A 72089-nucleotide genomic window follows, 5' to 3' on the forward strand; every position below is an offset into this window, starting at 1 on the left:
AAATTTCCTTGAAGACTGATGGACTGGTATCTGAAAGTATGCGTCCTTTAGATCGACTGTCAGCATAAAGTCTCCGATTCTGACTGCTTGTAGAACCGTTTTCGGAGTTTCCATCTTGAAACTGGTTTTCCTTATAAACAGATTCAGCGTTGACAGGTCTATTACTGTCCTCCACTCCCCGTTGGCTTTGGGTACCAGGAAAATCCTGCTGTAGAAGCCTTTTGTCGGACTGCATACTTGTTGCACAGCTCCTTTTTCCATCATCTTCTTCACTTCGTCCTGCAGAATAGTGGCCTTCTGAGATTTGTGGGCATAAGTGACGTGGGGTAATGGTTGATCTGTCAGGGGCGGGGGTTACCTCGAACGGAATTCAAATACCCGATCCTGAGAATCATTCCACCACCCACTGCTCTGCCCCTCCCCTAGTTCCTGCCACACCTTCCAGTGATTTGCCAGGCAACCCCCCACTGGTGTGGCCGGTGATGTGAGGGAGGCGCCCATCCTATCTTCTTGAGCCTCTCCCTCTTCCCCTATTGCCCTATGTAGCGCATCTTCTGCTACTGCCTCTGCGTCCGGGACTACTGAACAATACACTTCCAACTTTTGTTGTACCTGGTTGCGAATAGGTCTATGATCGGTCCTTCCCACAACATGAGCATCCTGTCCACTACCTGTTGGTGTAGGGACCACTCCGTTCCCAGAATCTGATCCCTGCGGCTCAACTTGTCGGCCACTATGTTTCTTTTTCCCGGAATATACCTGGCCTTGATGTCTACCAGGTTCTCTATAGCCCACTGGTGAAGTTGAACTGTCATCACATGTAACTGCCGAGAAACTAGGCCTCCTTGCTTGTTTATATAAGCTACTACTGTGGTGTTGTCTGACATCAATACCACTGAGTGTCCCTTTACTCTCTCCCTGAATTCTTGTAGAGCCAGGAAAGCTGCTTTTCATTTTCAACTCCAGCACGTTTATATGGAGTTCTCTGTCCTTGCAACTCCATTTTGCTGACACCATCAACTCCTCCATATGGCTCCCCAGCCTTCTAGTGACAGCATCCGAGAACAGCAAGAGGTCTGGGGAGGATTGTTGAAGGGGACACCCACTGTCAGATTGTCGTCGTCCACCCACCACAGCAAGTCTTTCCTCACTTCTGCCGACAAGGAATTTGCTCGTACGGGTGATCTACTGTTGGTGACCAAAACTCCTTCATCCTCCATTGTAGGGACCGAAGGTGTAGCCTTCCTTGTGGTACTAGCTTCTCCAGGGAGGTTAGGATTCCCAGCACACCTGCCACTGTCTTGCTGGCTGTGTCTGCTTTCAGAAAGGCATTCACCACTTGTTTGCATTTCTCTACTCTTTGGTCTGTCGGGAATACTTTGGCTTGTGTTGTGTCTATCACCATTCCCAGATATTCCAAACGTTGACTTGGATCCAGCTGCGACTTCTGCTGATTCACCACAATACCTAGGCTGTGACAAAGCTGCAGGAGGGCCGGCCCTGTCCCGTGAGTTAAGTTTTTCTCCACCTGGGTACTTTTGCCTATCACCAGTCCAATCGTCCATAATATCTTATTAGCCTGATCCCCTGAGCATGCGCCCCCCCCCCAACGCCGACACGAGGGTGAACACTCTTGTAAAAACTTGAGGAGACGTTGTTAATCCGAAGCACAGGACCTTGAACTCGAAAAGCTTTCCCTGCAAGACTGAAGCGGAGAAATTTCCTTGAAGACTGATGGACTGGTATCTGAAAGTATGCGTCCTTTAGATCGACTGTCAGCATAAAGTCTCCGATTCTGACTGCTTGTAGAACCGTTTTCGGAGTTTCCATCTTGAACTGGTTTTCCTTATAAACAGATTCAGCGTTGACAGGTCTATTACTGTCCTCCACTCCCCGTTGGCTTTGGGTACCAGGAAAATCCTGCTGTAGAAGCCTTTTGTCGGACTGCATACTTGTTGCACAGCTCCTTTTTCCATCATCTTCTTCACTTCGTCCTGCAGAATAGTGGCCTTCTGAGATTTGTGGCATAAGTGACGTGGGGTAATGGTTGATCTGTCAGGGGCGGGGTTACCTCGAACGGAATCAAATACCCGATCCTGAGAACATCCACCACCCACTGCTCTGCCCTAGTTCCTGCCACACCTTCCAGTGATTTGCAGGGCAACCCCCACTGGTGTGGCCGAGTGATGGGAGGCGCCCATCCTATCTTCTTGAGCCTCTCCCTCTTCCCCTATTGCCCCTTCTCGTTGTTTCTATTGTGAAAGGGCCGATGAGTTATCCTCTTTGGGGAAGAGGGTCTTGTGACTCTATTAGGGATGCTATGTCTCACTGTCTTCTTTCGAGACATCTGCTGTGTCTTCCCTCCAAAGGAATAGTTTGACTGTTAGAGGTTTTCCTAACTGCCTGTTGCACCAACCTATCGTTAGTGTCCATCCTTCTTCTATCTATCGCTTCTTCCAGTATGACCTCTGGCAACAGTAGTTGCGATTCCAAGATATCCCCATTCCTCATTGCTAACAGGGAATCCAAATCCACATTGCGGCTTAGTCTAGCCAATGCTGCATCTCTCCTCATTAGCAGGATATTTGCCCAAACATTGGCACTTACGTTTGTCAGGTACGCAATCGCCTGGACCCTGACTGTAGTAATCTAATGAACAATGGTTCATCCACTACTTTCCTTGTTGCATTCCGAGGATGCAATTTTTCGCCACTGCTGTTGACCAAAGGTCTAACCAGGACGCAGCCTGAAAGACAGAAGAAGCTGTTGCTTCTAACGTGGCAGCCTCTTGGTACGTCATCGAAGGGCACTCCATTTTAACCTGATCCAAGGTTAATCCAGGCCTTAACCTTACAACATTAGGGTTCATTTGTCTAGACAGCAAAGGGACCTTCGGTGTCGATAATATTTCCTTTGCTTTATCATTGGAGGGGGAATAAATTTAAATGATCTATTAGATCTTAAGGAATTATCCCTCCCTGCAATCTTTGCGTTTACGTGTTGCAAGACCGATTCCGCATGACTCGAACAAGGCAATTCATACGACACCGGTTTGATCCCTCTTTAGTCAAACGCCATGTCAATTCCAGGAGGAAGCATACTGGCCGGTGTTTTTCTGTCTTCTCCGAAAGGCTATTGAATTGACGAATCAAATCAATAAACCTCTGCATACGAGGCCAGAAACTCTTGGTTTTCTCCTCCTCCGGCTCTAGTGTACCACTCTCCGTCACGAGAGATGTTGTCTCGCCTCTATCTTCTGACAGACGGCCGGAATTCCACGGCCGCCTGCCCCTACGCCGCGGTCTCTTTGATCTTTGCTGGCCGCTGTTGGCTCGATCCCAGATAGTCAGCAGGGAACGAGAACGTCTCACTCTTTCTCTGCTCACGGATCTAGAGCGAGAATCTCGTCTAGATCTCCAAGATGAAGGCTCCCTTAAGACAGAGGTAAGTTCGTCTCTATTAGCATTGGCATAGTTTTCGAGCGTCGGCGAGCCCGGCCTCGGCCTTCTATCCAGACGGACACTGCCTTCCACGAACGTATCCGCCGAGGTTGCCAACTCTCTATTTTTCGTACTTTTAATAGGAGCCTTATCGTCCTTCGTACGATATTTTGAACGGCCTTACGGGCGAAACTGGACCTGCATTCCATCCTCTGCTGCACCTTTCGCCGCCAACGTCGATTTTACCAGAGGTATCGCAGTTTTTGCGATCCGAACTGGCAACCCTCCGCCTCGGCCGCTAGCTCGCCGGCCGTCACCTCTCTCGCTTGTTCGGACTCTTGCGAACGGCTTCGCCTGCCAACCTTGTGCTTAATAGCCACTGATTTTCCGACCTTCTTGCTGACTTGGAAAGACAGTCTTGGTCCGAAGAAGAGGAGAATTGATTCTTCTCCTCTTGGCCCGAGGATCCGCTAGGAACTCCCGAATCCTCCTCCAACGCTTGACTGGCGCTCGCCGAGACGTTATCGGACTTAGCGATGACGCCGAACTAGGAAGAAGACGAAGAAGGCGAATCACACTTTTTCTTTTTGTCTCTCTTATTCATTCTCTCCTCTATATCCTGTAACTTCTGCATTACAGTTTGCATTGACGGATCAGAAGGCGTATTAGCGTCTGGGTGCAGCGAAAAAGGCCGAGAATCGGTCTGTGACGTCATCACGCCTGCCATCTCAGAGTGTGACGTATGTTGTGACGTCATCCCTCTCGTAGGAGAGACTGAGAGGTTTCTGCTGGTAACCGCACGTTTGCTGCCAAATTACCTCCCACGTTCTGCATCGCTGTAAATACTGAGTGGGATGGTGAAGCAGCGGCATTAATTCCCATAAATTGCAAGCCCGGGGGATGAGAACATTCAGCGCTGCCGGACCCTGCTGGAACCGTGACGTCATATAATGCGCAAGCAGGACCATCCAAGGTTGGTACGCCTGGTAGGCCTAGCGCTGACCACGTACCATCTAACCTATGCGCTTGAGTAGCAGGAGCCTGGAACAAAGATGGCGGATCTCCCCCTCTACTTGCTGGGAACAAAGGAGGAGTGCAAAATTATTCATAAAATTACCCAAGGCCCCTCCTGACGTTTCCGATACAGAACCGCTAGGAGAAACCGAAGGGGTATGAGACAATTCAAAAGCAGGTGGAGAAACATATGGAGCAGCCTGGTTTATTACCGATACAAAAGAAGCCGGTAAGGTTTGGTCATCCAAAGATGGCGTCACCCCTTTTCTTTTGATTGGCTTTTCCCATAGAACTTCTTCCACTGTTCCACCGACCAACCGCGACAAACAGAACACGGATTAGTAACCGTACATACGTTTTCCCTGCACCTACTACACGTTGGATGAGGATCCGTCGACACCGAAGTTAGGAACCTAGAACAAGGGAAGCCACTGACTCCTGGGCATTTCCTTTGTCTCCTCTTCGAAGCGGTAGACGATCCCGATGTTGAGGCAAAATTCTCCATCATACCACGTATACACTCTTACCACACACTGATCACACTTGGAGAAAGAAGAAAGGAATGAAAAATAAAAAATGAAATGGATAAGAACGGGCAAACTGAAAAACCGGCTTTAAAAGAGATAGACAGTAACACGTCTTATCTTAAAGGCGGTAGAAAATAACTGATGGGTCACAGGTAGCCGTGGGCATTCTGGGTATACATGCCCCGTGACCTGGTATAGATTGCCATTAGTCCCTGGATCTCACAAGTGTAATTTTAATTCTACCGGTTTCCAGCTTGGCGCTAGTAAATCCTAATGTTAAGACCGAAGGTTTGTTTCGTGTAGAAACAAGTTAACTTTATTGAGTACTATCATCTCTTATTTGCTACATCTTCATTACTAATGACTGCATGTCAAGAGTCCCCTTACAGGGTTAGAGTTACACGAGTTTCTCTGCTTTCTTTCTGTCTTGTTCACCTTGGAGAATATAGGATTGAGGCCAAAGGCCACTCACTAGGACCTATGAGGTCATTCAGCGTTGAAAAACAAATTGACAATAAAAGGTTTGAAAGGTGTAACGAGGAAAACCTCGCAATTGCACAAATGAATCATTTGTTAGGAGAGGTTGAAAGGAAGATGGAAGAAAGTGAACATGACGGAGGTACAGTAAAAGGACTTAAAAGGGCTGCAGATAGGGGCCAAAGGGTAGCTGCAAAGAACCTTTAGAATACCTATATGCACCACATGAGATGCACTGACAGCATTAACAAACCCCCCCCAAAAGGGGGCTTGTGCACTTTGTACCCGACTTCCATCTCATCTAGGTTTTCCTCTATGACCTTTTCCCATAATTTTCTTGGTTATTCCAACTGGCCTTTGCTCTTCCTTTGAACAAACTACGACTCACATATTCCTACATTACCAAGATCTTGTTCCTTTTTCCAGCCTCTAGACATCAAATACTGTAATATCAAAATTTGCTCAACTGTTATATTTTCTCAGTGCACTCCAATAATAAATGTTAGCATTTTGTAGTCAAATCTAAAACTATTTTCTTCACTTTCTTTCCTCATATATCTTCTTTGTAAACAGGACAGGCCTTATGTATCATGGATTTTTTTCTCCATTTACTAATGAGATATGCACTTAAGTACCTTTTATTTAACAATTTATCCCCAATTCACCTACGCTGTTGCTACTTCATTTTTTACTACCTTTTCAGTACATATTAGAAGTTCATAAAGTCCCCAAGGTGACAGAAATATTTTACATCTTAGGCCTGTCCTTCAACCAAATCATTCTCCCTCTCTTTGCCGTTTACCTTTAATTTCAATTTCAGACATCAAATATCCATTACTTTCTTGATATTTTGCAAAAATGTACTTCACATCTGTAAACCATCTTTAGCATTCAGGGTAGTTTTACACTTATCTCTACATCCCTTCCTCACCATCCATAAGGCCAAATTTCTTGGCAATTTGTCAAATGTCTTTTAAAGATCCTTAATATAGGACGTAGGTATTTTCCGTTTTGAGAGTAATTTTCATATAGTTGTCACATTGTAAAGACTACCTCTGTTGATCATTTCTCCAGCTTGAAGCCAAACAATCTCTGTTAATTTTCATGACTTTTCTGTTTTCCAATATTATAATATATACAAACTTCAGTTCTGAATGAGTCTCTCTTTCAGTTTTTTGTTAGCTTGCAGAATCCTATAAGTTAACAACATGTAAAGGTATAGAAATATTTACATTAAAAAACTTTATTAAAAATAATAAATTCCAATTTTTAAATAGTAACTAATCAGATATTTGTACTCTGGTAGTAAAAATGATATTTAACATTTGTTATGTAAAAGAGACAAACATACTTATCCCAGCAAAGAAAAACATGCAAAATCTTGAAAATTCACATCAAACAATAAAAGTACAGTATTTTTCAAATGCAACAAATATAAACCATATGAATCATTTGCTATTATCTCTGTCTTTCATAAAAAACCCTGCATCTCTTTTTCTTCTTTGTCTGCATTTTCTGAGAGAAATGAAAGTTCTTATAATAAATTTGACTAGACAAATAATATGGAATGGTTCTTCTTCAAAGTGAATTTGATATATTTTTGGTACACTGAAGTCTTTCCGAAACATGAAATATTCACTAAAAACGTGTACAACTAACTGCTCAGTAGTAAGTAAACCTGCACCTAACTGCAAGACTTTAGATAGTTTCTGATTACTTCAAAAGACTGGAAAGAAATTCAGAGGGTCTGAAAACATCAATATTACACACACGTCCATCTGCATTTACATGTATATTGTCACTAACAATTATACCAATACAATCTGGACATGATAATCGTTTGGCTACCACTTCCAGAATGCAATTTGCTCTGTACTCTTCTTCAGCTCTTAAATCAATTAGGCTACAGGAATGCATGACACAGTTACCAATAAGAACATGATCTAAGCGAAAATAATTTCTGAATAAATATATATCTCCTTGTCCAACAGTAAAATCCTCACCATCAAAGTCATAATGATAAAAAGAATCTCCCTTGTGTCTTAGTAAAAAGGTTTTTATAGCTTTTCTAAAAATGGACGGGGTAGGTATATCACTCCAACAATCATGTCTCTGAAGATGGTTTATTACCATTTCAGAATGATCCAAACTGATGCGATAAGTATTAAAATACCTGCAAAAAAAAAGAAAGAATACAGTACATATGCCATTAGAAGCAGAAGGATAGATATGTAATTTAATTTAGTAAATTAAGAGAAAGTTGGAGTACAATACAAAAAGAAAGAAGAAGGAAGTAAAGAAGGAAATAGGAAGAAATAAAGAAGGAAAGGGAAAACTTTTTAGGCTAATCAAAGCACGACACAAAAGCTCTTAGGTCATAACCTATATAAAGCAAATAAAGGGAACAGATGGAAAAGTACTTAGGAAAGGGGGGACATTGTAAGATGGAAGAAATATTTTTAAAAACTGCTAAATGAAGAAAGTGGGATTCATAAGGAAGATGGATAACCAGATTTTGGAATGGTTAATGAGGTTAAGTGAGGAGAGGTAAAGGAAAATCTTAAAAGGATGAGGAGCAGTCAAGTTGTGGGCCAAATGTCATAAACAACTGTTGAAGCACTGGGCAAGGAGAGAACATACTGTAGGAGTTAATGAAGCAAAAATTAAGCTATGGAAAATGAAATTATACCTAAAATAAAGAAGAGAGCACTCCTAATACCAATTTTCAAAGAGAGAAGAAATGTGCAAAGGTGCAAGAATTATAGAGAAAATAAATCAATGGCCCTTATCCTGGTAATATTTTAAAGAATTACAGACCATGGCCTTACACTGGAGGTTAAGATCAGAGGACAACTAGGCTTAATGTAAAGCTTTGGTACAATTGATGGAATATTCATAATAGAGTACAAGGAGCAGTAGAATCTTCATATGGGTCTTTATTGACCTACAAAAGTTAACTGAAGTGGGAAGAAGTTTGAGGGGAGTGGGAGGCACCAGAAAAATATGATAGGTTGAAGCCCATTCCTATAGTAATGACTGAAGATGTAAGGAAGGAGCCATCATAGTGTACAGTCTATACTGATGACATTGTTGATGGTGGGAACTAGAGGGAAGCTAGAAAGAGAGAGAGAACTTACTTGCAGTACTCATCAAAATAATAACCCTGGTAACACCACCTGGTTCATCATTCTGGCAAAAAAAGAATGGTATTTTTGGGTGAATGAACTGAGACAGAATAATACACCAGTTGTGTGATGTTGAGCATCCTTAGTGAGCATGACATTCCCATTTTTTCATCATTCAATTTGAGCGTGGCCACCATTGTGGATAGCATTTCAGGCATTTTCACCATGTTACACTGTGTAAAGTGGCATTTGTTCACTTATTATGGGCAAAACAATATGCTTACTATCTGAAGTTATTGCCCAGATAATAGTTTTGAAGGACGGGCCTTCAATGTGCCTGGACTTCTTATGCATCTTACACATGAGAGTTTAGGGATGTAAAGGAAGACAAGTCTGATGATGAGGAGGAAGATGATAAGAAGAAGAATGCTAGGCATACGTCTTCCTTTTCCTCTAACTGGTCCTCCTCGCCTTACATACTGAAGGTCTGGTAAAGGCTGGCACCAAAGATGACGCACACCTACTGAGAATCTGCCGCAGGAAGCACTACTGCAACAAGCGGATTAATTTTCTTTGCAGTAGGTGATGAATTCAGGGCAGCTACAGACACATCAGAGTGCTACAGCCTCAGCAGATACCATAGGTAAGAATGCTCAGGTGTCCTTTCCCTCTACCAGGTTGTCAAGGAATGGTGTGAAAGATGACCTACCAAGTATATTCAGTGTAGGCCTCATCTTCCATAGGTTCTCCACCAATAATGTCTTGTGAGTAGTACCTGGAATATCATGATCAAACGAGATGAAGAGTGAGGCAGCTGCCAAAAGAGCACCTCCCTCAGCAACTGCTTTGTCCCCAGACAAAAGGGAAGGTGCAGGTCTATCATACTATCCCTCCTTGAAGGGGTAGCTCTAGTAGACAGTGGAGTAGAAATTGAAGAAAGCTGTAGAAAGGAACCTGAAGGATTCAGGGGTGTCACATGCATATTCCCCCAGATGAAGCCATCAAGCACTTTTTTCCCTTTTCCTTCTTTTGCCAAACCTGTTCCACTGAGGCAAAACCAAAACTGCATAGTACTCCCTACATGGTGAAGCTCTAGTGCAGGACTTCTTAAAAAAGAACTAGCAAGGCAACAAAAAGAAAGAATAAACACACAATCAAACAAAATGAGCAGGCTGCTCATCAGATTTGTCAACAAAGTTGGGACATTCAAAGAGTAGCACATCTGTTAGATACAGCAGCTAAAAGTCAATACAGGCAGTCCCTGCTTATCAGTGGCATTGGTTAACAGCATTTCGGCATTATGATGCTGGGCTAACAACACTGTTAATCAGATTTTCATTGCCAGTAAGCTGTTTATTGGCACTGGCAGGGAGTTGATCAGTGCCGGTAAATGATTTTCGGTGCCAGTAACATGTTTATCAGCACTGGTAAGCAGTTTATTGGTGCCGATCGGTGCTTATGGTGTCATAAACGCCATTTATTACCATAATTACTGTGTTCCGGTTATCAATGATTTTCAGTTATCAGCACTTGGCTGGGAACGTAACCCAAATCATTAACCGGGGACTGCCTGTAGTGACAGATGGGGGATGAGGTGTGCCCTCCAATTAACTCCCACCTCCATCAGTTAACTACCTTGTTACCAAGTTCAATGAGTGATTCCAGCTCACAATGAAAGATACTGCCATACAAAAGGAAAGGTTTGTATCAACACTTTGTTAATTTAATAAACACAAATATTCACATACTGTATGCTTCTAACTCCCCAAGTAAAATAAGGCAGTACATGAGTACCTCTTATAAAAAACAGACAGAAGATAGGCTAAGAACTACATCAAACAAGGCTCTTTTCCATGAAATCTTTCTCACATCAGATTACAACTTCAAGTTGCTGCTAACAATATGATGTATAATATAAAAATATTACATACATTTTTATAATAAAATGTTGTATGTATACTTACCGATTAATTACATAGCTATAAGTTCCACTAATATGGCAGCTTGAATTCAAATTTTTGCTGGTTACTTCAAACCATTGTGTAAGTGACCAGTTCTGCCTCTAGTGGGAGAATAGGAACAACTGTAAGGAGAAAGTTCAGTTTGTTCACACCTTAAGTCTATCAGTGGGGAGGAGGGTGGGCTCCGATTCTGTAATTACTTGGTAAGTACGTAGTATACATAAAGCATTATTTTATTATAAAAATGTAATTTCTATACTATAAGTAACTTACCATGTAATTACACAGCTGATTCCTACACTGACAGGAGGTGGAGACATAGACATATACTATTCCAAAATATTATTTTATGTCATAAATTGAAAAGATAAGTTGCTGGCATTGAATACAATGCTTGTCATTTCCTTATCAGTTAAGAGAGCTACTGGGATACTGCCTCTGGTTAGTGCTCATCTTAACCGATAAGTGGGAGTGTTACAGCAAAGGTTCATGTCCAAATGTTGGTAAAGCATTATAGGTGCCCGTCCTTGCCCTGGGTGCAGCACAAAATTAAAATGACCATACAATATTGTCACCTACACTGGGATAAAACCACAACCCATTCACTGAGTGGTGGGTGCTTCAGGTGCATTGCACCCCCTAGCTCTGCAAACACTTGACACCTTATTACAGGGTGAAGAGATAATAGAAAAAAATCTTACGCTTCCTTCTACTATTTCATGCCAGTGACTAGAAATAGTCTGAACACCCATTTAACTTCCATAAAATTATTGAGAAATGAAGAAGGATTACATTCCCTGTAGTTCAAAGGCAGACTGGATGTACGAGGCATAAAATACATGTGGTTACTCTGACCTCCCTTAGCTTTACTTACAAGGCAAACTGCTCTCCTGATTCTGAGTGTGCCTCAAGGTAAAGTCCAAAAGTACAATGGCACGTTCTAGTCAGTGGATGAACAGATCTTGCCCCATTGCTATAAATTCATGATGGTCCTCTGATATACTCCAAATGGGGGCAGATCTTATCCTCTCACAGAGCTGGTGTCAGGCTGCAGCTGGCACCAGAAGCGCTGTACACTAGTCAAGCTCAGGACTGGTGGGCACTCATGGGAGCTCAGAGGAAGAGATGGCACCAGGCTGTAACTGGCACCAAACGAGTAGGGCACTAGGCGAGCTGTGCACAGCTTGTGGCTCTATAGATGGTGTCAGACAGCAGCTGATGTCATATTGTAGCTGTCACCCAACAAAATGCGTGTCAGATGATACAAAAGTTTGAGGTGCTGTAAAGCCCTATCGATGGAAGCCAGGAGAGCTAGGAGCTCTAGTTTCACTCCTAAAGAAAGTGAAACAGGATGATTATAAACTTCCAGCAAGATGATGCAGAATGAAGGTAAGGGACATATTGTGCCTTAAAGCTAAAGAAGAGGCTGATCTGATGCCCTTAGCTTTCACATATAAAGAGGGCAAATGTTCTCCTTGAGCATATAAAAAATACCCAGCTCAGAATGTGATCTTAATCTGACCCTCTTCAGGAAAACTTGAAAGCTGTAACTGGACAGAGGGTTTACTATTTTTCGGCTACAGCTCCCAGTGCAGACGAGGAAAATGTCTCATCCTGTTAAAAGACCTTATCTAAACATAAATTTGGATCTCACTAGTATGTCCTAGTCGAAGTGAGAGGCTACTCTAAGGGAAATTGAGAAGAACTCAGGGGAACAAGTAAGAGACTTGACAGTCATGAAATACATCTAAGTTATAGGAGACCACATCCCTTCTCACTTGAACGCGCCAAAGACAAGATAAGGTCATCAAAGTTGGGTCCCTGTGCCTAAACACTTAAGACTAACCATAGTCTGATAACCCGTTCACGAATGGAGTACGAAAGATGTAGATCTCCTCAGGTACAGAGGGGGCATCTGATAAAGGGTCATAGAATTCTCTAAGCGGAGCAGAGACTGCAACCCCAGCTTCAAAAATGGCCCACTTACTCTGGTAGACAAGGCTAGGAGAATGACATTTGCAACCACGATAGTTTATGCAATAAATCTAGCAGAAAAACTTTTTATTCACAAGCTCTTTACAGTAGTATTTTCATATAATACTAAGTTTACTGAGATTGAACAATAACAATAAAATTTATCTCTCTATCTCTTACTTACGTATGTCTATTTATTTTGTAGTATGATAAATAAATGATTTACCTAATAATTAATTTTAAAATATTAATAATTTTAATGTAAGAAATAGCGATTCCCTAACTTCGAGAAAGGAGGGCAGGGAGTAAATGGCAGTTTGATATGCGTATTGGCGAAGGGGAAGGAGTCGTAAGGAGTTATCCTCTCTCTCTCTCTCTCCACAAGATGTGTGTGTATGTCAGTGGTAACTCTCTCCCTCTGTTTTGGCTGGAAGTGTTAGAAGTGTATGTGTATATCTTTAAGGGTAATACTACATTTTATGATAAAATATAATTTACAGAACTAATTTTCAAATAATATTAAGTTTAAAGAGATTAAACAATAACAATGAAATTTCTCTCTCTCTCTTTCTTATTTACGTATGCTTATTTGCTTTGTAGTATGATAAATAAATGATTACCTAATAACTAGTTTTCAAATATTAATAAGATTAATAAAAGAAATGGCAATTTCCAGTCTTCAAGAGAGGAGGGCAGGGAGGTAAATGAGTTTGATATACACAATTGGCGAGCGGAAGGAGTCGTAAGGATTTCTCTCTCTCTCTCTCCCCCCCCTCTCTCTCTCTCTCGTCTCTCTCTCTCTCTCGTCTCTCTCTCTCTCTCTCTCTCTCTCTCTCTCTTCATTATTATTATTCTGTCTCAGAAATAATTCATAATTTCACCCTTGATGGTCAGATATATGATGTTGCCGATTCAATAGTCTCTCTCTCTCTCTCTCTCTCTCTCTCTCTGTTATTGCCTGTACAAATATATTTTCAATGGTAAAATGTTTAAGATGACTGAAATTATTATAATAATATATAATCTCAATGACTAATACAGCAATAGGATAATAATTTAAGGTATATTTGAAGTAGGATGTTATTTAAGGTATTTAACATTCAAGATACACAGTTATAAGTGTTTTTAGTTGGGGTTCTATGTATTCAAAGGTTTTAACTTTGTGTGTGTGTGTGTGTGTGTGTGTGTGTGGGGGGGGGGGGTTTGTCTGGTATGCATCCCTGCGAATACGAGGTGTCCACTGTATGTGTTCCAGTGGGAATGCACACCAATGAACTCCAGTTAAATAACCAGAAAATAATGACCAAGCTACCACCATCACTAGTGTTTACTCCATGACAACAGGAACAAACAAAGCTTTCTGTTATAATCATTTCTATTCTCCTGGTAGTGGGTGGAACTGGTCAGCTACACAATAGTTTGAAGTGTTACCCATGAAATTTTGAATTCAAACTGATTATATATCAGTTTAGTCAGTATTATTTTATTTCTATTTTCTGCATTGGTGAGATGTGGGCATTATTTAATGTATTAGAAACATATGTTTAATTTTGTAAGATGTCTTCAGATTGTAATGAAGTTGGGTTGTGTTGTAACGTCATAGAAGTGACATCGTAGACCACAAGATTGCTGCGGTGTGGGAGGCAAATGTAAACAAACAGAAAGAGATGAATTGCGAAGCTTATGGTTGTTCTGGTGGTGTCTATGAGAGCTCTCTTTAATGTTGAAATTTGTGGGTTGTAAGTCTGGTTGCGTGATTGTTGCAGATAGGAATAATGGGAGATAAGATGGAGAAGGGATTGTCCAAAATTTAACAGGATACAGGGCGAGTATAAAGGATGGTGAGGACAAGTCAAAGATTGGCTTGTGGTGTGTGGAGAAGAAGTGGAATAGATAGAGATGAACTTAAGGATAAAGAATTTTTAAAGAAAAGAATAATCTTATCCAAATAGATGAAGTTTATCTAAAAGGTACACTAATGGAGAATTACAGTAAAATAAAAGCTATTTTAAAAAAGGAAGAGAATCTAGTGAAAAGATGAGAGATTTTCTAGTTAGGTATGAAAAGGCAGAATCAAAGTGTAACAGAGCGATGGGGAAAAGCATGCTTAAAGGAGAAGCTAAGGGTTTTCATGTACAGTAACCTCTTAATTAACACGAGGGTTACGTTCCTGGAGAGCTCGCGTTAATTAAAAACGCGTTATTTAAACATATTTTTCCCATATGAAATAACAGGAATAAGGGGGTTATGTTCCTGGACTTGGGGAACTCTGTGCTTTTTTGCTAAGTACAACCAAATTGGATAACAGCAATATCCATCTGGCTTGCATTTCAACCATCGTACGATAGTAAACAATTACCGTAGTTATGTTATTAACAGCGATATGTAGAAAAGGACTGATATATTTTTATGTAATAACTTTATTTGCTATAGATCAAAGATCAGCAAGGAAATATGCTGTTAAATTTAAACCAAGTTGTAGCAGAAGCTGAGTAAACTTTTCAAGCTGCTAATGACTGTTATCGTGCATTGGCAAGTTATGCCATTAAATACAACTGCAGATAAAATAGAGAGAAAATCATTTTAATCAAAACTACTGGGCTTGAAACAACAAATTTTACTGTTGTTTTCACGCAAATAAAAGATAAATAACGTAAAGCTTGTACTATTATGATGAAATCATCTGAAAATAACGAACAGAATCATGCCTTTTTTTATTTGCAATAAACATGCTCCCAATGCAATCTCTTAACGAAAAAATAATCTAGTTCACAACAAGACTTATTCAAGCCATATTTCGACTAAAAAATTCATTGTTCAACAAAAAATGACCTTGACTCATATAAGTAAAGTATCTAGATATTCGTTTATGCTAACTAGAAGCATGAAAATTTGCACAGAACTAAGTTAAATATGGTGAAATAAACTTGCATTTGCCATCAGCTGATTTCCAAACCAAAACATTGACCGCTATGTTATTATTTCATAACACAATAATATGAGGATACATACAATATTATTGGATACAGTGAAGTCATGTATAACTTTTTAAAAGATTCGTGGAAAAGATGCATATCATTCGTTATGTGTGTAATTATACATAGCCATCAGCAGCCTGACAATTATGCCGATGTTGGAATGAAGTTGATTCTCATTTTGTCAAAAATTTTTTTATTTTTTGCTTTATTAATAAATAAACAAAATCTTTCGCTTTAATAATAAATAAACAAAGTTTTTCACTTTATTAATAAATACATAATGTGCTTTGTCTTCGTTTATGTCGACGGCTGCCGTCTGCAGCGCCGATGATTTGAAAACAATGCTCAGGTGCCAATTCGCGTTAAATAGAAATTTTTGCGTTTTTTAAACATTTTTAAATATTTTCTGGCTCGCGTTAAATCGAAAACTCGTTAATTAAACACAAGTTAATTGAGAGGTGACTGTATTAAAAAAGGCAAATCTCACAGAAAATAAAAAAAACAAATGGTATTAGCAGCTTGTGGTCAAGCAAAGTTAGAATATACAACAGTGTCACAGATAATGATAGAATATTTGATGGATTAGGGAATAAAAAAGAGGCAAGGGGAATGGTCGGGTCAGAAGGCAATGCAAATTCTGGGAGAGAGAAAGAAAACCAAAGAGATTGGGGAAAATGAAATCGAGGTAGGGGTGGAAGAAATCCTACAAATAAAGAATGGAAGTAACATTATGTGCAATATGCAAATCAGAATGGCTAGTGATTGTCCTCAAAATTTTCAAAATAGGAAGAAAACAGAACTAGACAACAAGGAAAAATAAGCAGAAAACAGAAACTGGACAAGAAGATAAGGTTTATATAGAAGTTAGTAAAATAGAGAAGGAATCTTAGGAGGAGGCTAATGCAATTTTAGACACAGGATGTAAATCAATAGTTTGTGGAGAATTCTGACTAGCACTCATTGTCAAGGGTTTGAATCAGGAAGAGTTGAGGAGAAGGAAGGATACTAAGAGAGTCTAATAAAGTATTTAATTTGGTGAGCCATCATATAAGTTAAGATAGGAAGTGGAGATAAAATATGGAAGCTAACAGAATAAGCACAGTGGAGTGATGGTTTGAGAGAGAAAGAAAAGGAGGAAATAAAAAAGTTACTAACAGACGATACTGCAAGTTGTGAGGTATGCAAAAGATACAAAAAAAATTCCAGCTAGAACAGAAGTAGGATTGTCTTAGAGTAAAACTTTTAATGAAGTAGTAGCAAGGATATGGGAGAGATAGAAGAGAGAAAGTTCTTGGTAATGATAGATATGGCAGCAAGGTATTGTCAGGCTTTTTGGATAAAAGTTAAGAAGCCAAAAACTATTATAAAGGCACTTTTTGATGGGTGGTTTGCTATATTTGGAGTGCCTTGCAAAATATTGTCAGACAATGGGAGCAGATTTCAAAATGAAAAAGTAAGGAGGATGGCAAAAAGATGGAATACTAAAGTATTAGCCATAGCATTGGAATCTCCTTGAAGTTTGAGAAAGATGATAGAGGATGAGAAAGTGGATTGGCCCATTGCATTAACATGGGTAGTGTGTGCTAGGAACTGCTTAATAAATAGCAGAGGTTTTTCTCCTAGCCAATTAGCATTTGGAAAAAACTCCCTCTTTGCCTAATCTAATGGGAGAAGAGAGTTCAAGTCCTGCAAGCAGAGAGAAGGTAAGGAAGAGTACAGTAAGGGAAAAACTGAATTCAATGCATAGGACCTAAAAAGTGTTTGTCAACAATGAGTCTTGTAATAAAATAAGAATTCCTTGTAATAAAATAAGAATTTCTTTAAATAAAAATGCCAGAGAACATAAATTTGAAGAAGCAGCAGTGAGAGATGAGGTATTCTATAACAAAGAAAATGAAAATGAATAGAGAGGACCTGCTCAGGTAATGGGAGTATTAGGTAAAACTGTGGTGGTTATACATGGGGATTTTCTAAGAGAAGTATGGCTAGAATACATGTTACTAGGATTCAAAGATTATCACCAGAAACAGAAAAGATACCTAAAGTAGATAAAAACATATATTGTGAGAGATAAAAATCTTGTGACCCAAAGAAAGAGAACATAGACAGGCAGGAAGGAAGGGAGAAAATAATGGGCTGGAGAAGGAATGCAGACACAGAAAAGGCTATAGAAAGAGATGTTATAGAGGAAACTGGAAGATGAAGGGGCAAAATAGAATAGAAAAAGACCCCAAATCCAAAAAAGGAAATAGAGCTATAAACAATTATACAGGACACGTAGAGAATGGACTATATTAAGTCTTGGAGGAAAAAGATCAAGCAAATCTTGGGCTGATTCGTACAATGCACAAGACTCACAGTCAGGTGACAAGGGATGAGATTTTAGTCATGTAAAAAAATTGTAGATGAAGAAGAGGTTTTGCTAGGATTTGAAAATAGAAGCATAATGGAAGCTAAAGAAAAAGAACTACAAAGTTAAAGAGAAAGCAAGGTATGTGAGCTAAATGATGTTGGACAAAAAGTTATATCTGCAAGATGGATAGTAACTGAAAAGGTAAAAGGGGGAAGGATATGTAAAGCAAGATTGGTAGCTAGAGGTTTTGCAGAAGAAATGGGACTGAATTGGCAAAAAAGGGACAAGTACCGGAAAAAGGACAAAATTTTCCATTTTTTAAATAATATAAAGTTTCACTTATACTTACCCGGTGGTTACATATAGCTGTCGTCTCCTGACGTCACGGCAGAATTTGAAATTCGCGGTAGCGCTAATGGTTTGACAGGTGATCCCTCTACTCCCGCCCTCTACCGGGTACCGGGAACCATTCCAACAATAAATCAGAAGTTTCATGCCTACCTGTCCATATGAGGGGAGGAGGGCGGGCTTCGTTATGTAACCACCGGGTAAGTATAAGTGAAACTTTATATTATTATAAAAATGTCAATTTTCACTTATATAACTTACCCGGTGGTTACATATAGCTGATTGACACATTTAGGTGGAGGGACAATGGCAGCTAAAATAACTGTTGGAATTATCCGAAGATATAGGTTCCTTACCTTTAAAGACCGCTGACTCAGTGGTTACTGCCTCTGTAGTCTGCTGGCCTTTATTGTACCGACAGGATATATGGATCCGTGCGTCGGACACAATAATAAGTACTTGCCGTTGAGGACGTGACCGTAACGGACAAGACTATAATGCCCCTGCTCAGGGCGCAGTACAAATCACCACAAAATACAATGAAAAACGAGGGATCACCACAACCGTTTAAGAAATACACCAGACATTAAAAGACTGAAAGATACTCAAAAAACTCCCTGTATCTTCAGACAACCTTAAAAATACAAAAAAACATAATCAAGGAGAAAAGTTAGTGAGGATGGGATACATCCTTCTCTCCCTCACCCAATACCGTGTCAGTCACAATGAATGGCCCCAATGTACTGCAATTTTCATATGTGGTTTGCAAATCTGTCAGATAATGAGATGCGAAGACAGAATTGCTTCTCCAATATGTAGATTTAATAATGTCTTTCAAAGACAGGTTACGTCTAAAGGCCATAGACGTAGACACTGCTCTAATTTCATGAGCTTTGACTTTAAACACTTTGATATCTGAGTCCTGACATTGTCCGTGTGCCTCAGAAATCAAACTCCTTAAAAAGAAGGAGAGCGCATTTTTAGAAAGAGGACGAGAAGGATCTTTCACTGAACACCACAGGTTATCACTCTTACCTCTTATACCTTTGGTCCTTTGCACATAATGTCTAAGTGCTCTCACTGGACAGAGAAGACATTCAGGCTCATTAGGCCCCACTAACTCCGAAATGTTCTTTATAGAGAAAGAACGAGGCCAAGGACGTGAGGGATTTTCATTCTTAGCCAAAAACCCCAGCATTGATGAGCAAATGGCATTGCCCTTAGCGAATCCAACTCTCTTATCAATAGCATGCAGCTCACTGATTCTTCTAGCTGATGCTAAAGCACAAAGAAAAAGGGTCTTCCTGGTCAGATCTCTAAAAGAACTAGAGGAGATCGGTTCGAATCTATCTGACATCAGCCATTTAAGAACTACATCCAGGTTCCAAGCTACTGTTCTTGACTCCTTTGTCTTGGTCGTATCAAAGGAACGAATCAGGTCTGAGAGGTCTTGATTATTAGAAATGTCTAATCCTCGATGTCTGAACACAGAAGACAACATAGCTCTATAACCCCATAAACGTCTCTGAGTAGAAAGCTTCTTCTTCTCACGAAGAAAAAGAAGGAAGTTAGCTAACTGCGCTATAGAGGTCTTAGAAGACGAAATTCCTTCTTCTTTGCACCAAGCTCTGAATTGGACCCACTTAGCTTGGTACACTTGATCAGAGGATTCTCTTCTGGGTCTAGCAATAGCCCTTGAAGCTCTCTTTGAAAATCCTCTCTTTCTGAGGAGATGCTCGACAGTCTGAAGGCGACTAGTCGAAGAGCGGACAAGTTGTGATGGAACCTCAGAAAGTGGGGCTGTCTGAGTAGATCCTTCCTTAACGGTAACTCTCTCGGAAAGTCCGTCAACAGCAGTAGTAGATCCGGAAACCATTCCCTGGCCGGCCAAAAGGGGGCTATCAGAGTCATCCTGACGTTCTGATGACCTCTGAACTTTGCCAGAACTAATCTTAGCATTTTGAAAGGTGGAAAGGCATACAGATCCAGATTTGACCAGTCCAGAAGCATGGCATCCACTGTAAACGCCTCCTCGTCTGGAACTGGGGAGCAATACAGTGGTAGACGAGCTGTCTTGTTTGTGGCGAAGAGATCCAACTGAGGACATCCCCAAATCCCCCAAAGCTTCTTGCATATTTGAGGATGTAACGTCCACTCTGTGGAGAGGACTTGTCCTCTCCTGCTGAGAATGTCTGCCTTTACATTCTTCGAGCCTTGAATAAATCTTGTGCTCAAGACAACCTTGTTCTCTTTCGCCCAAATGAGTAGGTCTCTCGCCGCTCGCACAGAGAGAACGAGTGTGTCCCCCCCTGTTTTTTTATGTAAGAGAGAGCCGTGGTGTTGTCTGCTTGAACCAGCACTACTTTCCCTCTTACCTCTGTCTTGAAGTGCATTAGAGCCAAATGAATCGCCTTCAACTCTTTTAGATTTATGTGCCAGCTTTTCTGATGAATCTGCCAAAGACCCGACACTTCCGTTTCTCCCCAGAGTAGCTCCCACCCTTTGTCCGATGCGTCTGACAAAAGAGTAAGGTTGGGGCTCAACTGGCTTAGAGACAAGCCTTCCCCTAGCCTTCCTTCTGATTTCCACCAAAGTAGGTCCTGTTTGATTCCTTCCGAGATGGGGAACACGAAGGAGTCTGGGAACTTCTTCCTTTGCCACTTCTGCTTCAAGTAAAATTGAAGTGGTCTCATGTTGAGCCTGCCCAGACTTACAAATTGCTCTATTGAAGCCAAGGTTCCTAAAAGGCTCATCCACTGATTCGCCGAGCAAGTTTGTCTGACGAGAAATTCGTCTATTTTGTTCAGGCAAGAGTCGATCCTTTGGCGAGACGGAAAAGCCTGAAAAAAGAACTGAATTCAGTCTCACTCCTAAATAAACTATCTCCTGAGAAGGAGTGAGACATGACTTTTCTTTGTTTACTAACAAACCTAGGCTTTCCGTCATCCTTAAAGTCTTTTGTAGGTCCTCCACACACTTCTGTCTGGACCTTGCCCTGAGAAGCCAATCGTCTAGATACATGGATATTCGTATCCCGTCTAGATGAAGCCACTTTGCTACTGACGACAGAACTCTGGTGAACACTTGTGGAGCTGTCGACAGGCCGAAGCAGAGGCCCTGAAACTGATAAATGCGGCCCTGGAACACGAATCTCAGGAATCTTCTCGATTCCGAATGAATCGGAATATGAAAATAAGCGTCCCGAAGGTCTATGGAAACCATCCAATCTCCAGGATGAAGAGCTGCTAATACCGATTGGGTCGTTTCCATAGAAAACTTCGTCTTCAGGACAAAGACGTTCAGGGCACTGACGTCCAACACCGGTCTCCAACCCCCCGTGGCCTTCTTTACCAGGAAAAGGCGATTGTAAAATCCTGGTTCCTGCGGAGAGTCCACTAACTCTATGGCCCTCTTTGCCAGTAAGGCGAGAACTTCTTGATGGAGGGCAGCAAATTTTTCGGAGTTCTCCGAGTAGGCTGACAAATTCACAGGAAATTCTGTGAGAGGGGGGTGCTTGATGAACGGAATGGTGTATCCTTCCTTCAGGACCTGGACCGTCCAAGGATCCGCTCCGAGATGAAACCAGGTCTGCCAGAAAAGGTGTAATCTGGCTCCTACTGCTGTGTGGAGGACTACGGGCCTACTTTTGATGGAAGAGGGAGTGGTTTTAGAAGAGGCTCTACCTCTCCACGAAACCTGGAGGAAGATCGAACGGGAGCTCTCCTCGAAATGGTTTAGGAGCTTCCGTGGAGGGAGCACTCCGAGAAGCAGAAAGAACCGGAGCTATCTTCCTGGGCTTCTTCACTGACTGTGTTAAAAGATCCTGGGTCGCTTTCTGTGTTAAAGATTGAGCGATCTCGCTCACAATCTCTTGCGGAAATAGGTGTTTCTTGTCCAAAGGAGAGAAGAGCAAGGCAGACTTCTGGTTCGATGAAACCCCTTTCGACAAGAAGGAGCACCAAAGCTGTCTCGTCTCTTCTTCAACACTCCATGAGGCGCAAAATGGCAGCGAGCTCCGAAGCTCCATCACAGATGCCTTTATCGATACAATCCAGTACCGAGGCAAAATCCTTCAACTGCTCCTCCGAAAGTCCAAATGACTTGACTTTCCTGGCCAGCGAAGCAATGGACCAATCCAGGAAGCTAACAACTTCGAAAACACGGAAAACACTCTTGCAAAGATGCTCCAGTTCATTTGTTGAAAAGAAAATCTTAGCAGTATTAAGGGCTGCTCTGCGGGAAGAGTCCACGAGACTAGAAAAGTCTCCCTGAGCGGAGGCAGTCACACCCAGGGAAAAAACTTCTCCAGTGTCATACCAGACACGGCTCCTTGACGAAAGTCTCGAAGGGGGAAGACAAAAACATTTTTTCCCCTGTTCCCTCTTCTCCAAAAGCCAAGCGTTAACTTTCTTGATAGCTTTCTTAGCCGAAATCGAGAGGACGAGACGCGTGAACGAGGACGAGGAGTCAGGCTTACTGTCCTTTTTCCACTGCGAACTAGGAGAAACTGGAACGGAAGGCGCAAAAGAATCTCAAAGTTGTCAACGAAGGATCGTAAAAGGAGTTTATACCCCGACAAATGCTTGTCTTTTTCTGTAAGTCCTTCTCTTTCTTCCTCCAAATCCGAAGCTTCCTTCGACGAAACTGGCGAACATTCCATCGGAAGAGGAATCCTGTTCGGCGAAGTCGCACCCTGACGCGTCCGAGGAGGGTGTGAGAAAGCAGGAGAAGACGTCTGAGCCTGTACTGAGACGTATCCGGGCGGCTGAGCTGGCGGCTGCGTTGGCGGCTGAGCTGGCGGCCGCGCTGGCGGCTGAGCTGGCGCTCGAGCGAGAGCCTGACGTGGCGCCATAGACGGAGTCAGGAAAGGAGTCCGACCAGGCGCCTGAAGTGGCGTCTGAAGAGGAGTCACATGGAGAGTCTGAGCCTGAAGAGGCGACTGCAAAGGAGCCCTGCGAAGAGGACTGCACAGTAGTCTGCGGAAGATGTAAGGCGGTCGGGAGCGCATTTGGAGACGAAAGAGACTTGCCAAAAAGCTCCAAGGTACTGCCTAACTTGGCATTCATCTGTTCAAACACCGAAGGTTGAGGATCCACCGACGTAGAAGGCGCGGGAGGTTGTAGAAGGATGATCCACAACCACGTCTGGAGCCGCAGGAGTTATCGCTTGAGGAGGCTCTGGAGAAGGCTCCGAAGGAGTGTGCGTGTTCGGCGGTTCTCCCACTTCTATGAGAGAAGGCGATAAATTGAAACCGCCGGAGAAAAAGCTTCAGGCTCCTCCCAAAAACTACAAGAAGGTTCGGCAGCCGCCACCTTCTTGGGAACCGCAGCAGGCGAAACATCGCGCGACCTTTTCAGCGGTCTAGAAGTCTTATTACGCCAACCTCTATAAAAGGAAACATCTGAACTAGAGTCACTTGACGAAAAACACTTCCTCGCAACACCTTTCCAATGGTGAGCGACAGCATCCTGGGATACGGCTACAGGATTGCTTGAGGGGCGCTGCTCGGAGCAGGTCCCGCTCGCCTCCCTTCGGTTTTCGGCATGCCTCCTCCCAGGATCTGGGGAGTTTGACAGGGGCCTAGACCTAGGAGAACGAACGGGCCGAACAACCACCTCCTCCACTACACTTGCACTAAGTAATTTATCACACTTAACTACCACTTCTTGCACTGTCTCACCCATTTTCTGCATAGTGGTGAGGAAAGAGACAAATTTCGAGTCCATATCGGCTCGTAATACTGACACGGGATCGGGATCGGGAGATACAGAATTTCGAGGGCAGGAGCAACCACTACGGGGTTTAATAGGAACAGGATTAATAGAATTCAGAGGAATATCCTGGCTACTCACTAACTTATAAGAAGATCTCTGTGAAGCCTTTCTGATTCTATCTTTTTCTAACTTTCTCATATACTTTCCCAGTGCCTTCCACTCCTGAGATGTTAGAGACTTACATTCTTCACACGTATTCTCAAAAGAACATTCACGTCCCCTACAACTAACACAAGTAGAATGAGGATCAAGTGAAGCTTTAAGAAGTCTAGTCGTACACCCACTACTACACACCCTATACTGAACAGAGCCGGTGTCAGACATCGTGAAGAATTCAAAATAATTCCTAAAAAGGACAACAATATCAAACCAAAATAACTATAGCGCTAGCAAAAAGATCAGTAAACTCAAGGTACATCACCAAAAGGAGAAAACCAAGATGATCAATTCCAATTCCAACCAGCAGAGGAACCGTGTTACCGGTTCCGACGGCAGGAAACTTCTGATTTATTGTTGGAATGGTTCCGGTACCCGGTAGAGGGCGGGAGTAGAGGGATCACCTGTCAAACCATTAGCGCTACCGCGAATTTCAAATTCTGCCGTGACGTCAGGAGACGACAGCTATATGTAACCACCGGGTAAGTTATATAAGTGAAATTTTAAATTTTGTTTGACAATAATAAAATTGAAAGATTGGAACAGCTATACATAAGATGTAACAACTGCATATTTACAAGGTGATGAAATACAAAGAAAAGTATATTTAAATGTATTGACAGGAGGGAGTGATTTTCAATCAAGTTGGCAAAGTTGTGTTTTTCACAGTATCTCAGTTAATGGTGTACTGCACTACCAGACGTAAGATGATGCCAATCTGAAGCATTCTATTAAATAAAAAAATGTAATTTTGCAAGTGCAGGTGGATACTGAAAATTCCGTAGCTCAAGAACTGAGCTTCTGCTTTCCTCTTTATTTCCCTAAAATTCTATCTTTTGTTTCTATGTACATGATATGTACAATAAGTTTTTCCTTATAAAGACAAGTTGGTTCTGAACTGTTGTCAAAAACAACAAACACTACTTAGTTACACTCTAACTTTTGTAAGGAGATTGTTATTATCTCATCTTTTTATGTTCATCACCTTTACAAATAATTTTTTGGGTGCTTTCTTTGCTTACAAGTGTTATTTTATCATAATTATGCCTTTTAAGAAGTTTAGTCACCGATGGGAAGCAAGTTCTTGTAATATTAGCAAATATAATGAAAGCCAAGAAAAGCACCCAAAAATCACTGGGAAAGTTGATAAATACAAAAAAGATGCAATAATGAAACTCTCCCTATAAAAGCAAGTGTAACTAATCTCTGTTTGTAGTTGTTGACTAAAGTTCAGAACCAGCTAGTCTTTATTTTGTATTAGAGGCGATAGTATCTCTGAAAAATAGAGGGGACCAGGTGTCCACTAGGCTCTGAGTGTGACAGTAAGACAAACTTTGACTGCCTTTTTCTGAAAACATTAGTTTTGAACATTCAAATTTCTATAACTAGGCTATTTATGATTGGATTTGAATATTTTAAAAAGCATTATATTCAGTAATTATTTGGGAATAATTTTGCATGTTAATTTTACATTTTTATTTGTATTATTTTTACATATAACATTAATATAATTTTTGTTGTTGTTTTTTTGTGCTATTTACTATTTTATTCTTTCAGAGTAAACAAAATCCAAATTGATCATTTTATTCATGTGGTTTTCTTCTTTATGATATAAACTTTGATTTGGTTTTTGATTATTTAAAACTGGTTGATAAATAATGTTGGTGAAGTTTTCAAAATTTGCAAAAAAAGTTATAAAAACAAAAAAACAAAAATATATTCATAAAATTTTTTTTGCTCCTATTAAAGAAAAATTTTGTGTACACATTCCTTGAAACACTATAAATCAGCAGTGTAATTTTTATTACAATAGCTTATGATAACCCAAACCCCCTGGCCTAGGATGGATGGTTGGAGTGGATTATGAAAATTGAAGAAAAATGTTTATGGGCTCGAGGATGTTGCAAAAGCATGGTATTATAAGGTGGTAAAAAGTAGTAGAGAAAATGAAGGATTTTTCAAATGAAACCATTTGGAAATTGAAAAGGGAAATTCCAAGTAGGAGAGCAAGAAAGTAAAAGTTTTAAAGTATACAGGAGTAATAGTAGAGAATAAGGAAAATAGAATTTGTCTTAATCAGTGGCAGCATATAAATTCTATGAGAGAACCAGAAGCGAGAAGGATTTAAACAAGGTAATACATAAAAATATGATATTGTTAAGATACAATAAAGTTTTGTACATACTTACCTGGCAGATATATACTTAGCTATAGACTCCGTCGTCCCCGACAGAAATTCGAATTTCGCGGCACACGCTGCAGGTAGGTCAGGTGATCTACCGCCCCTGCCGCTGGTGGCAGGAATAGGAACGATTACTGTTCTAGAACCAGATTTTCTCTTCCACCTGTCTCCTGAGGGAGGTTGGTTGGGTGGGCCATCAATCGTATATATCTGCCAGGTAAGTATGTACAAAACTTTATTGTATCTTAACAATATCATTTTTGTACATGGAACTTACCCAGCAGACATATACTTAGCTGATTGACACCCTTGGTGGTGGGAAAGAGACAATATTTACTGAATAGACAGGTAAACAACATACGTTGTAGGTAATAAATAAATAAAACCTTGGTTCCTACTTGATCAGGCGGAAGCCTCCATGGCTAATGCCTAGGAATCTGCTTCGCCTCAAGAGCCTCAGCGAGATGTGACCTATGGCTAAGAGTTCTGTGGGTCTGTCGATGGGTCTTATCCATTTACTCGACAGAGCCTCTTACATGACAATATGCCTATGCCTAGTGGCATAATTAAGGAGCACAACACCGATCCCGATCACCTGATCCTAACACGAGGGTTAGTGCTTAAGTTGAAAAGAGTTATCTATAAACTCCTTTCAAACAACCCAAAGAAAAAACACGACGTTAAATAAAATTAAAATAACTCACTAGTTAAGGATCAGTATCTGCTCCCTATCCCAGCAATGTATCCGCAGACACGTATCAACCAAGAGAGAAGGATCCCTCGAAGGTTATCTTGACATCCTTCGGATAATGGGAAGTCAACACAGAGTTGCATCTCCCGTATGTGACAGAATATGTCCTTATGACATATTGTTAGGGAAAGAACAAGAATTCGGAAAAGCTCGCACTTCATGCGCTTTTAATTCTCAGCTGTTTGAAGGAATCATCAATGCACTTATCAAGTGCTTAGGAGATCACAATGTCTCAAAGAAGGCCAGGGGTTCTTTGATATAGATCTCTTCTGGGTGAAGCCTGGAGCCTGGCTAGCGCTTGGCAGGCGCCTAGCGCCTGTCTAGCGCCTCGCGCCTGGCTGGAGCCTTGCGCCTGAATGGCGCCTAGAGCCTGGCTGGAGCCTCGCGCCTAGATGGCGCCTTGCGCCCTGGCTGGCGCCTAGCGCCTGGCTGGTGCCTGATTGGCTCCTCCTTCCGGCTAGCGCCTCGCGCCTGGCTGGAGCCTTGCGTCTGGCTGGTGCCTTGCGCCTGGAAGGCACCTGGAGCCTGGCAGAAGACTTCATGATTACTGTCTATGAGTCTGCATGCCTCAAGAGTTCAGCGAGGTAGGGACCTATGACTGACAAACCCTTCTGGATCATGTCAATGGGGGCTAGCCCGCTTACACGACAGAGCCTTCTCGGATCGTGCCAATGGGGGCTGACCCACTTACATGGCAGAGCCTTACCTGTATCATATCAATGGGGACTAGCCCTCTTACATGACAGAGCTTTAGGTTTCTCTTTACTGGAAGGAGCCTTGCGTCTGGATGGATCCTCAATCCTGACTGGAGCCTAGCCTTGAAGGAGCCTGGCACCTGGATGGCGCCTGGCTAGCTTCTAGAGCCTGGCTGGCTCCTAGAGCCTGGCTGGCTCCTAGAGCCTGCCTGGCTCCTAGAGCCTGGCTGGCTCCTAGAGCCTGGCTGGGCTCCTAGAGCCTGGCTGGCTCCTAGAGCCTGGCTGGCTCATAGAGCCTGGCTGGCTCCTAGAGCCTGGTTGGCTTCCTAGAGCCTGGCTGGCTCCTAGAGCCTGGCTGGCTCCTAGAGCCTGGCTGGTTCTAGAGCCTGGCTGGTTCCTAGAGCCTGGCTGGCTCCTAAGCTGGCTGGCTCCTAGAGCCTGGCTGGCTCCTAGAGCCTGGCTGGCTCCTAGAGCCTGCCTGGCTCCTAGAGCCTGGCTGGCTCCTAGAGCCTGCCTGGCTCCTAGAGTCTGGCTGGCTCCTAGAGCCTGGCTGGCTCCTAGAGCCTGGCTGGCTCCTAGAGCCTGGTTGGCTCCTAGAGCCTGGCTGGCTCCTAGAGCCTGGCTGGCTCCTAGAGCTTGGCTGGTTCCTAGAGCCTGGCTGGCTCCTAGAGCCTGGCTGGCTCCTAGAGCTGGCTGGCTCCTAGAGCCTGGCTGGCTCCTAGAGCCTGGCTGGCACCTCGCGCCTGGCTTGGCTCCTCCACACTTGCTGGAGCTTCGAGCTTGGAAGAGTCTCTAGGCTGTCTGACGATGTCCACATCGGACACTCTTATATCTGTCCGATTTGTTCGCCTCTGGCGCATTTGCGCCAGGTTGGAGGCCCGCTCCTTCTCAGTATCCGACCATGACAGAGTTCCGTGGAAACTGTCCGCCTCTGGCGTTTTTCGCCTGTATTGGCATTTGGCGCTTGGGCTGGCGCTACATTGTCCGAGAGTCCTGAACAACCACATAGTTTATCAGGAGACTGGAGAAGGGTGGAAGAAATTCTTCCCCTTTGAGCTTTTGGCCCCTGGCCAGGGGAGGTGATTTTAGTCAGCTACACCAGTAACGACAGGATATCTAACAACACGAGAGAGAAGAGTCTTCCTCCGAGGAGGATCCTTCGTGAACACTTCTTTTGCTAACGAGATCTCTTCTTACATGTTTGATGAGGTTCCTCGTTGCAGAATCTTCCCTATCCTTGCCCGAAGAAGGGAAGGAGTCTGGAAGTCGAAGGAGACTCTGAGCTGAAATTGGGCGGAACCCTGATTTCTAGCTCTTTATTTGTATCCTTCTGAATACCTTCTGGGAAGCATTTTGAGCCCTCATCGCACCCCGAAGACTCTGTAGGCAAACGTTTAAACCATATCTTCTTCTGTAGATGAAAATGTAAGTACCCTGCCTGGGCAACTAAACTTCTCTCTGAAAGCGTTGCGTCACCGGAATAGAGGGATTTATTTCTTTTGCCCGACATACTATGCTGGCAAGAACCCATTGCCGAGTCTCCATTGAAATCTGATGCGAGATTCCAATGCACCAAAAAATTCACTTGTCTTCTTGGTCGTTTAGGGCTAAGAGAAACAAAGAATTCCTTCATAAACTTCCTCAAAGAAGTCGATGGGAGCGAGTTCCATTTTGTCGGAACACGGAATCTGTGGCCAAAACCACAAAAAAAAAAAAATCCCATTCGAAGTACATGATATCCTACTCTTGTCGTATTGCGGTATCGTATAAGATCCCGAAGATCTTAATCCTCTGTTATCTCTAATTCCCTTTGTAGAGACAGAGTATGGCCTTTAACTGCGTTCTTTGATAGCAGATATATACATAGGTGATTCTTCCCTCTGAAAGTGAAGAAAAAACCTTGCTATGTGGTTCACAGAGGTATCGGAAGAGGGACAGTTTCCTCATTCCCTAACACGATCTGCAGCAATTCTATGTCTTAGCCATGACTATTGTCCATTTACTTGAAAAAACCTCTCATTCATGTCCACTTCTGGTCAGTCTGCACGCGGACAGACTCAGAGTGGGAGAGGTTTTATAGGTCTATTTATAATAGATTCTGATAGAATATCCAGATACTCTTGGAAAAGCCTTACGAAACATGCTGTGAGAAGAACGTGACTTCTGTGAATCCAACCTCTCTAAGGCCAACCAAAATGAGGCATACATCCTCTCTTCCTTTGACGCCCAATTATCTTAATATCTGTTAAGAATTTATAACTAGGGGAAAAAAGCTAAAGTTTATTCCCCTTCTTTAAATTTAAGGATGTCTTATATTGCTACCTCTCTTGGTTCGAGGAAAAAGAAGCAGTCTAAAGGAAGCCTGTTCGTATTCTACCTTACAAAGAGATCTATGAAGAAGACTTTCCGCAGGTTCTCACAAACTCTTTTCAATAAATGTAGACATACGTTAACAGTTATTATCTTCGATCGAGAAGGTTCTCACGGACATGCAAAAATCTTGCATCGAACCTCTTAAGGATCGTTATGTTCCGTGTCTGTTCCCAAATAGGTTCTCTTTGTTAACGCGAACGGGGCGAAAAAAAGAGATTCTCGATGCTCTTTGCGATATGAGAGAGTCGTGGAATTGGCCTAAGTGATTAAAATAAATCATTTCATCATTCCTTGTAAGCGACCCCTTTTCCGATTAAACAAAATGGTAACGATATCAGGAAACGAATCTTGCCGTTACCGAGCCTGCTGTCCGAGAGGCTACTGGACTCTTAAGTTAATAACTCGCTCAAAATGAGAAAATATCTTGGATGGTGCTTCTGGCACAATTTGCGCCAGGCTGGCGCTTCCTTCTAGTTCTTTTTAGGTTATGTGCCATAACATCTATGCCTTTATGGTGCCCGACATCCTTCACATGTTAATTCCGTTCTTATGAAAAAAACTGGATATACGTAGTATAGTCCATTCAGGGAAACAACTTCTGCCACTAAGAGAATGTCCCATCCGACTCACCCAACTTCTCTTGAGCAATATCCGAATTTAAAAAAGGGTGTGTGCGTTTCTCGAAAGGATGAGAGAATTATATATATCGCGCGCTGCCGTATTAGAATCCTTTATATACTGTCACATTGTGGGTAAACAGCATAATCTAGGAAAACCTTTGTAAGGATACTAGGTCTGTAGTTAACCTCGGTATGTGCAGTAGACTTGACCATACCGTAGTCTTAAAGTGAATTCTCTACTACATTCATCTTCTCACTAAGCATGTACTCTAATAAGCCATGCTTTCGTAAGCATGAGAGCATTATACAATATAGAGTTTCGCTGCGTTAGAATCCTTTAAAAAATGTTACCTACGTAAACAGCATTGAAATGTAATATCTTTCTTATTGAAAGCTTCTTAGCAAAAGGCAGACAATATTTTATTTATGGTTTGCTTAACTATCCCCTCAATCCGAGGCTAAAACCACGATTGTAGGGGAGAGACACAGTTATTCATTCCATCCCGCAGGAGAGAGACATGTTACCGCCCACGTCATGACGACACCTACATGACTACTGCGTTCAATGCGTTGGTGTCTAAGCGATAGCAGTCTCGTTAGCCGACTGGCCTTACTCTTCCAGAGTTGCCAGCTACTCCATTTAATAAAGGAATCTTATAACATTATTATCGAACTTCAGGAAGTTCTTATAATGCATATCTAAGCAAAACAAGACTTCGATAAATCCAGAAGCTAAGTAGGTGTTGTCTTAACAATCCCTTTAAGCGTAGTCCTTCCTAGGAAATTCCTGGAAGGATACTGGTAATTGAGTTGCTCAGCAAAAGAAGTAACTACGGTATGTGCTTATGATTTGCCGTATCGTATTCTCATACAGCGAATACTCTACTACCTTCTTTCCCTGCCGAGGCAGATAGAGAAAGGATATTCTGGCGCCTGGATCCTTGCACCTAGCGCCTGGAATGTTCCGCACGCTAGAAAGGAGACTCGCTCCTGGAACGTTCCGCTTGCGTGGAAGGTCCCCGTGCGCCCTGACAGTTCCGAGCGCCTACTAGACCCCTTTTAGAAAGAGCCTCTTGCCCGGAACGTTCAATGGAAGGATCGTTCTGATTGCCACTCTACTGTAAGGCTCCTTGCTCTAGCCGTCTGTTTTTCTGGCGCAATTTGCGCCAGGCTGGCGCTTCGTCTCTTTGAAGGCGCCTTGCGCCAAGAAAAATTTTCTAGAACGCGGCTCGCGCTAGTCTGTTAGCTGGAACGCGCCTCGCTGCTGGCTATAGGAACGTACCTCACGCTAGCTTGCTGGAACGCGGCTTCCTGGCTGGCAGCGGCTGGCTCTTGCTCAGTGTTCTCTTAGTTTTCAGAGAACGCGCTAGATCACTCCAAACATACATTCTTCGTCTTTTCGGATGTAAGATGAAGAGACGCACTTTTTTAAGGATGCCTTATCAATGGCTATTCCTTGGCAGTCTGGGACGTTCTACAGAACCTGCCGAGGGGACGCCTGACCGGTGTGAGGGGTTCTCCCTAACCTTCCTGCGGCTGTCGACTTTCCTCCTCCACTGGGTCTGGGAGTTTGGAAGAGGTCTAGGCCTGGAAGCGCTACGGAGCCGATCAGACGCACCCTCCACTGCACTGGGAACACTATATTCACTTCTTACCTTTTTAGAGCTCGCCTTTTGAGCTCCATCCATTTATCTTCAAAATTTGCACATATGAATTTGTAGATTCTGTGGAGTAAGAAGGTGATGAGGATGCAACAAAAAAAACTACTAGAATTGTCAATACTCTAACTGCTCGTTAGTTACGAGAGCTCTTAAAGCTTCTAAAGGAAGCGTATCTAGTTATATGCTTTCTGACTTCCTAAAGTAGGAAAGTTAGATCTTATATTTCCTTCATCAAGTTCTAACACCCTTATACACGTATTAGTGAAGAAAAAAAAAAAATCAATATTTTCCCTTGTTATTGCAAAAAAAAAATATAAAGTGTCTACCGAAAAAATTTCGGTAGTTTCACGTAATATATTCTTCGAAATTTCGAAGCCAAATTCATTAAAAAGTTAATAAAAGCGTATGCCAAACCAAGACCCAGTACTTCCCTGCAAAAGACAGCCCAGAAGGTCGATGGCGATGAAAAAACGAAAATCAAGTCAGGAGGTAGCAACAACGTATGTTGCACTACCGCGACAGAGAAAATCTGGTTCGGAGAGGAGGCTTCAACCTTCCGGACTCACCAGTGTAGCTTACACACTCCCCCTGAAACCCCCCCAAGAGGCCGGCGCGAGCGCTAAAAACCACGCCCCCTTGTTGGGCGGTGCTATCAGAGACGAGCGGGGTTGACTCGGCAAAGTAGTCACATTTTTTGAAGTTGACTTCGGCACAGAAGGTTCTCTTTTCCCTCCCGCTCTGCCCACTGCTAAAATATGAAGAGGCAAATTCTTTCCTACGTGGATGTCATCGGCTGAGTGACGATTCCAGCGAAGAGGAGAATGTAGACCGTAACAAAAAACGTCCACAATCGACTGCAGGAAGTGAAATGCCTTCAAATTCTGATACGTGAATATGTTACTCCAACAGAATCAAACTCTCATGAAAATTATTCAGAAAGGGTAAGGTTTTAAATTCTGTTCCTGTTTACAACGAAACCGGCATATGGAAAGCAGCGGAGTTAGACTTATGACGTCACAAATGCAAATGGCGGCCCACATACGTAAGTTTGTTATTGTTTTGAATGGTTGGAGCAGCCAGTTCCGAACGTAGCGTAACTGCGTAAGTAGCGTAAGCAAAGCATGTGCATGATCTTTACTACATGAAAGATAACTGGTAGAAACAAAACCAACTAAATGCTCCCCAATTTATATAGAACAAGCTTAAATAAAATAGGATACAATACAAATTGCTTGCTTGACACATCAAAACCACGTAGCTTAATAGGTAGTAGGCTAGGCCACAGGTAAGTTAGGCTGTTCGAGTTCACGTTTCTCATTTTAAACCTATCGATGCTAGCCTAGGCCCTGGGGGGCGATCTGCAAAGGGTTACATAGGAAGCAAGGTCTAGGATTATGTTAATAATAACCAGATACATTCCTTACATAGTCACTAATAAGGCCCTGAATTAACCTAAGAGGGCTATTTGAGTCGTGAACCCCTTTGCTTGACTTCAGCCTTCTAGGTCCGCTGCTGTCCATATTTACGATACCTGTTGAATAAAACACTTTAATTAAAGGTTGGTAAATAAATCACTGATATAAAAACATTCAACTTTCCGGCAGAAGTGGTTCACCTGCTAAGAAGAATGAGGCTCCCCCTCCTACTAAACGCTCGAGACGATCACCTGAATTACCTGAAAGTGCAAATTTAGACCTCTTTTCCTTTTATAATAATGAAGATGAAAGTGATTATGAAGATTTCAACCTTCTTACCTTCCATAAACCCATTCCTTCATATATTTCCACCAATTTCAAAGCTGAACCATCTTTTCATAGAAGAAGGGAAATTCAATTGAATAACTCACTAGTAGCATTAACTTTCAGTGAAGGCCATAGTGATAACATTGATAAATTCTTTGTAAGTAGTCAAAATAAGGAGTTTTCAGACTTTTTTAAATTAATAAATACTCCAAAGTTGAATTTCTGGCCTGAAGGTAAGATATTTGATGACACCCACAAGAGGAAATTTTTCTATGACATAGAAAATATTAAGAATAGTATTTCTGCCTTTCAAGGGCATGCAGCACTGGCACACATAGTGTACCCCTCCAAAGTAAATGACATTGAGTTCTTGTCCAAGATTATTATTGGTCCCCTAAGGAAGAGCATAGACCTTATACAAAATTTGATAAGGAATTTCAGAAGTAGAGCACTTCCTAGATACCTCAAGGAAGAGATAAGAGATCTTATAATCAAAGCAGACATTAAAGGAAGTTTTGGGAATTTAAACTGAAAGGGGGGACCAAAAAACAGCCATTGCTGCCTGCTTTCGTAAGGGTTCCCCCTCCTCAGAGGAGGGGCAGCAAACTCAGGGTAGGAAATTCAACTTTGGGGGCAGATTTCAGGGAAGAAGGTTCAGTTTCCTCAAAGGTAACCCTAGCTTTAGATTCAAGTCTCAGCCGCTTAGTAGAGGTAATAGGCGAGGTGGGTACAGGGGGGGGAGGTCCCAAAATGGACAAGCGAATAGTTCAGGAGCCAGAGAAAAGAAAATAAAAATAAAAATAAAAATAAAAATAAAAATAAATCATTCTCTATCCTAGAAATTGAGCCTTGCTCCACACCAGGTCAAAGAGAGGTTTTTTCAGCACTAGTTTCTTATGCACCAGAGCACAATAAGCTTCACTCAGCGCCAGACCAAGATGTTTTTGCTCAGCACCAGAACATGAGTTTTTTCTCGGCACCAGTTGATAACGAGTTCACTCGCACCAGTTTGATAATGAGCTTTGCTCCGCACCAGTTTAATAATGAGCTTTGCTCCGTACCAATTAATATGAGCTTTGCTCCGCACCAGTTAATAATGAGCTTTGCTCTGCACCAGATTCACCCCATGACATTGGGCCTAATGCTATAAATAAGGATAGAAGTCAACCGAGACCTTGCCTTTGGACTCAAACCCAAAATGAATAACTACTCTCAGAGCCCCACCGCGAGTAGGATAGGTAAGTCATTACTAATGAACATTGATATTTGGAGAAAGCTTCCTAATGCCTCTTTTGCTTGTAGAATTATCAATGAAGGGGTGAGAATTCCATTTAATAATAAACTAGCCCAGAGATCATTAAAAGGGTAGGTAAAAAGATAGATTTTTTTATTCAACTAACAAGCGGGAAATATTGGAAAGAGAAATGTGACAGACTGCTAAAACTAGGAGTCATAGAGCAGATCCCCAGAACTTCCTTTTACTTTTCCAACCACATATTTTATAAATTAAAACCAGATGGAACAGTAAGACTAATCTTTGATATGAAGGTGCTTAACACCATGATAAGAAAACCTTCCTTACCATGCTTAAGGCCAATACAATATTTCCCTATCTACATCTAAACTCTTGGCCTGCAAACTAGATTTAAAAGATGCTTATTGGCACATTCCATTACATACAAGTAGTCAGAAATTTCTAACCTTCAAGCTAGGTAAAAGGAAGTTCAAATGGACTGTGGTACCCTTTGGACTAAAGACAGCTCCTTATATATTTTCAAAGATAATGTACACGGTGATCAAGTATATTAGAACTACATACAACATCTTAATATTCAACTATCTTGATGACATTCTCATATTAGCAAAAGATTAGGTTAAAATGTAAAAATCACATTCAGTTAGTCATTAGGATATTGTCAGACTTAGGATGGAATATCTCTTTTAAAAAATCTACAATTGAACCGGCTCAAAGAATTGAATTTTTAGGAGTGCGTTACAATATGATTAAGAAAACTATGAATCCCATTCAGAAAAACGATAGAGAAGTGTATCAAATTGGCCAAAGCTTTCTCCAACTCTGTTAAATCTGACCTTCACTCCTATCAGATGTTAATTGGAGCCTTAAATTTCAGTGCTTCCTATACAAGCTGGGGAAGATTCCATCTTAAAAATATCTTTTCCAACCAAAGATTACCACAGTTATTATTTTTTAAAATTTCCAGGGGTACCAAAATCATTCCACACTCCTTCAAAAAAAAATACCTAAAGCCATGGGGAACTGAGACAAATGTACAGAGAGGTTAACATTCCAAAACCACAAATAGATGCAGAACTTTTCACAGATGCTTCCAACCAGGGTTGGGGAGGAGCATTATTAGTAATAGCGGTAAATACTCTCAATAAATGGAACTTGGACACTGAAGATCCTCCCTTCACATTAATGTAAGAGAGTTATTAGCGTGCTTCTATTCTATGGAACACTTCACTACAAGGTTATACAAACAAAGTAGTCTTAATTCATGTAGATTCAAAGGTTACAAATTGTTGGCTAAGGAAGCAGGGTAGTATCAGAAACAAGGTAGCTCATGAACTTGTCAGGAAAAATACTAAGTAACATGAAGGATCATAACATACAGATAAATTCCAGATGGATCAGGGGAGTAAGTAACACCATTGCAGACTCACTTTCCAGAGACCTGGGTTCAATCCACACAGAAACTTGCCTCAGTGGACAGTCTATTCTCCTTAATCTGCACCGACTTCAATTTCAACCCGGAAATAGATCTGTTCTCAAATGGGCTCAATACTAAGTGCAAAAAGTTTTGTTCATCTCTTCCAAACCAAAAAAGCCATCAGCAATAATGCACTTACGATTAGCTGGAAGGGACCAACACCTCTCTATGCCTTTCCACCAGGATTCTTACTACACAAAGTAGCTTTTAAAATCTATAAAGAATGCAATAATAACATGCTTTCTGTACCATATCGCAGGGGACAGAACCATGGATTCCATTAGTGAGGTCAGTTTCGAAGCAGCACAAACTATATACTGTGAAGATAGAAGACTACCAGATAGTTCTCAAGGACTGTATCTCACCCTCAGCAAAGCTCCAATCAACTTTGATCGCCTTCAAAATTTAAAGGACCAGCTCCCAAATGTCTTTCTCCTGAGGTTTGCACCAAAAATTGCTATCAGCCCTTGAGGGACAGCTCCATGCACAAGTATGAAAACCTGTATAATATTTTTAAAAGTTTCATTCATAAGGAGTATGGAAGCGACAACAAATCCCCCTGTTAGCAATTATTTTATTTTTCAATCACCTTATAGACAAGGGACTGGCTTACAATACCCTGAAGAGCTACAGAGCAGCTTTAGGTCCTATATTGTCAGGATATTTCCCAGGTTACTGTCTTGCAGAAGACAAATATGTCAAAGCAATGATATCGGGGTGAATAGAAGGAAAGCCGAGCAACACTCACCAGTTCCCTGGCTGGGATCTAGACAAAGTAATTTCGTTTCTCAACACCCACAAGAGGGGATAACTCTACCTTACTACTGACACAGAAAACCTTATTTCTAGTAGCCTTAGCTTGCCCTTTAAGAGCAAATCAATTTAACAATCTCTGCATTTCCAGGAGCACCTTCACCCCAGAACACATTGTCCTACGGAACCACCCTTCCTTCATGGCCAAAAACCAAAAGAACAACTACACACCAATAGAGATCAGCTTTAGAAAGCTTCCTAACAGACCAAAAATATGTCCAGTCAGACAATTGAACTTCTATTTGGAATACACAAACAAAGTCTGTAGGGAAAGAAACATAGACAGAAACACATATGGCTAGATGAACACTTCAAGATAATGTCTTTCAAAAAATGAGACAACTTTTTAGGGAGTGCATTTTCAGAGCCGACCCAAATGCAACTAACAGTCAACTAATTTCCACTCTATAAGGGGTCAAGCTTCATCAAGACTGCTATACAATGGTATATCTTTACAAGAAATCATGTCCAGAATGAATTGGAGAAGCGACTCTGTCTTCAGCTCTTTACTATGTCTCCCTCGGCTTACAGGGTGCTTTCGATGCTGTGGTCGCTGGACTTCATCTTCCAAGCCCTGGAAGAAGCATCGGCCTAGCTACCACTGGTGAGTCCGGAAGGTTGAAGCCTCCCTCTCCAGAACTGTAAGTTTACTTGTGAACGAAGGTTCTGGAGTGGGAGGTGAGACCTTCCGGACTCAAGGTCTGGGTCACCCTCCAACCCTTCCCCCGGGAGCCGAGGAGACCATGTAACTAGGAGAGGATATTCTAACAAACTTCATAATCCAACAGAGTAGGTTATATATACAAGAATACATACATACAATCACTATTATTCCAGAGAAAACAAACTAACTGCAATCTTTCATTATTTATTTCAACCGAAACAGCACAAGAAGATTGACCTTACTAGTAAAAGACCTTTGTGTTCAACAAATTTGCACCTTCACAGTAATTTCTTCATAACTTGAACAGCCTAAGGTAAGCTCAACCACTTCTGTGTTAGTTTTTGTGCTTTAACAACTCAAAAAATGTGACTACTTTGCAGATTTCAACCCCTGCCGTTCTATGATAGCACCGCCCAAGGGGGCGTGGTTTAGCGCTCGCGCCGCCTCTTGGGGGGGGTTTCAGGGGGAGTGTGTAAGCTACCACTGGTGAGTCCGGAAGGTCTCACCTCCCACTCCAGAACCTTCGTTCACAAGTAAACTTACAGTTCTAGAACGGTAATCGTTCCTATCCTGCCACCCAGCGGCAGGGGCGGTAGATCACCTGACCTACCTGCAGCGTGTGCCGCGAAATTCGAATTTCTGTCGGGGGACGACGGGAGTCTATAGCTAAGTATATGTCTGCTGGGTAAGTTCCATGTACAAAAATCATACGATGTTAGTGAATTAAGTGAAGTTTTTAAAGAAGGAACGACTCAAGATATGAAAAAACTTACAAAAACTGTGGGGAAAACTAAGAAAAGTTATAACAAGTGAGCTTGAAGAAGAAAAGATTTATTGGGAAGCCTAATGCAGATGCTTCATTTGGGAATATAGGTGGCCATACTCAATTGAGTTATATGATATCCTTGATAGAAGGTAAGAGGGGAAGTCCCAATAATGGTGGAAGTCCAGAAAATCCAAGAGAGTAGACAAAATCTACCATTGAAGCAGAAGCTGAGTGGGGGAGGCCCATAGGATTGATATTATTTTCAAACATTTGTGGGAAGAAATAGTATGAAGGAGTAAATTGGTTAATACTGATAGTAAAACTGCAATAAATTAAGTACGGGGATTTGTAGTAAGAGATTAAATATAGATATTGCAGCAATAAGAGAAACAATAGAATCTGAGGAAAGAAAGAAGGTGAGTTGGATAAAAGGAACAGATCAAATAGCTGATATATTACTAAAACAGGAGTTTCAGGGGAAAACATTAGAAATTATGTAGAGGGTAAAGAATTGGAGAATAAAGAAGATTAGAGGGGATTGTGATAGGAAGAGGTTGGAGGGGAGGGAGAAATTGGTAAGTGTGATTTTATATATCAGTTTAGTCAGTATCATTTTATTCTTATTTTCTGCATTGGTAAAATGTGGGCATTATCTAATGTATAAAAATATATGTTTAATTCTATAAGTTGTCTTAAGATTGTATTGAAGCTGGGTTGTGTTGTGTTGCTATCTTACAGGAAAGTTACATCATAGAGCACAAGACGGCGGCAGTGTGGGGGGGCAAATGCAAACAGAAAGAGATGAATTGGGAGGCCCATGGTTGTTCTGGTGGTATCTATGAGAGCTCTCCATAATGTGTAAATTTGTGGGTTGTAAGTCTGGCTGCACTGTTAGTTGAAGTCTTAAGCTGGATTATACAGGGCTGAGGAACGTGAACAGGTGGGTCGATTACATGATTGTTGCATATAGCAAAGATCAGGCTAGAAAAATATTCACAAGCTGCCGTAAAAGTGGAACTTATAGCTACATAATTACTTGATAAGCTACTTATATAAAAAATTCTAGGCAATACACAATGCTACAGCAATCATGGGATAGAATGTGATATTTTTCCCAGGAGGATACAGAAAGGAACAAGAAATAAACAGCTTTGCAAAGGTATCTGTACAAAAGGAGTTTACATAGACATAAAAAAAGGCACAGGAGCTAAGAAGTAAGTCTATCCTAGGAAAAAGGTGTTTTCTGTAACTAGCCATAACTACTTTATGTTTTATTTTCTGATGGAAGTTCATGGCTTGTACTCTTTGTCTAAGCTGGCACTAAAGACACTTGCAAAAGAACAGAATTTGTTTGGTTATTAACCAAAATTTTAAAACTTGGATACTTTTCTTCGAATTCCATTTCCTTTCAAAACTCAGTGAGTTGCTTAATTCAGTATCTTTACTTATTAAAATAAAAATTTCAAAACAAAGATGGACAACATATTGTGTGGCAGAATACTGATTTCAAGTGAGCTTCAACTACACTACTTCAACAAAGGAGAAACTGAGAGTAAACAGACATGAGAAGAGAGTATTAACTGCTTTTCACAGACACAAAACATCTTATTAATTGCAGTCAATTATGGTGCTGCAGCAAGGGAGAGAACAGAATATACTTACAAAATTATCTTTTCTTTCAACAATTCCGAAGCTAACTGGGAAACACTTTCAGAGTAAAAAGCAAGTAAAGCAACTGACATCCATCGACAATCTTCAACAACCCGCCTTCCTGATGTCAATTCAAGATCAAGTAATCTGTCAGTTAGATTCAACAGAGACTCCACTTGTTCCTGCAAGGTAGTCCAATGAATAGGAGGTCTGTCTTCTGAAGAAATAGGATTTCTTGCATTTAGCAAGTCAAATGTTCTGAAAACAGTAAATTCTCTTCATAAACAGACTTCAATAAAAGAAAGCCAAAAGACTTTTAAGGACATAAGTGAATTATGAAAATTTTTATGATAAAATTATTTGGAGGATACTTACTTACTGTTTAAAGTTAGCTTGTATCTTTGCACCATTTGGTGCAATCAACATCTAAAATAGAAAAACAAATAATGCTTGACTAACCCACTAGGACTCTCTGTAATCAACCTGTTTCCCACCAGGTGGTATAGGAATGTTTACGTTTTTGACAGAATTCTTCCTCATCACGCACTAAGATGTGGGGAGGTGGGAAGGTTTCCACTTTAATAACAGTTGGTAAGTATCCAAAAAATTCATTTTATCATAATTTTCATATTGGAATGAATCTTATCTACTGTTAAAGTTCGCTGACTATCACATTGAATGAGAGTAGAAGCTTCTTCTAACATTCTTGCCTGTTGTGTGATCCTTACTGGTAAGTACTGTTGCCAGACATTGAACCCTGTTAGAGGATCCTTACAGGGAAAAGGTCTCTATCTCACAGAGTACTAGTGACTCCTGTGCCCGAGTCAAAAGCCCAAAACTGACAGTCCAAAACAGACAAAACTTACAAGTGTTCAAAGCTTCCATATTTTATCTTCCCTTCTGTAACCAAACTGAAGATGTAACTTCGTCATTGCACCTTCAATTTCCCTCAGATTCTTTCCCCTCCAACCCTCCAGTAATAATTCTTCCACATTCCTCTTCCTCCTCAAAATTGGTATTCTTAAGTGACCCTGTTTGTCTTTCTCTTCACTTCCCTTTCCCCTAATACTTCTATTATAATGCAATTTTCTTTCAAATTTATGGTTATACCCATTTTACTCATGGTTTTCTTACCTATTAATCACGGTACAACACCCTGCAACATTTGTCTTTAAATAAAACTTTGTTCTTCAATGTCACTGGTTTTTCCATTACATATTCCTTTTGGCTCACCAAAATTAAATACTTTATTAGACCCTGTCTTGCTAGTCACAATTCCACACAAACTGTCGATTTACGTGTCTAAAATTGCATCAACCTCTTCCCAATCTTATTCCTCTATTTTGCTAACTTCTACATAAACTTTTTCTTCTTTTTGCCCATTCCTGATTTCTGCTTATTTTCTTCTCCTTGTCTAGCTACTGTATTCATCTTATTTTGAAAATTCTGAGGACAATCACTAGCCAAATGCCATTCCGATTTGCATATTGCACATAATGTTACTTCCTTTCATTTATATGATTTCTTTTACCCATACCTCAGTTCCATTTTCCCCAATATCTCTGGTTTTTACTCTCTCTCCAAGAATCTGCGTTGCCTTATGACCCCCACCATCCCCCTTCCTCTTTAGTCCCTAATACCTCAAATTTTCTTTTCATTATTTGTGACATTGCTTTATATTCCAACTTTGCTTGACCACAAGCTGCTAATACCATTTGTTTTTTTATTTTCTGTGAGATTTGCTTGTTCTAATACGTACATGAAAATCCTTAGCTTCTCCTTCAAGCATGCTTTTCCCATTGCTCTGTTACTCTCTGACTCTACCTTTTCATACCTAATTAGAAAATCTCTAATCTTTTTACTCGAATTTTTCTCTTCCTATTTTAAAATATTTCTTCATTTCTCTGTAATTCTCTGTTGGCGTTTCTTTTGATAAAATTCATCTAGTTTGGATAGGATTATCTTTGAACACTCTTTACCCTTAAGTTCATCTATATTCCCTACTACTTCAAAGGCTTTCCTTTTTAAGCTCATTCTTATCTCTATCCCCAGATATTTCACTTCTCCACACACCACAAGCCAATCTTCGACGTGTCCTCTCCATCCTTTATACTTGCCCTGTATCCCGCTAAATTTTGGACAATCCCTTCTCTATCTTATCTCCCATCGTTCACTGACCCATCCATCTTTAAGCCACCACGCTTTGCTACCACTTGAATTTTTTCCTGGTTTATTCTTTCCTATATGCAACAATCATACAATCTACTCACTTGTTCACATTCCTTAGCCCCAGTATATCCAGCTTGAGACTATGAACAACAAAACAACCAGACTTTCAACCCACAAATATCGAAAGAGGAGAAATCTCTCACAGACAACATCAACCATAAGTCTCCCGGTTGCTTCTACTCTTGTTTGTTTACATTTTTACACCACGCCACCACCATCTATGGCGTCACAACACAACTTCAATACATTCTTAAGACATTTTATAAAATCAAACATATGTTTCTCATACAATGAACAATGCCCACATTTCCCCAATACAAAAATAAAAATAAAACAACACTAACTAAACTGATATATAATCAATGATAAAAGCCAGGAGGCATAACAGAGAGTTCCAGCAATGTCACAGAATGCTGGTGACAAGTACATGCTGGTAGTAAGTACCAAACATCTGGGGGAGATATAACTGTGTAGGAAAAGGTAGATAATCCTTGCATGACATCACCACGGAACATGGACAACAGCCGGGGCCAAGTGCACGATAATTTACAAAGTGATTGCCGAGAAGCAAGAGCCCATTCTATCACAAGGACAGCTTAATCTTAATAAATAAGAAGCAGAAGAGGAAGGGCTGCTAGTACAAATGGAACAGCTGTCAACATCTGATGAGTTCAAGGCAAAAGAGGTGACACTACAAGGAAAGTTAATGATTAACAAGAAAAGAATTGATGAATGGCTGCCAAACTACTGAAGTAAATACAGTATCTATAATCCCTACATAACTTCACCAGTCCACACACATCACTATGATATATGAGTCTTTAAATGCAAGCATGGTTCCCTGTCTACAGAGAAGACCAACAGTTGCAGACACCAAGGCTTTGACACCTTCTCTCTCCTGGTGGAAACCAATCTTCACTCTAATACACAGTCAAATTTCTAACCAATATAAGAAGAATATTTCTTAATTGCCTATAATTTTTCTCCTGAACCACAAAGGAAGCATAAGGCAGATCAGGAGTGAGAGAGGAATTAACCTATTAGGCAACACCAGAAGGAAAAGGAAAGGCTGAGTAGGCTTATGGCCTGCCTTAATGATTTTATCTACATAATCTATCAGCCTCTCATGCCTTCTGATACTTCAGAAAATTATTCATCCTCTCATCAGATCACTCCTTATCTTCTCTACAATGAGAAGAAAACCATAATCTTTCCTAAACATCTAAACTACCATGTGGCCATCATGAACAAGTGAAACACTCAGTTTACACAAACTTGTTCCTAATGTTTTCATCTCTGCTTTCTGTAGATGGCATAGTACAAAAATAGATAACAAACACAATACCATAGAGGAGAAAATCAGCCAGAAATATTCAAAATTATTACCGAACCCAATTCACACTGTACAAAGACACAGCCTGAAGAATTCCAACAAGAACGTAAACATTCCAACACCACCTGGTGGAAACACAAGCTAGGTGCTAAGTGAGTTAGGGACTCAGAAGCTGGCAGACACTCAAGAGTATGATTTGCAGCCAGAGAGCTGGGTGCCAGGTTAGCTTGGCGTTTGGAAGCTGGCGGATACTTGGAGCATGAACTGGCAGCAAGCTGTGGCTGGTGAATGAGGAGCTGAATGCAGGCAAGTTGGGAACTCAGGAGCTGGCTGACACTAGCTAGGTGTCAGGTACGTAGGAAATTGAGATGTCAAGTGCTCCTGGAAGTCAAGGAAGACCATAACAATCTAAAGGAGAAAGAAGGATCCAGGTCTTGGATGGGACCTTGAACTTTCCTGATCAGAGATTGTGCTTCTGCTAGATCCAAAACCCTCTCTGATCATGCAGAGTAAGTCACCAAGGTATTGGGAGACTTGGAAAGGTGGTTCTTTCCTTGAAAGGTATGGGGTAGCCTCTTTGAAGAACCTGCACCACCCAAGGTTCTGGCCCCCTTCGACTCCATTCCTTCCAAAATAGGTGCAGTCTGGCCCCAACAGGAGTGCAGAGGATTGGAGACTCACTTGGAGGAAGTCTTGGTGGAAGACTTCTTAAAGAATTTCAAAGAGGGCCGAAGGTTGGAATGGGGTCTCTCTTTAAGATATGACTTTCCTCCTCAAAAGGGCTGTTGCCGAGGTGAAAAACCTTGGCAGGAGCAACAGAAGTTGTCTGTGGACACTTTGTTGACTGAGCTATCAAGTCATGTGTCAATTTCTTCTGAATGGCAGACAGAACCTCCTTCATAGTGTCTTGAGGGAACAAATGCAACTCATAGAGGGGTGAAAACAAGAGGTCTGACTTCTGAGTAACTATCATCCCTTAAGTATCAAAAGAACATCAAAGCTCTCGCTTTTTGGGTGTGGCACCTCAGATGGCACCAAGTGCCTGGATGGAGACTGGTGCTTGACAAAAAAAAAACGCCTGATACGAGAGAAGGTCCAAGCACCTAGGCACCAACATCTGGCACCCATCAGGAGAATTGGTAATATCCTAATGAGCAGTAGGACAAAAAGTATGTACTTGAGAAGGCTCAAATACACAGATGCAGGAGCTGAGTCCTGATCCACTCCCTCTTCGTCAGACAACAAGGTGGTATCTCCACCTTTTTAAGAAAAACCCATTAGATTGTGAAGGTGATTAAGTGGAGCTCAAGATAAATCCTCCAAACCAGACATCTTAGGAGAATACACAGTTGCTACCAAATGCTCTACCCCCGGTGCTGAGTGACTCACTTTAGGTGGCGAGTGACTGACAGAATGGGGGAGGAGAGTACAGGTGAAGCTAGCAAATCAGCGCACTTGGTGGTGAACGCCTGGGAGAAGAGTGGTGATCTGAGGGGCCAGATAGCAACCTCCTCCACCACACATACAGTAAGACACCTTACCAGTGGCTGTCTGTTGATACCTGGGATGCAACAAATTCCACTTAGGGGGCTGACTACCCGTATGCAAAGCCCCTGATCTCCCTTGGATCTCTGTTATTTCTTCTTCCAAGTGTGGGGGAGCAGGACAGCGACCTTTGTCTAGGAGCATCGAGGGATGAGTAGCCACTGCCTCCACAAGATAGGAGGGCTAGTAGAAGGAGAAAATTGGAGCCAGGTGTGGAAGACAGCAGGCAAGAGGCAGGAGGTGGGCACCTCACTGATTTATTGGTAATCTCAGTTACTGATTACTTTCATGAAAATAATCAGTTACTAACTACTTTATATATCTTTACAGGAAATTCTGGCATCTAGGCATAGAAACATGCATAAAATGTTTGGATAACATTAGCATGAAAATAATCAGTTACTAACTACTATCTCTTTTACAGGAAATTCTGGCATCTAGGCATAGAAACATGCATAAAATGTTTGGATAACATTAGCATTGCATATATTCAGACATGTATGTATTTTAAGATAACATAAATGTACATGCACCTTCTAAAATAAAAGATAAACTTATATAAAAAAGAAGTTTTTGCATAAAAGTATCAAAGCAAATCAGGCTATAATATTGTAGAACAATGTGCTTTTATTCTCTAATTAGTGATTTTATTCTCTAATTATTGATAAAAGAATAAAACAAATATAATTTACAAATAACCAATTACTCAAAAGAAATCATTACTAGAACTTTATTTGGAATTCAAAGTGTAATCGAATCCAGTAACCGACTACGCGCCCCACTAGTGGACTCGAGTGGCCTGCACTCGTCTCCAAGCAAGCTGGAGGCTAGGAGTTAAGATGTGGAACATTCACGATAGTGTGACACCAGGAAAATACCACCATACGCCAAGGCCAGGTGAGCCTTCTCTATAATGTTCATAAGTACTGCTGAAGGAAATCTGGTAGTTGATACTTGCCTGGTGAGAACATATTCACCTAAGGCCCCAAGCAGCCACACATTAAACACCATTCTCTCCTCACTACGTTTCAACCCACAACACTTTTCAGTTCTCTGCTAAAGAAAGTGATGAGTATCCAAGGCACGGTGAACAAAAAATATTTTGACATAATTGAAAACATTCATTCACGAATTACTTTAAGGTAATTATATTTACCATGAATTACTCTTAAGGTAACTATTAACTGGTGACTTGCACATAGTCTAAGCCCAATAAGCAAATCATAAATGCAAAAGTTTTGGCTTAAAGGGATGGTGCAACATTCGAGAAATACTTTAAAGTAATTATTTATCGGTGGCTTGCAAATAGCCTTTGGCCGGTAAACAAATCCTAAAAGAAAATGTTTGGCCTAAAGGAATGATGTAACATAAAAAATACTTTGAGGCAATTATTAACCAACGACTTGCAAGTAGCGCAAGCCCAGTAAATAAAAAATATGCAAAAGTTTTGGCATAAACGGATGGTCTCACATCTGAGAATTATTTTTAAGACAAAACTATTTCCAGTGACTGCAAGTAGCTGGCTTGATGATAATCTGAATTAAAGCAATAAGAAATAAACAAAAAACAAGACTCCTCTTGCTCAAAGGCTATGAAATATGCATTCCAGTGGTTGTATAGCACTATCAAAATCCGGTGATAAAACCAGAAAGCAAGAACAAGCTGCTGTATGCACTTGATGTTTAGTCAAATGCAGCAGAAAACAGAATGACGTGATTAGCCCGTCATTCCTAACATACTGCTGTTAGGGGGCGGCACTGTGTACCTACACTGAACAATCGAAGCGCTTCCCGTGAAGTTTGAACTTTGGCTGCTGTATATGGAAGACTAAAGCTATGTAAATACTGGGTAAGTCACTTATACAAAAGTTAAAAGTCAACTTTAAAAATAGGTGAGATTCATTCCAAATAAAAAAAGAATAAAGTAACTTGCAATGTATAAACAACAAAAGAGTAAAATCTAATTAAAACAAAAGACCATGTAGGCAGTATAATAAATATACTAAATAAAATATTAAAATTTAAAATAAAGTTTCATGTTTCATAAGCACAAACTTATTTTACTTCTTGACACCAGGAAAGATTTAGTTCAGACACTTATTTCAAACATGCTAAGTCACCCGAATAGTCACCCAAATAGTTTAGTGTGAAGTCAAACCAATGTGTCCAGGCTACCAATGATGTCAAAATCCTGGTAAAAATGTGCAAAGCTGTCACTAGGCTGACAAAGCACAGAACTGGAATAACATTTTCCAGAGCGAGAGAAAGTACTTAATTAATGATCACAATATGTACTGGGATGTGGAGGTATGCATCCTGGATATCAAAAGGATACCAAGATGTCACCCTTCCTGGTAGACTGCATCACTGCCCCACTATCCACATCTTGAAGGGGGTATGCTGAGGGAATTCTTTCAATAAGCTGAAATCGATGACTGAGGGCCAACCCCTCATCTCCTTAAGAACCAGAAAGATGACTATAAAATCATGGTTATCTGTCTATCACTTCCCTGATTGCCAATAGGTACAATGTGAGGGCATTGTCACCAGAAAGAGGTGCCAGTATAAACAACTGGAATTGTGTTCACTACCCCCATGGGGTTGCTTCCTCTCCAGAATTTATGAAAAAACCCTCAATTGATACAACCTTTCCTTTATAATACAACCTTTCCCTTATAAGACCAACCAAAAATTTTCCTTTCATTTTTTTTTATGAAAACATGTCTTACACTGGCAAATAAACACTGATTATTAAAACACTTTTCATAAGAAAGGTATAAAAAAAACAATTAGACTGTGATGATAACAGAAATCAATGAGGAAGAACCAAAATAAATCAATATAAATAAAGTAGACTTCCCAAACTGCTAAAGCAAAGTTGGGGACACAGACATGCAAATTAGTGGAGATGGATCAAAGGTGCACTTGTATACAAAAAAGACTCAGTTTTCCATTATCTGCTGCTTCTATCTACGTGAGATAAGAATACATGTATGCAAGTGTAATTTAGACTATGATTGGAAGGCTCTATATAGCTACTGGGCTTGTGATGAACGAATGAGGGTTCACAAAATCTTAACAGCACTTTCCTATTACAGCTCTTCAGTTACAAATATGAAGGTATTTTTTTCAAGGAATCAGATTTACTGGAGGGAACCTGCAAATTATCTGTATTTTGTTTTTCTTTGCAAAGAGGACATTGATCATACGACATCAAATAGCACTACACTGAATATAACTCATTTCTTAATAATATTAAATATTCTGAATAAATGATATGTGTAACAGTTGTACAGTATAAGACTTTCTTTAAGAAAAGAGAAAATTTATCATACTAACAGGAATATGCAAACGCATTCTATCAAAAACTTACCGTTTAACATCTGCAATAAAATTTGAAGTATTTCGGTGATTAGCAAAATTCTTAAACTTCAAAGTATCAGCAAGCAGTAAAGCTGCTACAACTGTAGAGTTAAATACTGAGCCACACTTCTTTATTATTTTTACAAGATTATAAAATTTTATGTGATTTTGGCTCCCAGTGGATGAATCTAGCTCCACTATGTTTGAAGGACAAGTCAGCTGTTTTATCAGCTTCCACTTAATTTCCTGTGTTGAGAATAAACAAAATAAAGGTTAATATTTTGAAGATCTGAGAAATAAAAGTTCCAAATATCCTAAGCTTGAGCCCTAAAATGATAATTTCAAAACAAAACTGCTTCAACAGTTATCACTTCTACTTATGAAGTATATGTTTTTTTAAATCATAAACTGAATCCATTGCAGTAGCCTTACACAATCACTTCAACACCATCAACACAAATGTAATATCACACTAACCTGAATGAATGTAAATGATCTTATACATATAGCACAAGTATAAATTTATTGTTATATAACTAAATGAAAATATAAATAAATAATTTCCTACTGGTATGTGAATTTGAAAACAAATCTGGCTACTGAATCAACATGCCTTTCAAAACACAATGCTTATTAACAAAGCAATAAGTATCAAGGATTATTCTATATTCATGAATTACAAATGGTACAGAGTATCATAATCATGTACTTTCTTCCACCACTTCACATCAGTAATGAAACAACTTACCCCATACACAGAACTCTGAAGGGTTCCTTTATCAGCGAGAAGATTTCTTAAAAGAGGAAGAGTATGACCAACAGAAAAGATAAAATGAATTTTTTTTTCTTGATTATGAGGGTGAGGGAAAGTGGTAATTATCTGATTAGATATATCTGGACGAACACTGCAACCAAGAAGCTTTGCCAATTTAACAGAATTTCTGGAGCCACCACACACTAGTGCCCTCACATTCAGACCATATTCCTCCAAAGTACAAATAGCTTCAAGTACAAGATTTTTCAGAAACTCAGAAGACAATCCTTTGCTCAAAAAATATCCAAATGGCAGTTTCCAGTCACTTCCAAGACCAACTGCAGTAAATATTAAGATTTCATTTGCTAATGGGATACCATCTCCATGGCTAGGGTTATGTCCCCTACCTAAGTCAACATGTCCGATCCAATTTTCAAAACTGTCTTCCAAAGAACACTCCTTTTTCACATTTACAAAATCAAACATCACACAGCACAATTTTTCTTGTGGAGTTCTACAAACATGACAGCTTAAAACCGTTAGAGCCTCTTTGGTAAAACCTGGCCAGAAATCTTCCACTTGGAGCCTTGATTTGATAACGGAAGTATTTGGAAGCATAAATATTTCTTTTACAATGTCATATGCTGCTGGAGAATTTAGATATAAGACTGAAGAAAACTTCTTTACTTCCTCATAACATTTTCTATTGAATATAGTCTCCAAATCCTTTTTACTGTTCATTCTTATTAGTCCATAAGGAATATCTCCAAAGGTACTTATCAAATCTTCACCATCAGTAGTAAGTAAGTTTCTTTCTCTCAATGAATTTAAAAGTTCAAGTAGAGAGCTACATCGAAGTCCTGAATTTTCAACTTTTGAGTTTAGCTCTACAATGACTTGTCTTCTTGGAGTAGCAAACTCAAAGTGAATAAAATTATTTGGCAAATGTGTGACTTTGTCTTTTGAGGTTATCTTATGGAGTGAAGCAGAAATTTGATTTACTTGCTCCAAGTCATCCTTCTCTAGGTTCCCTGCTTGTTTCATGTACACTTATATTTTACTTGGGGGCTGAAAAAAGAGGAAATATGTTAAGAAATTAATTATAATAATTATGTAAATAAAAAGTTTGCATAATTTTACAAAATAAATTCTACAATAAACTGCTCAATGCCACTACCCTTTCAGTCAATAATAACATCAGGAGTAGAGACAAGTATTAAACTAACTTATTGCTGAACAAAAGGGACACAGTATATTCTTTGAATTAAAAAATAAAGCAATCGAAACTAATGGGAGAGAGTTGTTTGACCTCATCTATGAAAAACTTGGTAATCATGAAGTTTTAGACAAGGCTGGCCTATTGCCTACCAATTCACATCAACCATGCATCTGATGTCTAGGGCAGTCCCTTAAAACGCTCCTGATTAGCTGTTGATAAGCTAATCACAGGGCTGGAAACTCTTAAGTCTCTCTCGAGAGTTCACATAGGCAGGATGTAAGTGCCAGAGAGGTGGGACATACATCCTGCCTATGTGAATCTCTTAAAAGACAGAGTTTCCAGCCCTGTGATTGGCTTATCAACAGCCAATCAGGAGCGTCATAAGGGACGGGCCTAGACATCAAATGCACGGTTGATGTGAATCTACTATAGCCGATGATATCTTATGCCATATGTAATATAACAACCTTCAATATATATAAATATAATTTATTATATATATATATACATATAGTATTATATATATTATATATAAATATATATATCTATATATATATATATATTATATATATAAATAATATATATATATATCTATGAGAGGAGAGGGGAGAGAGAGAGAGAGCGCAGGAGAGAGAGAGAGAGAGGAGAGAGAGAGAGAGAGAAGGATTACCTTCCTTCAGAAAGGACCGTGGGATCCCCTGTCTGGAGTTGAGTGAGGATCTAATATATCGGATGTACGAGATACTAGGGTGCAATGGTACTAACGACCCGAGAGATAGTAAGAGGGGTGGCGCTTAGGGGAAGAGTAGGAGAGAGAGAGAGCGAGAGAGAGAGATTAAGCAGAGAGAGAGAGAGAGAGAAATTCTAAAATTAATATTGTAGTGTACTAATATGGTCAATTTTTATTTTTTATTTGAAATTGCCTAGAAAAGTTCTAGTCATTCACTCTCTCTTTAAACAAGAACTCTGAAATTCTAAAGTAAATCACAACTGTTTACCAGCTAATTTCATGTATTATGCAAGTGTTTTACCATAAACAGTATTTATGCTTTAATAATCTTAAATTTCTAAGTAAAAATAACTGAATTTCCTATGAAGACAAAAGAATAGCATTAACTCATGTAGGACCCAATACTACAGAAAATTCCAGCATTTTGTACTTGGCAGTGTGCTAATAAAACTACATATCATAGTATTACTGAACTTTTCATCACCTCTTGATTCTTTAAATCTAGTAGATTAAATAATAAAATTGTATACAATACTCTGTTTAGTAATGCCATTTTAAGACATAATTATAGAGAAGCAAATGGAGAAAATATGATCCTCCCTTTATTTGATGCTGACTCATTTACAGGCATACACAATATTTCACATGTTTGCTATAAAACAAATTCAAATTAAGTTTTTACAACATAAAGCTAATTACTGAATGCAAACCCATAACACAATTACAATGCATTCTATCTAGATGTACAATGATGTCCTGTTGGAAGAACCAGAGTAGCCAAAAGTGACTTTACATATTTGCACCTTTGACCCATAGGTTGGTAACCATTCTCACTGATTTGCATACCCTGTAACTACGAAAGTAAGAGGAATTTTGACGAAATATTTCGTATACATATTCTCAATTGCCATATGAAGCTCCATGAATTTTTTCATGAATTTGCATTTTTCGCCCTATACCCCCATATATAGGGGTTCCGGCCGGCCCCCTTAAAGATATGCATTACTTCACTGTATCCAATAAAACTACATGTAGTCTCATATTACTATAATATGTATTATAAAATACAAACAAAGCAATCTATGTTTTGGTTTGGAAAAATCAGCTGAGAACGGAGGTGAGATTATTTCGCTACATTTAACTCAATTAAGAGGAATTTTCTTGCTTTTATTTAGAGTAAATTAATCTCTAGAAACTCTATTTATATGAGACAAGGTTATTTTTTGTTATAGGAAGTGTTCTTAAGTTGAAATATGACTTATATAAGCCTTGTTGTGAACTAGATTAAGTTATATCTTTAGCTAATAGATGGTGTCGGGAGCATGTATTTTGTGTAAAATATGATATTGTAATGATACAATTAAGTTTGTTCATAATTACTGGCAGCTATATATAAGCACTGTATTTTTCCGAATCCGACAGAAATTTAAACACTTACGACACAGCAGTGGGAGTCAGGTGGTTAGTACCCATTCCCGCCGCTGGGAGGCGGGTATCAGGAATCATTCCCATTTTCTATTCATAATTTTTATTTCCACTGTCTCCTGAGGGGAGGTGGGTGGGTACTTGATTATATATATCTGCCAGGTAAGTATGAACAAACTTAATTGTATCATTACAATATCATTTTGTTCATGAAACTTACCTGTCAGATATATATATAGCTGAATCCCACCTTTGGTGGTGGGAGTAGACAGAATAGAAGATTTTAGGAAACTATATATGCAGATAATTGATATCTTGATTCCTTACCTGTTAGCATAGCTGACTTCGTGGTTACTGCCGCATAAGTCTGCTTGTGCTACTAGAGTTGCCAGCAAGGTAGAGACCTATAAAGCTGGTGCACTCCAGATGATCTGTCAACAGGGGCGAGACCACGACGTGACTAGACCATTGACCATACAAATGAGGGCAACGAAGTAAAACCAAAACCACCTGGCGTAGCCTACCAAAAGTATCCCACATAGACTAGGCTGAATGGAAGGGAGATCCGCCGCAGGCGGTCAACCCCACAACCATAACACAAGTTAAAAACTCCCCTAGACCGTTAAAGGATAGGATGAGCGCTACCTCTGCCCCCAAAACAGTGTCTGCAGCGACGTATGGTCGAGCGAGTAACAATTTTCGTATGTTGCTTTCACCTCCCGCAGGTAGTGTGAAGCGAACACCGAATTGCTTCGCCAATAAGTGGCGCCCAAAATATCTTTGATTGCCATATTTTTGTGAAAAGCCACCGAAGTAGCAATAGCCCTCAACTCGTGGGCTTTCACTTTCAGAAGCTCCATGTCACTTTCACTACACTTTTCATGGGCTTCCTTAACCGTACTTCTTAAGAAGAACGGCAGTGCATTCTTCGACATCGGAAGATCTGGTTTTTTCACAGAGCACCACAAGTTCTCCGAAGAACCTCTGCATGCTCTGGTTCTCTGCAAATAAAACTTGAGAGCCCTGACAGGACACAGGACTCTCTCAGCTTCAGGTCCCACTAGCTCCGACAACCCTTTGATCTCGAACGTCCTCGGCCAAGGGTTGGAAGGGTTCTCGTTCTTTGCTAAGAACGTAGGACTTAAGGAACAAACTGCACTATGATCCTTGAACCCAATATGCTTGCTTATGACTTGAATTTCGCTAACCCTCTTCGCCGTCGCCAGAGCGGTTAGGAAAATGGTCTTCTTAGTAGATTCCTAAGCGAGGCTAAATGGAGCGGTTCAAATTGACTCGACATGAGAAACTTCAGTACCACGTCTAAGTTCCACGATGGTACTTTAGGTTGGAGAACTTTCACAGTCTCAAATGATCTAATAAGATCATGAATGTCTCTATCATTTGCTAAGTCGAGTCCTCTATGTCTGAAGACCACAGAAAAGCACGCTTCTGTAGCCTTTAATCGTGGGAACGGCTAGTTTCGCTTCTTTCCTAAGGTGAAGAAGGAAATCTGCTATCTGGCTCACAGAGGTTGAGGTGGAGGAAATGCCCTTCCTTCTGCACCAACTTCTAAAGACAGCCCACTTTGATTGGTAAACTGCGGTTGAGGAGGGCCTCCTTGCGGTGGCATTGCCGTTGCCACAGGTCTTGAAAAACCCTCGCTCTGGCCAACTTCTTGATAGTCTGAACGCAGTCAGACTCAGAGCGGGGAGGTTTTTGTGGTACCAATCTCGAAGTGGGGCTGTCTGAGTAGATCTTCCTTAGGGGCAGAGGTCCTTGGAAAGTCTATTAGAAGGACATCACCTCCGTGAACCAGTCGACCGCTGGCCAGAAGGGGGCGATGATGGGTCATTCTCGCTCCTTCTGATGCAGCGAACTTCCTCATTACTTCCCCGAGGATTTTGAAATGGGGGAAAAGCGTAAATGTCTAGTCCCGACCAATTCCACAGTAGGGCGTCTACTGCCACTGCTCCCGGGTCCAGAACTGGTGGAGCAATACAGCGGAAGTCTCTTCGTTCGGAAGTTGCGAAAACGTCCACATGAGGACGTCCCACAGCTTCCATAGCGCCTGGCAAACTTCCTGATGAAGGGTCCATTCCGTCGGCAGAAGCTGTCCTTGCCGACTGAGAAGGTCCGCTCGCACGTTTCCCACCCGCCTGACACAAATCTTGTCAGAATCGTGACGTTTTGCGACTTCGCCCAAATCAGGATATTCCTCGCGATGACGAACAGAGAAGGAGAGTGAGTTCCCCCCTGTTTCCTGAGGTATGCCAAGGCTGTGGTGTTTGTCCGAGTTTATCTGAACCACTTTGTTGGAGACTTCCTCTTCGAAGAACCTTAGAGCAAGGTAAAAAAAAAAAAAAAACCGCTGAAAGTTCTTTTAGATTGATGTGCCAGGACACCTGTTCCCCTCTCCAGGTGCCTGACACTTCTCTCCCTCCCAGTGTTGCTCCCCAACCCGTGGAGGACGCGTCGGAGAACAACACTAGGTCGGGGTTCCGAAGCTTGAGCGAAAGTCCTTCCGCAAGCTTCTTTGGATCCAAACCCACCATTTGAGGTGCTTTTTCACTTCTTCCGTCAAAACAAGACCTCTTCTAGATATGTTTTGCGTGACCAATTGCTTGAGAGGAAGAACTGAAGTGGTCGGAGGTGCAACCTTCCCAGAGAAACAAACTTCTCCAGTGAGGAAATGGTGGTCCCCAGCAGACTCATCCATTCCCTCACCGCATGTTTTCCTTCCCTCCCTAGAAACAGGGGCCCGCCACTTTGTCCCAGGCAATTAAGGACAAAGTTGGTCTCGCCCCTTGGGGACGGGAAAAAAGGCCCGAAAAGCCACTGAGTCCATCTGAATCCCCAGATAGACTAAGGATTGAGAAGGAGTCAGATGCGACTTTTCGAGATTCACCAGAAGTCCCAGGGACCTCGCTAACGACAGAGTCGTGTGAAGGTCCTTCAGACACCGGTCTTGCGATGAGGCTCGAATAAGCCAGTCGTCTAGGTAGAGAGAGATCCTTATTTCCGCAAGATGGAGCCACCTCGCAATGTTCTTCATAAGAACGGTGAACACCATCGGCGCCGTGCTGAGACCGAAGCAGAGTGCCCTGAATTGGAAAATCTTCCCTTTCAGGACGCAAACCGGCAGTATTTCCTTGATTCGGGGGATGGATGGGGACGTGAAAGTATGCGTCCTGAAGGTCTAAAGAGACCATCCAATCCCCCGGTCTTAAGGCTGCAAGCACGGATTGAGGTGTCTCCATCTTGAACTTCTGCTTGGTAACGAAGCGATTTAGACTGGCTGACATCCAGAACGGGGCGCCACCCCCTGACTGCTTCGGCACTAGGAACAGACGGTTGTAAAACCCCGGAGAACTCCGGTCGAAGACCTGTTCCACTGCTTGCTTCTCGATCATTTGATCTAGTAGATCGTGAAGCACTTTCTAGCTTTTCGCCCTGATACGAAGGAGACACCCAAATCTTTGGTTGTCGAAGACAGTGGGGTAACATCAGGAAAGGAATTCTGTACCCCTTCTTGACGATGTCCAGAGACCAAGCGTTCGGCACCTCTCTCTTCCCAAGCTTTCGGGAAATGTAGTAAGCCTGGCTCTACCGGTGGCTGAAGGACTTCCCTCTCACTTCTTGCTCTTGGAAGGAGCGGGAGTCTTGCCTCTGAAAGAGCCTCTTCCTCGAGGGGCTGGCTTTGAGGAAGAAGCGGATCGAAAGGGCTTCGATTTCTTCAAAGCAGTGGACCCAGAAGACGAAGAAGTAGTAGGCTTCCTAGAAGACTGTGCCAGAAGGTCTTGGGTTGCTTTCTCCTGGAGACTGGCAGCTATGTCCTTTACCATAGACTGGGGGAAGAGATGTTCTGAGAAAGGAGCGAAAAGAAGATCCGCCTTTTTGCGCTGGTGAGACCGAACTTTTGCAGTAAAAAAATTGCAAAAAAGCCTGCTCTTTTCTTAAGCAGTCCCGTGCTGAAATGAGCAGCCAATTCCTCAGAACCATCCCTGACGGCCTTGTCCATGCAAGACAATACACTGGACAGCTCCCCCAGACTGATGGAATCAGAACTCCTGGACCTGGCATCCAATACTCCAAGGCACCAGTCAAGAAAATTAAAGACTAGTGTCCTGAAGAGGCCTTTAAGTGAAAGTCTAACTCACTATGCGTCCAAGAGACCTTAGAGGAAGACAGAAAAGATCTTCTGGCGGCGTCTACAATACTACCAAAGTCTCCTTGAGCTGAGGCTGGAAGCTTAACTCCGACGTTTTCTCCCGTCTCATACCACATACCAGCTTTGCACCAAGTCTTGAAGGTGGTAAAGCGAAAAGAAGTCTTGCCTGAAGCTTTCCTCTTTTTTTTTTTTTCCATCCAATCATGGACCTTTCTAAAAGCTTGCTTCGTAGAAAGCGACTTCTTCATTCTCACAAAGCCCGAGATCTTAGTAGCTTTGGATGACGAAAGAAAACTGAGAGGGAGGAGTACGGTGGAGCTTCAGGTTGGAAAGTGTCTGCAAAGACTGACCTGTAGCAAACGAGTCAAAACAACCTTTTGTAGTCCGTCGAAACTGGAGCCAACTGCTGTTCTTCGTCCACTTCGACGAAAGCGTCACTAATTTCCTCTTCAGACACTGGAGAAGTCGGAGGAAGTAAAGAAGAGTCACGAGCTTTCTCAAAAGAGAAAGAGCGGCGAACAGGAAGAAGTTCCCGCTTTTCCGCTTGCGCTTGCGGAAGTGGAAAACTGACGTCCGTAGCGCGCTTGGCGTCCGAAGCCAATCTACTGGCGCCGACTGAAGCGCGCTCGACCTCAACAGTGTACACCTGGCGTCCACTGGTGCTCGCTGAGCGTACCACTGGTGCGCTGCCGAGCGTCCCCTGGTGCGCGCCGAGCGTCCACTAAAACGCGCTGAGCGTCCCCCATGGCGCTCGCGAAACTTGCACCGAGTCACGCTCAGCGTCCACTAAAGCGCGTTTGACTTTCACAGAAGCGCGCTCGGCATCTAAAGAAACGCGCTTCTTATCAACAAGTTTCGTAGCAGCGGAAACAACCGCTTCACGGAAGAGCGAGAAACGAATTTCCCTTCCTTTTCTCGCCTCCTCTAGAAAGTTGCTGGGGAGCAGAACGAACTCTAGAGGGAGACTCAAACGGAGAGAGAGACGAGCGAGGAGAGGGAGAGGGAGAACGCCTCGACCTTCTTTTTCCCACAGAAGATTGTCATCCTTCTTACGGCGACGTGAAACAGTCTCTCTCGAAGAAAAAACATCTCGAAGTTGCTGCTGAAGAGACTGGAGAATCTTTGCTTGTATGGTGAAAGCCTCCTTTTCTGGGGAGGGGCTGATCCTGTGAGCAGGCAAGTGGCGAGGGGAACGCCTTCTTGCTACTCCCAGGAACGCCACTTCACGCACCTTAGAGCGACTGCGGCGCTCGAAAGAAACATCTAGGAAAGACTCCGCCTCCGAATAATCCTTACGCTTCTTCTGCGGAGGAAAAGCAGCAAAACGCACTAGCATGCGACGCAGGGGGGCAAAGTTCCGGAGAACAACTTGGACGTGAAGCGTCCCGAACGCGAGCCGTCCTTTTCAGCGGACGTGATGCGGCGGTATGAGAGCTCCACCCCTTGCGCGGGGAGGAAGCTTCAGAAGAAGAAAAGCACTCCTTGAGAAGATGTGCACGCGCCACGCTCCTTGGCAGTCTGGGTAGGTTCGTCAGAACTGCCGAAGGCACGCCAGATCGGTGGGGGTTCCTCGTAACCCTCCTTCGACTTTCGACATGCTCTCTCCCCGTAATCTGGGAGTCAAGCAGAGGTCTAGGTCTAGAGGCGGAATGAGGCCGATCTGACGCACCCTCCACTACACAAGGGGCACTTTCCACTGCACTTCTCTTCACTTTTGCTCTCCAGAGCTAACACTTTTGATTCTAAGTTACGAATCGATTCAAGAATTAGCGATAAAGTATTACCTTCTACCGACACTGTTTCAGGGGCCGGAGGCAACACTACAGGGGTAGGAGCATAATCTACAGAAGGAGGGTTTGGGTTAGCAGGAGAATAATAAATCTTGCCTACCTGAAACACTCCTGGAGGAAGACCTCCTTAACCTATCTCGCTCAAGTTTCTTAAGATAGGTTTCATACGCCTTCCATTCCGACTCTGTTAATCTTTCACACTCCTTACAACGACTTTCAAACGTACATTCATTCCCCCTGCAAACTTTACAAACAGAATGTGGGTCTACTGAAGCTTTCAGTAGCCTACCTCTACATTCGGACATAGAACAAAATCTAGCGCTAGCAGAACTAGACCCTGACATCTTGATCAAAGAAAAATCAATGCCAAATTCAAATCAATCCAAAGTCAACGTGTGCCAAGCCACCGATCCAATTCAGATACCAAAGAAAAACCAAAAGGGATACTCAAGTAGCTAGTAAGTTTCCAAAATCTGGACGGAGGTGCTGCAAACAGGTGTTTTCAGCACCGGCGACAGAAAAATTATGAATAGAAAAAGGGAATGATTCCTGATACCCGCCTCCCAGCGGCGGGAATAAGGGTACTAACCACCTGACTCCCACTGCGTGTGTCGTAAGTGTTTAAATTTCTGTCGGATTCGGAAAAATACAGCTATATATATATGACAGGTAAGTTTCATGAACAAAATTAAGATTTCATTCGTTATTTTCACCTTATTTCAAAATAATACGAGATTTACGCGTTTATCTTTTATTGGTGTGAAAACAACAGTAAAATGTGTCCTTTCATGGCCATTATTTTCAATTAAAATACTTTCTTCTCCACTATTATTTGACGCCAAGTTTCATCCATGTTGTTGATGCACGATAATTTATAGTCATTAGCAGTGTGAACGTTTTTTTTTTCTCAGATTCAGCTACAACTGCACCTTAAATTTAGGAGTATACTACATTTCCTTGCCAATATATTCCCCAAAGCAAATAAAGGTATAATACAAAAATATTTAAGTCCTGTTCTACTTAATTACTGTCATATGTAACATAACTACGATAATTTTTTACTATCTTACGGTGGCTGAAATGCAAGCAAAGCATTGTTATTATCAGATTCGGTTCAGTTGTTGTAGAAAAACAACTGTTATCTTCCGTTGTTTATGGCTGTAGCATTTAGGCAATGATTATAACATTACTAACGACACTTTTATCATTCTCTTTTGCCTTTTTAGCTTATCTAACTAGAAGATATGGGGAAATGTTAGCAATCTGAAAAAGCTCTCTCTCTCTCTCTCTCTCTCTCTCTCTCTCTCAAGATTTAACTTCATCGAATATTACATTAATAATTTGTAGAACTATAATGCATACAATATTATATGATTAGGCAAATGCAAATGAAATTCCACATATTCATTAAAAGAGTTATTACATTTGAATTCTGGATAGTGATGATTTTCAGTTAGTCAGGCCCCAGGAACGGAACCCGTCAGTAACCTGGGGCTGCCTGTAGTATAGTATATCACAGGAAAAAAAAAAAAAAAAAAAAAAAAAAAAAAAAAAAAAAAAAACCCATAATACCAAGGAGTAAAAAGAACAAGAAGTCTGTACAAAACTGGTTTCTTGCCTCTCCCCCTACTGGCTGATACAATCATGCTACCAAATCTTGTTCTCTTTTTAACCGGATCCTGCTCTCTACAGAGCTTTTCCCTGTATGTAAAGACTAGAGGGTTTGTTCTGTATATGAACAGCTGTCTTTTGAGAATAAAAGAGATGAATAATGGTGATGATTAGGAGGGAAATGAATGCATTACATCTTCCACCACCTGTAAAACTTGGTCTTGCCAAAACTAACAGTACAACAAGTAGAATTCCATACCTTTGTGGGTACCTTGATGGTAAAAAGTGACAAAGGTACACTGACATCTTCATATACTTGTATATCATGATGACCATTACCTCAATGCTCCTCTTCACACCTATGGAATTTGAGAGAGCCTTGATATCAGAGACAGTCATTCTTACTTGGTCAGCCTCTTCTCTGTAAATGCCTGAATAAGCCTAAAGGAATACACGAATCACTTTGTGGCACCACAGAGAGTGGCATTAGTGTGTGGCAGTTAAGTGGCTTCCCTTAGGTTTTCATTGTTTATAAGCTATGTCAAGCACACAAGCATCTATGGCAAGAGACTGGGGAGCTGTCACTGATCCCGGTCACAGCTTTATAAAGCGGGAATTATAAACAATGGAACCTATGGAAGCATCTATAATCAATAAAAACTCTAGAGGAAGTAAGAAGTGGCGTGTCTCTCTCAAGATGGTCTGAATCTTGCTACCAGTAGACCTGACAGAACCTTTGAGGGGCAAACCAAAAAATCTATAATTTGCTTATGGCATGGTTGATTTAACTCCATCTGGAGAGATCTTTACCATGTATGGCTGAGGGACATGCACTCCTCCAATGAATATAGGTGCTCACCATCTTAAACAAGGGTATGGAAATGTAGGAAATCCATGCAAATGAGAGAAGAACCTTTGTATTTTATCCATAACTGGATGAACTAATAACAATGTAGTGCTTACGTCCTTAGATAAACAGACTGCTTTGCTTGGTCAAATTCAATTTGTTCTGTCTGGTGACCAAACCAATGTGTTGGTGTAGGTTGATCAGATAATCAGTGCTCCTGAAGCCTATGGAGTGAAGATGCCATGATCAGTCTGGCAGTTGTCCTGATATCTCATTAACTAATACCCTTCCTGTGAATCCATAAGCTGAGTGAAGAACTGTGGTACTGATGGCCGAGCAAAACAAAGATTCACTAACTGGAAGTCCTTGCATTGCCAAAAGAAGAGAAAGAACATTCTGGGAGACTTATGAATGAAGGGGGTCTCAAAGTATGCTTCTTTCAGATCCAGGGATGCAAGAAAATCATCCTTCTGAATGGAGTGTTGGTCTGAGGTGACCTCTATGTTTTTAAAAAGGAGGTTCAGGGAATGGAGGTTAGGAGTTGGAGGCCTTGGGTCTATATACACTTGCTGTGGAACCTGCTAAGATTTCCAGAAATTTCTTCTTTGACAAAAACAGATTTCATTTCATTATCCAGTGTTCCCTCAAACCACTTAAATTCTATTGGATGCAAATACATAAGTGGTAGATTTGTCTCCAGGAGTGGGAGCTAATAACCTTTTCTCAAGATCTGAAGCAACCAGCGGCCACAATCTATTTCTTATATGCTTTTGAGAAGTTCTGACAGGATAAAAATCCTATCTCCAAACTTCACCTGGTTCTTAAGGGAAATGTCTGTGCAATTCTCCTGCCTCCTCTGCTGGAATAAAAGGGAAAAGGTGCTCCCTTGGAGTTAATTGTCCTCTTAGCTATGGAGTAAGATCTGCTAGCTGAAGTCCTGTAAAACAATGTTACCTATTACTAGATGAAAGCTACCAAATGTTCTCAAGCTGCCACAGCAGTTGTGGTAGCTAGCATCTCAGTGATCTTCATTAGCGCAGGTGTTAAACAATTCTCTGCCCAGGGAAGTTAGCTGTCCCCTGACCTTAAAACTAAATTTCAGGATTCTATGGAATTGTCAAGCAGTTTGCTGGTAGCTCCCATTCCTGCTAACAAGAACCTACTTGCACCAAGGAGGAAGAAAATCTTTGGAAAAGCCATGGGTTTCTGAAACCTGCTTTAGAACTCTTTCACTCTTTTCTTTCATTTGTTTACCAATGTTTGAAAATGAAATTCATAGCTACTGCAGTGGGCAACTCAAAACCAAAATAACAATTTTTAATTAATTTGTATTTTTCATAGCTAACAAACCTGAGGTCTTAACATTAAAATAACCCATTGATGCATTAGTCTTTCTTCCAACCCAGGATTGAAACATAATGGGGGGTGGCCTTAGAAGGTGGGCAGTCAATGTCAAGAACTCGGGTGTGTTATCTATGAAAAATACAAAATTAATTAAAAATTTGTCATTTGTTCATACGCAGAACAAACCTTCAGTTTTCACACTTGGAGGGAGGTATGAGAATCCTGAACCAACTGGAGGTTTGGCACACATGATCATTCTTCTTAGGAATCAGGACTCTAAAGAAGAGGACCTAAGTCTTTGAGATGTTAGATATGTGGATATCTGACATCCAGTCCACAGGGTTTAAATACAATGAAACATGTCCAGATTCATTGCATATATGGAAGTCAAAAAGAACTATATCTGTTCAAGCAACAAATCATGCTAGCCACAAGAAATGAGTTTGTGTTGGAGAGAAGAGTTGAAGCTACTGTGGAACAGATTTGTATGTTGTATAGAACATAAGTGCTGTAACAGTACAACTGCAACACTCACCTGCATCAAGCCAGTTCCAGCATATGATGTGTCTGTTCTTTAGACTGTCTGTAGGTATTGAAAAAAGGAGAAAAGGAAAAGAAAAGGGAATGAAAAGATACCAGTCATCTCAGTCATTCCCTCATCCACACTATAATTTTAGGCAAGATACAAACTCTCCCATCAGGTGCACTGGATGAGCTACACTTATTGATCAGCCACCACTAGACCCAAAGAAAAAGTGTCCAAGGATCTGTGGGCAACATCCTTCAGGTAGAAGAAACTGAAAGTGGCTTGATGCAGTTAGGAACCAGCATTCAAAATTCTATGAACAGATAAGTTCTTTTTAAATGGCGGGAGAAACCAATTCCTCTGATGTTGTGCTTCTACATGCACAGTATTGGTGACAGAACTTGACAATGAGGAACAGGCTTGCCTAATCACCTCATGTAGTTAAATGAAAGGGTATTCTAGGACACCTCTTTCTTGGCCTGGCTCGTGTTTACAAAAAGTCTATGACACCTAGGCTCTAGGTGATGAGTCGTTTAGATAAAAACACAGTGCTCTGATGGGGCAAAGCAATAATTCTTAAAGTTTGCTGATAACAAATCAATTCCAGAAGGAACAGAAAAGGAAAAGGAAGCAAATCTGTCATTGTGAACCAAGGGAATTTGGGTCTTAGCCACGAATTCCGGAACAAATTCGAAAGCTACTGACCACAACCCCTTGTATTTACTTCATAATCCCAACTAAGGAGCTCTCCAACTCTTTCCAAGGAAGTGATGGTCAGAAGGAAAACTGTTTCCTTGAAAGGAGCTTGAGAAAAACTACTCAGTACCAAAGTAAGTTCCCATGTAGGAAGTTTAAGTTCCCAAGTTGAACAAAACTGCTAAAACTCTTGAACACATATAGAGAATTTCCAGGGTGAAGTGATATCCACATATTTCAGATGAAGAACTGAAATTGGCAGCTGAGGCGCTCTAGAAGGTTTTGGCTGCCATTCTAACCCCATAACTAATACCTTTCATAAGAATACTTTGACCATGCTGAGACAATTCAAATTCTAATATCCTCAAGATTTTCATCAAAATGTTACCTTTTAAATGCTAAGGAGATATGTGCTTGTGGTTCTCCTTCCTGAAAGCTAAAGGAAAGATGCCACTTAATTCTACTGTCTCTGTCAAATACTTCTTGCACTTAAACATTAGAGAATTAAGGGACCAAACCACACGAGTATTTTTTGCTAGCAGACACACTTGGAATCATTTAAGTGGACATAAATTGAGCTATCGCACATCTAAGGCTATTGTATGTAAAGTGATGGGTGCAATATAGAAAAACAACAATTTGTCGGAAATTGTATTTTTCCTAACTATACAAACCTGAGGTCCTTTAACAATAGGAAGGTACTTAGTGGCAGCTGAACTGGTCGTAAGCTAGAACAAGTTGTTGGTAGTTAACTACTTGTCCGGCAGTTGGCGGTCAGCTCGACTGCGAGGAGAAGAGTCACTTTGCTTTAGGCCCAGGAAACGCAGAGTGAGGGGTGGCATGAGGTGGGACTATATGTAAAGGACCTCAGGTTTGTATAGTTAGGAAAAATACAATTTCCGACAAATTGTTATTTGTTCCGATACATATACAAACCCTTGGTCCTTTAACAAATAGGGAGACTCACTTCTTGGTGGGTGGAATCTGAGTCTTATGAACAGACTGGTGTTCGTCCTACCTTGGATTCCCTCCCTGGTCGTAAGAGCAGAGGGAGGGATCCTAGCCTCAGTCCAGCTGATCGGGGTGTGCATTGCAGGATCAGTGGTCAGACTTCTGGACCAGATTTATAAGAGGGAGGCAAGCATACCTCTTATAAATAGGAAAAGGCAAGAACTAGTTCCTACTTCAAGAGCCAAAATGAAGTCATGGGTTTGTCTCTTGTTGGCTTCTACTCCCCCCCCTTGTCGGGGAGTGGTGGATATACACTTCTATCCCTACTGAAAGGGATAGAATGGAGCTCGGTTGTGTAGCTTACCTGCATCGGGCTCCTGTTCAGCATAGTGACGACCGCGGCCCTCTGCCCACAGGTAGAGGAGAAGAACGAAGGAGGAAGAGAAGCCAGTCACACTCTCTTTTACTCGTCCATTCATGCAGTCACACAAGGATGCAATGCTGTTCTGTCCGCTCGGGTGCTGGGTAGACTACACAACTTGTTGAGCAGCCACCACGGGTCCCAAGGAAAAAGTGTCCAAGGACCTGTGGGTGATATCCTGAAGGTAGAATGAAGTGAAGGTGGTCTGGTTAGCCCAAACCCCTGCCTTCAGAACCTGCGCCAGGGAGAAGTTCTTGCGGAGCGCAAGGGTTGGACCAATACCTCTGACTTCGTGGGCTCTCGGACGAAGGGTACGGGTGTCGTCACTACCAGCTGTCTCGTACGCCCTCCTGATCACCTCACGCAGCCAGAAAGAAAGTGTGTTCTTGGAAACTTCTTTCTTTGTAACCCTGGTGCTAACGAAGAGGCGTCGACACTCAGGCCTGAGGTGCCGAGTTCTCTTCAGATAGAGCCGTAGTGCCCTCACGGGACAAAGCAGCATCTCATCCGCATCATTATCGGTGAAATCCTTCAGGGAGGGGATTGTGAAGGACTCGAACCGGTCGTCAGGGACCGAAGGATTCTGAGTCTTCGCTACGAAGTTCGGGACGAAATCGAGCGTCACGGATCCCCATCCCCTGGAATGCTTAACATCGAAGGAAAGACCATGAAGTTCCCCTACTCTCTTCGCCGATGCCAGGGCCAGCAGGAAGAGGGTCTTGAGGGTCAGATCCCTGTCTGACGACTCTCGGAGTGGCTCGAAGGGTCTGCGAGTCAAACTCCTAAGGACGAGAGTCACATCCCACCCCGGGGGCCTGAGTTCCTGAGGGTCCCGGTTGGGGCAAGACCTCTCGAAGCGCTTCATCAGGAGGGAGATCTCGAAAGAAGAGGAGATGTCCACACCTTGCAGTTTAAGGACTAGGGCCAGGGCGGCTCTGTATCCTTAAACTGCAGAGACGGAGAGGAGCTTCTCTTGGCGAAGGAAGACGAGGAAATCCGCTACCTGCTGAAGAGTGGCTCTGAGAGGAGAGAGACCCCGTCCACAACACCAACCACAGAAGACGGACTACTTCCCCTGGTAGAGCAGTGCAGAGGGGACTGTCCGAGGTATCCAGCCATCTCTGTTGCTACGCTGCGAGAAAAGAAAAGCCTCTCGCTCGCAAGAGATGGTGGATAACAGCCAGCCGTGAAGACACAGGGACTCGACGGACCAGTGGTATACTGTTCTACGTGTGGCTGGCACAGGAAGTTGTGCCAGGGGGGAATCTCTCTCGGCGCTTCAGCAAGCAGAGCCAGCAGGTCCAGGTACTGGGCGCCACCAGGATCATCCGAAGGTTCGCGGTGATCAGCGCCCTGCTGATCACTTTGCGAATCAGACAGAAGGGGGAAAGGCGTAGACGAAGAGGTTGTCCCACGGATGTTGAAGAGCGTCCTCTGCAGCTGCCCATGGGTCTGGCACAACCGAGTAGAAAACCTGGAGTTTTCTGTTGTGCCAGGTGGCGACAGATCACGAAAAGGACGCCCCCCACAGGTTGAAGAGCCTTTCCGCCACGTCTGGATGAAGGGACCATTTGGTTCCTATCACCTGATCCCGGACGGCTGAGCTTGTCGGCTACCACATTCCTCTTGCCTGGAATGTAGCAGGCCGACAGCTCTACTGAGTGTGCCATGGCCCACTCGTGCACCTGCAATGTCAACTGGTGCAACGGGAGGGACACTAGGCCGGCCTGCTAGTTGACGTACACAACTACTGTGGTGTTGTCGCTCATCACCACCACCAAGTGTCCCACCAGACGGTCCGGAACTCTTGGAGAGCGAGGAACGCTGCCTTGAGCTCCAGGACGTTGATGTGAAGGTGCTTGTCGCGATGGTCCCACACACCTGCATCTCCGGGGGGGGGGGGGGGGGGGGGGGGGGGGTAGTAGTGCGAAGAAGCACTCCTCTTACGAGGTTCCCGTCGTCCAGCCACCAGGCTAGGTCCTGCCTCACTCCCCCGTGAGAGACACGGGGAAGAAGGGAAGGTCCCTTGCCTGTGACCAACACTCCTTTAGTCTCCACTGAAGAGACCACCAAGGTGAAGACGCCCGTGAGGGACTAGCTTCTCGAGAGGAGACAGGTGACTGATCACGACCTGCCACTGTTTGAGCTGGTTGCTCCTGTAGAGACAGGAACTATCTTGCTGCCTCCCTGAACCTGCTGATCCGCGAATCTGCGGGGAAGACTCGCCCTGCTACCGTGTCGATCAGCATGCCCAGGTACTGGGCTCGAGGTCTGACTTCTCGTAATTCACTACGATCCCCAGATCGGGGCAGAATTCGAGGAGTCGATCTCTGTCCTGTAGCAACTGCGAGCGGGAGCTCGCCAGGACTAACCAATCGTTGAGATACCTCAAGAGACGTATCCCTACTGAGTGGGCCCAAGCCGACACCAGCGTGAACACTCGCGTGAACATCTGTGGGGCGGTTGATAGACTGAAACAAAGTGCCCTGAATTGGTACACTGTCCCGTCGAGGATGAAGCGGAGGTACTTCCTGGAGGATTGATGGATGGGTATCTGGAAATACGCGTCCTTCAGATCCACCGAAAGCATGAAGTCGTCCTCCCTGATGGAATCGAGCACTGAACGTGCTGTTTCCATCGTGAACCGAGTCTGGCGAACGAATCGGTCCAAGGGAGAGAGATCTATCACCGGGCGCCAGCCCCAAGAGGACTTCTCTACCAGGAAGAGTCGGCTGTAGAAGCCCGGTGACTGACCCTGTACGATCTCCACAGCACGTTTCCTCAGCATGGCTTCTACTTCCTACCGAAGCATCACGTCCTTGGTTGAGCCAGGAACATAGGTTTGCAGATGGACCTTTGGGTTGGAGGTGAGGGGTGGCTGAGACTCAGTCTCACAAAAGCCGGGTGCCCCCTTCAGGAGTGATATTTCCCCAAGGAATGGCCTGCGGCTTTTCAACACTGTGAGGGACCACAGGTCGATCCAGGAGAACTTGCTTGGAATGCTGCCATTGCGGTAGATTCCAAGGCAAGTACCTCTTGCTGTGAGAACCAAAGGTTCTCCGACAGGAGCTGCAGCAGAGACACCCCCGGAGTTAGCCTAGCTAGCTCCAGGTTAAGCTGTTTGAGCAGCAGAGGGTCCTCTGAAGGCACGTAGAAGCGCCTCTGTCGCGGTAGAGGTGGAGGAAGGAGCTTAGCAGACCTACCGGACCGAAGCGAACCCTCCTGTCCAGAGACGAGTGTCCACTTGGCTCAGCACGCTGTCAGCCAAGGCTGATCGCGGCAGACCCACCGTCATCCTGGGTAACTTCTTAGGTCCCCAGAATGACTCCAAGCCGATGTGGGCTCGGAAGGTGGGAGTGGCGATCCTTCCCTGAGGTCGTTGTGTTGACGAATCAGCGCAATTATCTCCGCGAACAACCTCTGGATCTCAGGAGGAGTGACTGCATCCTGTGGAGACGGACTGTCAAGCCCGTTCAGCGAGAATGCCACCCAAGACCCTATTCCGTTCCACAGGAGGAACCACGACAGACCCCTCCTGGTCTCCTCCTGCCACTTTGCGTGTACGATCTGGTGGTCCGAGGGGACCATGCCAGGTTCATAGGGCGTTGTGGCGGGCGATCCGGAGGAGCGCGCCCCTCGCGATCACTCCTGATCGCCTCGCACTTCCGGTGAAGCCCAGGAAGTTGAAGGGATCGGAGAGGCAGACCTGACGCTCCCACCTCGCCCACTGGCAGAAACCGGTGTGCTGAGTGGGCTGCAGGTGATCACCAACCCGCGGTGGCAATTGGGCTGCAGGCCTGGTCGAGCGGCTGGACCAAGACCAGCAGCGACAGTCCCGAGCGTCAGAAGAGCTGCTGCTGGTCCCCCTCTCCGCCCGGTCCCGGTAGGAGCGGCGGTCAGGGGACCTGCAGAGTCCGCTGTCGCGGTGGGAGCGAGGCCTGTCCTCACGGCGCGTCACGCTGCTTGGACCAGCAGAGGCTGGTTCAGGCAACCGAGGGGGGCACTTCCTCACCTCAGCCCGCGAGCGGTCTGGGACCGTCGCGTCAACCCTGGGTACCAGCGTATCGCAGCGAGAGCGATCGCTGGTCTGGTGAGAGTCGCCTGAGCGACCCCCACCAGTCTTCTGCTCCGTGCCTGGATCCTGGCGCCAAGCGGACTTGGTTGCCTGGGTCTTGGCTGTACGGTCACCCGCAGGTGACTGTACACTCGGTGACTCTCGTGAGCGAGAGGCCGAGACGGTAACTAGCGTCGAGGCAGAACCCCAGGCGAGGTGGTGTTAGCCGGCACTCCTCCGGTCCCCGTCTTCTTCCTTGCAGAAGGAGAGACGGGCCCCGTTCCCAAAGGAACAGGAGGACCGGCGGAAGTCCCAACCGTCCCACCGGAGTGGGACGGACCCTTAGAAGTCTCAGAGCGAGCCTTCTTAGGGGGGGAGGAGGCAACCTTCTTCTTCTTCAGTTGTGGGGCCTTAGAAGTTGAAGGGGAAGCGGCGGCAGATGATGACAACGAAGAAGACGATGAAGATGATGACGACACCTTCCTCCTCCTCTTCTTCTTTGTCAGCTCCCTCAGCACCATCGTCATGTCTTCCATCCAGGATGGAGCCGGGGCAGTTGCCAAAGCAACAGGGCCCGACTGCATGGGTCCGGAAGGACCTGTGGTGGGAGCAGCAACACCAAGGGCAGGAACGACGGCGGCAGGAACTGGTACCTGGACTGGAGCAGCATTATACTCAGGAACAGGAGGCGGGGCAGGAACCGGCAGCATCCTCTGCACAGGAGGCAGGTCCAGAGGAGAGCTCTTGGGACACCTGAAGTCTGGGGCTGCAGCAGGAGCGGCAAAACCAGGTGGCGGCGTCACAGCGGGCATCAAAACCTCCGACAGCGGTGCCTGCACAGCAGCTGTCGGAGTCACCGTGGCTACGTGCTGAGTGTACACTTGGTGCGGCGGAGCAGGCGTTTCCAGGGGGGGCCCGGCGGGACAACCGTCGTGGGTAGTCGGCCCGTTGTGTTACTGGCATGGCCCCTCTCACCAGGTGACTCAGCAGCCCCTGGACCGTCTGTGTCCCTCGCAGCCCCAGTGAGTACCAGGCCCATCCGAGATCGTCCTCCGTGGCAAGCAGGTCTGAGAAAGGAAAATTCGGGTGAGTTAGTGAGGGGATCTCCCCTCGCCCGGGGCGGGGGAAAGTTCCCAACCCAAGCGAATGGAGGACCCTGAGTACAACTGGATGTCGGGGTATCTCGCCCCTCCCCCTCCATGCTTGACTGATCAAGAGAGGAGAAGGAGTGAAAAACCTTCCCCGAAGGAGAAGGAGTCATACGAGGGAGCTGAGATGGAGGGAGAAAAGAGGAAGACGTGTCCGTAACCAAGGGCGTAGCCGGAGAACCCTCCGACGACTCCTTGGCCGGCTTATGCGGCTTCTTCCTCCCCCCATAGCGCTCCCACTGCTCCTCCGACCAAAAAATACAAGTATCACATGTCTCGGTGCGAGAGCATTCTCGCCCTCTACACAGAGTACAAAAATAATGAGAATCAACCTCTACAGATGATTGGAAGACCCCACACTTATGGCCCTCCACACCAGGGCACAATCTGCAGCTGATGGGGGGTGAGGGGGTCTTTCTGGCTCTTGGGAATCCATATTCACTTGCAAAATTCATTGAGAATGAAATACAAAACACAGATACGTACTTATGCAGGCTTTGTACATTCACCACTAAGTAAAAGAGAAAGATAAAAAGCCTTCTCAATGTGCAAGAAAACAGACCATACGACTGAAGCGGGACAGAGAGACGAGCAACACGTCCATCCACTAGCGCAGCCGAAAGCAAAGTAACTCCTCTCCTCACAGTCGAGCTGACCGCCAACTGCTGGACAAGTAGTTAACTACCACCACCCCTTGTTTGAAGCTCACGACCGGTTCAGCTGCCGCTAAGTACCTTCCTATTGTTAAAGGACCGAGGGTTTGTATATGTATCGGAAAAAAGAGGTTCTATAAAAGTAGTAAGAGCCAACTGCAGCAGTCAAGTATATCTAGTCTCAATGGAGGGTAAAAACTTGAGCTGGCAAGTGGTGAAGATTTGTGCTATTTAAATGGCGTTACTACCAAACTACATTATTTGAGCCCAAAACAAAACATTTTTTCATAATAAAATAAGGTTTTGTATATCACTTACCCAGTAATATATAACTAAGAGATTTCCACCTACAGCAGCCTAACAATCGAAAATTTACACTAGCGCTAGTTCCGGTGTGGTTAAAATGCCCCGCCCCAACCATTAAAAAGGAAGTGCCAGGCACTCTAGCCACAAATGTGCCTTCAGGCTTCCCAACAAACATCGTACCTTATTCAAAGTGAAGATAAG

At 42.6% G+C, this 72089-nt stretch overlaps 1 protein-coding gene across 1 annotated transcript; it reads right to left on the reverse strand.

The window, feature by feature from the left end:
- Nucleotides 1-7171: 7171 nt before the first annotated feature.
- LOC135220049 (uncharacterized) lies at nt 7172-51048 on the reverse strand. The gene is made up of 4 exons (XM_064257378.1): nt 49994-51048; nt 49256-49491; nt 40789-41034; nt 7172-7631 (listed from the first exon to the last, which is right to left on the reverse strand). The coding sequence occupies exons 1-4, from the start codon at nt 51041-51043 to the stop codon at nt 7172-7174; spliced, it is 1992 nt and encodes a 663-aa protein (XP_064113448.1). The 5' UTR covers nt 51044-51048.
- Between the last annotated feature and the right edge of the window lie 21041 nt (nt 51049-72089).

Source organism: Macrobrachium nipponense, chromosome 1 (assembly GCF_015104395.2).
Source record: "Macrobrachium nipponense isolate FS-2020 chromosome 1, ASM1510439v2, whole genome shotgun sequence".
NCBI classification, from domain to species: Eukaryota; Metazoa; Arthropoda; class Malacostraca; order Decapoda; family Palaemonidae; genus Macrobrachium; species Macrobrachium nipponense.

Coding starts and splice junctions, on each gene's coding strand:
- LOC135220049 (XM_064257378.1), bottom strand. CDS start 51,043: ATGAAACAAGCAGGGAACCTAGAGAAGGATGACTTGGAGCAAGTAAAT. Junction 49,492..49,993: donor TTCAGAGTTCTGTGTATGGG/GTAAGTTGTTTC, acceptor TTCTCAACACAG/GAAATTAAGTGGAAGCTGAT. Junction 41,035..49,255: donor TTTATTGCAGATGTTAAACG/GTAAGTTTTTGA, acceptor TACTGTTTTCAG/AACATTTGACTTGCTAAATG.